This window comes from Hippopotamus amphibius, chromosome 5 (assembly GCF_030028045.1).
Source record: "Hippopotamus amphibius kiboko isolate mHipAmp2 chromosome 5, mHipAmp2.hap2, whole genome shotgun sequence".
Lineage (NCBI taxonomy): Eukaryota > Metazoa > Chordata > Mammalia > Artiodactyla > Hippopotamidae > Hippopotamus > Hippopotamus amphibius.
The window spans coordinates 77487950-77540279 of record NC_080190.1 but is presented as its reverse complement, the minus strand read 5'-3'; the positions used below and the strand labels follow the sequence as shown (position 1 = coordinate 77540279).

The following is a 52330-nucleotide window of genomic DNA, read 5'->3' as shown; positions in this document are numbered from 1 at the left end:
TGGTGGGGTAGTCTGACAGGAAATTTGTCTGGCTCTTATAAGCCCCTTTTGAAATGAGCTGTTAAGGGTTGGGAGGATATTCTGTGTTTCTGTGCTTGGTCAGGTTAGGGGACAGCCAAAGTTAAGGGGCTTGTGAGGGGGTGAGAAGCCTGATTAAAGTTTGGTCCAAGCTAAGTCAGCGTAGACCTAACCTACAAGAAATTGTAAACTGAGTCCATAAACCTGAAAAGGAAGGATACTCAACAATAGACAATAACTTAAAGCCACATTAACAAAGAATAGCAGTAAAGGTAACTACATAGGTAAATATAAAAACCAGTATTGTGTTTTTTGTTAGTTACTCCTCTTTTTGTTTCTCGTGTAGTTTAAAAGACAAGTGCACCAACAGTAATCATAAGGTCATGTTAATTCTAAGAATCACACAAATTACCAAAACTGACTCAAGAAGAAACAGAAATCTGAACAGATCCATAGCAATAGATTGAATTAGTAATGAAACCCCTACCCCCAACAAAGAAATGTCTAGAATCAGATGGCTTCATTGGTGAATATTACCAACTATTTAAAGAATTTCCCAAACTTCCATAAAATCGCAGAGGAGAGATCATTACTTAACTCATTCTATGATGCTAGCATAATCCTTGTTTAAAAAAAAGTGACATCACAAAGGAAAAGTACAGATGAAAATTCCTTATCACTATAGAGAAATCCTCAACAAAGTACTAGCAAAGTAATCCAACAGCATATTTAAAAAAAAGATTATATACCATGACCAAGTGGGATTTTTTAAAAACCTTTTTTATTTTTATTATTTATTTGTTTATTTTTGGCTGCATTGGGTCTTCCTTGCTGCACACAGGCTTTCTCTAGTTGTCACAAGCAGGGGTTACTCTTCATTGAGGTGCAGGCTTTTGAGTGCAGTGGCTTCTCTTGTTGTGGAACATGGGCTCTAGGCACTTGGGCTTCAGTAGTTGTGGCACACAGGCTCAATAGTTGTGGCTTGCGAGCTCTGGAGCACAGACTCAGTAGTTATGTTGCACGGGCTTAGTTGCTCTGAGGCATGTGTAATCTTCCCAGACCAGGGATTGAACCCGTGTCCCCTGCATTGGCAGGTAGATTCTTAACCACTATGCCACCAGGGAAGTCCCACCGAGTGGGATTTATTCCAGAAATGCAAGAGTGGTTTAACATACAAAAAGAGTTGCTATCACATAAAATTAGCTATTACATATACTTTGCAAGTTAGTTCATAATAAACAGTTGAAAGCAACTTAAAAATAAACTGTGGTAATGCATAACATTGAACAGTAGATGGTAATTAAAAATAATGATATATATATACTAACAAGTGAGAATGGTTTTACGGGCATGTTTTTAATAAAAATTAGTTCACAAGAATATGTAAAGCACAGTTCCAATATTTTTTACAATTATTATATGCAAATCCTATTCTTTAGAGGTCTCATTATTTAAGTCAATCCTTCAATACTACAATCTGCTGTTATAATTAATAATTCCTTATATTAAAATTTCCCAGCTCAAATTACTAATTACTAAGTACTGTGATTTGGCTCTGATCAATACAGAATTGGTACCAGGAGTGCTCTCAGGAGATATCCATGCAAAGATGGAATTTTAGGATTGGTTTGGCTGTGCCATTCGGTTTGAGTGCAGTGCTGCTCTCCTTGCCAGTGGTAAATGGGATGTTAGCAATCCATGACATGCAGAGACATCACAATTAATCAAATTATCATGTATGAAGCACTATCTGAAACATGTGCCTTGTGGGCCCAAGAGGCTACTGCACTTGACTATTACAGTGGTAATGATGACTATAAGGATTGTGGTGTGGGAGAAATTCTTGAGTGCCCTAACAAGATAAACTCAAAGGGCCAACATTGCCAGAACAGAGAATTACCTAATCACTCTGTCACACAGCAACCTTATCACTCTGTCACACAGTAACCATTGCAACATCTCTGAGCTTTCCCAAGCTGCATGCCTTGCTCCTTTCCCATCCCATATAAGGGAAGGTAGTCAGCCCGTTCATCTCCCACTCTGCACACTGGAAACATGAGACCCTACCCAATCAGCAAGTGACTCACAAGTCCCTTTTTTCCCTGGCTATAAAAACAGACAGGCAACCCATGCTCATGGTCAATTTTCCCTGGCTACCAGGAAGTAGGCCTGCTGTTCTTGCAGCAAGCCTTCTCTTTAATAAACCCTGTCTTCCTTACATTCTGCATTGTGCCTGGAAATTCTTTTCCAACCCGCACTCAGACCATGATATTGAGCACTTATAAAGAGAAAATGACAAACTCAGGTGTGTCATTTCTCAGCAAAAATCACAGTGTGACAACCAGACAACTTCCATGGCAGCCCTAAAAGAAGCTCTTATTCTTTGTTGCTGTTACATCCGACATTGCTGAAATTCAAACACAAAACTGAATTGTGTGGGACTTCTGGTTCTGACCAAGTTGGAGTAGTCCCATTCCTTACAGTTATTCTCTCTCACAATGAAAAATACCCTGGACCTAACACACCACGCAACCATAGGAAGACTCTGAAAGGTGGAAAGAAAGCAAACTGCCTATGGGCCTACCAAGGCATCTAGTACCACTAGAGCAATAGTGGTGATTTCTATTGTATTACCTCCCATACATCTCAGACAGGGTACTGCAGAAAACCACAAAAGACCAAAAACAAAACAAAACAAAATCCAAGCATTTTCTCTCTAGCCAAAGGACCAAGGAAAGAGTGGCCTAACAGAACCCACTCACCCACCCGCTGCTGTGTGGTAGCAGATGGTGGTGCTCTGTGTTCTCCACTAATCCCCCATTCCCTTCCTGGTGGAAGCAGGTAGTGTTTCAGATTCCCCTGCTGGGTGGTACTGACAGCAGGCAGTTGATCTTCAATCCCCACTCAACAAGAAGCAGAAGGTGCTCTGATTAACCTACCACAGAAGTGTCAACAGGGCTGAGCCAGGAGCTGATTTTTCATCTCTCGCCTAGTGAAAGCAAGTGGTATTTTGATCCCCCTGCCAGGGTAATGACAGAGGAGTTCAGAGGTGACCTAAGCCTCCACCCCTAACTGCCATCAATGAGACTGAACAAGGTAATGCAACTCAGCACTCCACCTTCCATCATTGGTGTTAGTGAGGCCCAGTGGGTAGCTTAACCTACTTAGCTAGCTGGCAGCAATAAGATTAAATAAGGCAATATAAGGGAGAGCTGGTCAGCAATTTGGTGCCTCCAACCACCTGATGTCAGGGGAGCCCAATGAACAGTTAAGCTTCTACCCCCACGGGCAGTAATGAGGCAGAGCAAGGTTAGGCAAGGGAGAGCTAGTGAACAATCCACTTCCACCCTCTTTAGTGTCAGGTGGCACGGTAGAAGCTGAGCCTCCACAACTTAGCATCAGAGAAGCAGAACTATGTGTGGAAGGCAGGTACTGAACTTCCTCACTCCCCTGGTATCCACAAGGCCCAGCAGGGAGCTGAGCTTACATACTCAACTGGAGACAATAAGATGGTGTGAGTCAGTGCCCCACTTTACAAGGAGGATGTCAATGAGAATGAGGCAGGGGCTGACCATGTACCCCACCCATCTACAATAAGGCAAAGTGAGTCAGCACTTGACTTTTTCCAGGGTAGTATCAGCAAAGCCCAGCAAGAAGCACAACATACACTCCCAACCCACCTTTCATGCTACAACTAAACAAGAGGACTACCTATTAAAAAAGGAAATTTAAATAGGTTCCAGAGTCCTGAAATATAATATCCAAATTTTCCAGGATATAATTACAAATCACTCATTGTACCAAAATCTAGGACAATAACAATTTAAATGAAAAAAAGGCAGACACCAACACTGAGGTGAATTAAATGTTGGAATTGTCTGATTGGGATTTTAAAGCAATGATCATCAAAACTACAAACATGCCTGAGATCCAATGAAAAAATAGAAAAATCTCAGCAAACAAATATAAGTTAGAAGAAAGGAAGAGAGAGAGAGGGGGGAAAATGGAAATAAGAGAACTGAAAAAACTCAATAACTAAAATTTTTAAATGGCTAGGTGGGATCAATAGTAGAGTGGAAATCAATGAATTTGAGAGCAGAGCAATAGAATTTACTCAATTCAAACAAAAGAGAGGAAATTGACTTTAAAAAAAAATGAACTGTCTCAGAGATCTGTGAGATAACAATAAAAGAGCTAATATCCCTGACGGAGAGGATAGAGAGGAATGGAAAAAGTATTGAAGAAAAAATGGCTGAAACTCCCACAAATTTGGCAAAAAAATATTTTTAAAACCATAAACATACAAGAAGCTGAGCAAATCCCAGATAAAATAAACCCAAAGAAATCTATACCAAGTTACATCATAATTAAACTTCTAAAAACTAAAGACAGAAAAAAATCTTGAAAGCTGACAGAGAGAAAATACACTAGGAAATTTACTGTCATTTGAATTGATATCCCCCTCGAATAATAGAGATGAAAGGAGAAACAGACAAATCCACAATTATAGTTCAAGACTTCAACTCTTAGAACTACTCTTAGAACTACTAAACAGTAAATCAGTAAGAATATAGAATAACTGAATGACACAATCAACTAACAGGACCTACATGACATATATAGAACACTCCACCCAAAATCAACAGAATGCATGTTTTTTTCAAGTACCAATGAAACATTCACTATGAGAGACCATACTGAGTCATAAAATAAGCCTCATCAAATTTAAAATAACTGGAATTACACAGTGTATCTTCTCTGGTCATAAAGTGATAAAACTTGAAATCAATAACAGAAAGACAATAGGAAAATCTCTGAATACTTGAAAATTTAACAACATATTAAATAATCAGTTGATAAAAGAGGTAGTCTCAAAGGAAATTTTAAAAATATATAGAACTGAATGAAAATTAAAATACAGCCTATTAAAATATGTGAGACAGTTAAAGCAGTGTTGAGAGAAATTTATAGCACTACATGCATACATTAGAAACAAGGCAAGATCTCAGATCTCTGTTTTTACTCCTAGAAATTTAAGAAAAAGAGCAAAATAGACCCAAAGCAAGCAGACGAAGGAAATGCTAAAGATAGAGCAGAAATCAATGAAATTGAAAACTGAAAAACAATAGAGAAAATCAATGAAAGAAAAAGTTGTTTCCTCAAAAAAAAAATCAATAGAATTGGTAAACCTCTAGCAAGACTGACAGAGACTGGGCTCCCTAGGTGGTGCAGTGGTTGAGAATCTGCCTGCAAATGCAGGGGACACAGGTTCGATCCCTGCTCCAGGAAGATCCCACATGCCGCTGAGCAACTAAGCCTGTGCGCCACAACTATTGAGCCTGTGCTTTAAAGCCCGTGAGCCACAACTGTTGAGCCCATGTGCTGCAACTACTGAAGCCCATGCACCTAGAGCCCGTGCTCTGCAACAAGAGAAGCCATGGCAATGAGGAGCCTGCACACCACAACAAAGAGTAGCCCCCACTCACCACAACTAAAAAGAAAGCCCGCACACAGCAAAAAAGACCCAACACAGCCAATAAAATAAATAAAAAAATAAATTTATTTAAAAAAAAAAGACTGACAGATAAAAATAGACACAAATAATCAATGTGAGTAAAGGATCAGTGAATATCACTATAGCTCACTTAGCCATTAAAATGATAATAAGGGAATATTGTGAACAACTGTATGTGCATCAATTCAACAACTTATAAAGGACAGATCAATTTCTCAAAAACTACAAAATTCCAAAACTCAACCAAGATGAAGTAGACATCTGAATAGTCCTACAATCATTAAAAGCAATTGAACTTGTACTTTAAAAATCTCCTTAAAAAAGAAAACTCTAGACTCAGATGATTTCACTGGAGAATTCTACCAAAAATTTAAAGAATAATTTGTCAATTATACACAATCCTGTCCAGAAAACAGAACACTTCCCACCTCATTTTATGAGATCTGTATCATACTGATATCAATATCGAAACAAGACAGTACAAAAATAGACTATAGACATATATTTCTCATGAACTTGGATGCAAACATCCTCAACAAAATACTAGCAATCTGAATTCAATGATGTATAAAAACAATTATACACCATAACCAAGTGGAGTTTATTCTATTGCAAGGCTGGTTCAAATAAAAAATCAATGTAATCCAGCATATCAACAGGCTAAAGAAGAAAAGTCATATGATCATATCTGTTGATTCAGAAAAAGCATTTGATCAAATCCAACACCTATTCACGATAAAAAAAAAAACTCTCAGAAAACTAGGAATAAAGGGGAACTTCATCATCTTGATTAAAATTATCTACAAAAATCCTACATTTAACATCACAGTTACTGTTGAAGGACTATGCTTTCCCCCTAAAATCAGGAACAAGGCAAGGATCTCATTCACCAAGCTTATTCAACATAATACTGGAAGTATCAATACTAGATGGTACAATAAGGCATACATACAGACACACAAGCAATAAAAGTCATACAGCTTGAGAAGAAAAAGAAATAAAATTATCCCTGTTTGCAAATGACATTGTATATTGTAGATTGTCTATGTAGAAAATCCCAAGGACCTAGAAAATATCTTTGAGAATTTATAAGCAAGGGTCTTATACATCTGTATTGGATAAAGGCAGCCTAGTCACCATCCTACCTGGTCCCTGGGGGGAAAGAGGTGGACACAGGTGGTAAGGAATGTAGGGCAGAGCTGTGGATTCATGTGAGGGGGCATAAAGAAAAAGCCTCTGAGCCCAGCACTCCCCAGATGCTGGAAGGCACACGGGGAGGAGATAAGCCCTGGGATACCCACCAAAGAGAAAAATTAAGCCTCCTCAAGTGCTTCAGCCATCTCCTCGACTTTGCATCCAACACCCTCCAACTCTCAATCCTCCTCCCCAAACCCCCAACCAAGAGGTAGCAAGATCTGGAAGCTGTTAAAACCTGTGACAAGTAGATGTCAAGCTCCTATCAAAACACCTGAGTTCAACCAACTCAGTTCAAGAAAAAATGTAAAAGTGACTTTGTGGGTGGGACCCTTTGGACTGATTCAATGTACACTGTTACTGTTGTTTCTGCATTTGAATTATAGTAGGATATCATAAGCGTAATTTGCTGTCTTATATGTACAAGACGGCATTATACCATGGGTGAAGAGCTGCAGATAGAGAAGTATGTTAGTGGGACCGACTCTCCTACCATTAGCCACCAGTGATTGGGTCATGATTTAGCATGAGTCCCCTCAGCTTACTGCATTCTTTGGAAATTGGAGACAGAATAAGTCTCTGAGACTGATGACTTTGCCTATTGAAGCCCCCGTAAAGGCACTGATATTCGTTATGGTTTTGGACTTGGGGTTTTGGCAGGGCTACTACAACTATTACCTTGTTATTGAGCTATTGTCGAATTGAATGCCTGATCCTTAGAGTCCTGGTGACCCTCCAGCCTCATATGTCTATTTTGGGGGTGAATAAGCTTGAAGTCCACGACTGATAAGGTGGGAAGGGACCAAAAAAACCCCTCACTTGGACTTCCCTAGTGGTCCAGTGCTTAAGACTCCGTGTTTTCAAGACCTCCTCACAAGGGGCACAGGTTCACTCTGGTTGAGGAACTAAGATCCCACATGCCGCGTGATGAGGCCAAACACCCTCACTTGTCAAATGGACATGTATATTGCCCACTCCTGGCAGATGCCTACTTCAACATTTGACCGCTTCTTGGGGCTATCTGGAACCTTACCACTGCTGACGTTTTTCAGGTTACTGATCAACCAACTCCAGTCACATGAATCCATTTCATGTATTTGGCTTTCTGGACTGTTTCCAGTTTGACAATCTGCACCTTTTTACGGCAAAAGGTACAGACTGGTAATCTGACTCTGTCTCCCTCATCTCTTATTGATTTATCTCTTATTGACTCAAGTATGGTAGGTTGGTCCTCTTGGCCACTTACTGGATAATGATCAAGGTGAAAGGAGTAGGGAATCCTAGCAGACTACACATATGTAGACCTATTTTGAAAATTCAGGATTCTGACCTGACTATTCTGGGCACAATGTCTTGTTATTTCTCCTGCTAGCAACCCCAGGCCAGCCTGGCTGGCACATCCTCTTAGTGACAGCCTGGTCAAAATGAAGCCTAGAGAATTTAAACTTAACTCTGTTAAGTTCTATGAAAATGCTTTTGTCCATCTTTCATCTAAACTTTCTGTATGAAAGGTCAAGATGCAAGTAGAGGATGATTAGGAAAAAAGTGTTTATAGCTACCAGAGTAACACACATAGATTTTGTGGCAGTGGAGGAAGAGTGAAATCTCAGGCACCTGGGGAGAGAATATCTTAAATCCTATGAGGTGCAGGATAGGGAGAGCCATTAATATCTTTCATTAATCTTTCAGAACTGAACTAAGAGCCTTCTTTCAGAAAAAAAAAGAGAGAGACAGAAAATGCCCTGGTGCAACTATCCCAAACTGTTTTTGTTTTTGTTTTGTTTTTGGCCGTGCCGCATGTAGGATCTTAGTCTGCTGACCAGGGATCCAACCCATGCCCTCCGCATTGGGAGCGCAGAGTCTTAACCACTGGACCACCAGGGAGGTCCCTACCCCAAGCCCTTGAAAGTACTTTATGTTTGAACTGAATGCCTGAGCTTGCCAGCCTCTGCCCCATAGCTCTGAGTACAAGTCAGCAGGTGATGGCCCCATCTGAAGCTTCATGTAAAACACTTGTTAATGCTTATGAATGTCATCCCTACCTCAATTCTCAGCGATTCCACTGAGTGGATGAATGCCACCCAGCTGGTGGTGTGAATAAACAAGACAGAGTGAACTGACTGCTCTCAGGTGATCCTTCTGAAAACAAGGACTGAACTCAATTACTGTGATCCTAAGGCCACATTGGAGGCACTGTCAATCAGTGCCTTCTGATTGATATATGTCCCACCTGGGGAGGTCCCAAGAATTGTAAACAAAGGTTGTTTCCAAGGCATCATGTAAGCCCTCTGGGTTTTACTTCCTCTGTGGAGACAAGCATTGGCTTGCCTCCCTCCCCATTACATAGTGACTTGTGCCTTAGAGGTAGTTATAAGATACCTTCAAGTATTTGAGAAAACACCTCCAGTAGATCATGTAGGTCTTGGATGACTGTGGAGAACCAAGCTACCTTTGGTTATTTGGGTGAGATTCTCAGAGGGTTAACTGACTCATTACCCTTGTGTACAATATGGGCAGTATTACCTGCAATGAGAATAATTCCGCTACAAAATATGAAATAATCAATGACACCACTTTGGACTTGGAAGGCATTCAGGTTAGCCTCATCACTGAACATGGTTATCATGAATGACAGAATTGTCCCAGACCTCCTTGCAGACCAAGTGGTGTCTGTGTGATTGCTAATACATCCTGCGTTAATGCCATGGGCCAAGTATAAAGTTCAATACAAATCTAGTTTAAAGGTAGATGCTGAGGGCTCATGAGATTTGTGAAGGTGGCTAGAATCATGACCTTTGGGAACATGGCTGAGGTCAGTACTACAGATTGTCCTCATCTTGCTGCTTGGAGTCCCACTGACAATCTTAATTATGTGTGCATGAGAAACACTGAACAGATTTGGTCCCAGCTAGTATTCGCCAGATTAATGAGTGAAATTCACATGGGAAAATTCACCAGGGTCCAAAACTGTGAAGAAACAGGGGTAGACTTTGGGGGAAGTAATTCTCCATGAATATCACATTTCTGCATGGTCTGGATCCTCTAAGTGAAGGTATTTGCAACCAATTTAAAATGTCTGTTTAAGGAGACATTTCAGGATTGTAAAGCCTAGTAACATCTCCCTCCCTGGAGACAATCCATGGTAATAAAGAAAAAGACTTTTCCTTCCCCTCCTACAGAAGATTTGCTTACCTTCCAGAGCAAACTTCCCCTGCACCCCTGAAAGACACCAGTAGTCCTACACAAAATCAATTTCTAATTCAGGATTTCTCCTTTGTAATGCACTCCATTGCATGTATAGGTACCAACTGGCCTTTACTGTGTTGCCCCATGGGAACTGGGGCTCAGGGAATCAGTGCTATGAAGCTACTCTGGCTCCCAGCAAAAGGAGGGAGTAATAAACTGTCTTTGACCTAGAGACCTTGCGTTTTCTGCGTGTGTGTGTGTGTGTGTGTGTGTGTGTGTGTGTGTGTGTATCTGCGATTTTACCCTTCTTGCAGCTAATAAATTAGCCTGTCACAGTTGTATATATGTGGCAGGCTAACTTGTTAGCTTGCATTTAAGATGAAAATCTCAGATCCTTCACAATTTGTGGATTAATAGTTAATGTCTACCAAAGCCACCTTTTATAAAAGGCACTCTTAATCAGTTGGACAAAATAGTATGCTCTGTGGATGTCTGCAAGCCTCTTTCCCCATCTAGCATGGTGATTGTGTCCTCAGTAAACCCATGGATAAAGTGGCTATGGTAGCAGGGAGAGATGCTATACATGGGCTCAACAACATGGACTTCCACTTACCAAGGCTGGCATGGCTAACACTACTGCTAAGTGCCTAATCAGTCACCAACAACAGACACCAACACTAAGTCCTGATATGGCACCATGATCTGGGAGGACCAGCAAGCCACCTTCTGGAAGGTTGATTATATTTGACCTCTTCCATCATGGAGGGGTCAGAGATTCATTCTCACTGGAATAGGTACATATTCTGGATATGGATTTGCCTTCCCTGCCTGTAATGCTTCTGTCAGCCTAGTATTCCCCACAGCATTGCATCTGGTCAAGAAACTAATTTCACAATAAAGACTCATGCCCATGGAATTAACTGGTCTTACAACATACTCTACTATCCAGAAGCAGCTGGCCTAACTTGAAAGGTGGAATGGCTTGCTTAAGACTCAATTATGTCGCCAATTGGAAGACAATATCCTGAGAGGATACTTTCTTCAGGAACCTATTGGGTTGGCCAAAAAGTGTCTTCTGTTTTTAAGTAAAAATAAAAGACACATTTTTCAATTTAGGCAAGAACTTTATTGAACAATGTATTCACTCTTTTGTTCCACTACCTTTGGCCATTTTTCAGGCCACTTCATGATTCCATCTTCCCAAAACTTTTTATCTTTTTGAGCAAAGAACTGTTTCAGGTATCTTTTACAGTCTTCCAGGGAATTTAAATTTTTTCCATTAAGAGAATTTTGTAAGGACCGAAATAAATGGAAATCCGAAGGTGCGATGTCTGGTGAATACGGCAGATGAATCAGAACTTCCCAGCCAAGTTGTAACAGTTTTTGTCTTGTCATCAAAGAAACATGCAGTCTTGCTTTATCCTGACGGAAGATTATGCGTTTTCTGTTGACTAATTTGGGATGCTTTTCGTTGAGTGGTGCTTTCAGTTGGTCTAATTGGGAGCAGTACTTGTTGGAATTAATCGTTTGGTTTTCTGGAAGGAGCTCATAATAGAGGACTCCCTTCCAATTCCACCATATACCCAACATCACCTTCTTTGGATGAAGACTGGCTGTTGGTGGCGGTTCATTTCACTTGCTCCGCAATCTCTTCCATTCCACATTGTTGTACAGTATCCACTTTTCATTGCCCGTCATGATTTGTTTTAAAAACAGAACGTTTTCGGACTTCTCTGGAAGCGCAGTGGTTAAGAATCCGCTTGACACTGCAGGGGAGAGGGGCTCGATCCCTGGTCCACGGAGAATCCAAAAGGCCTTGGATTAGCTAAGCCTGCGCGCCACAACTACTGAGCTCACATGCCCTAACTACTGAGCCTAGGGCCCATGTGCCACTACTGAGTCTGCGTGCTGCAACTACTGAAGCCCACGCACTTAGAGCCCATGCTCTGCACCAAGAGAAGCCACTGCAATGAGAAACCTGTGCACTGCAAAGAAGAGTAGCCCCTACTTGCCACAACTAGAGAAAGCCTGCAGCAACGAAGACCAAATGCAGCCAAACAAAAACAAACAAAAAAATGGAACTTTTTCATTATGTTTCAGTAGAGAATCGCAGGCGGAAATATGGTCAAGAACGTTTCTTTTGCTTAATTTAAGTGGAACCCAAACATCAAAGTGATTCACATAACCAAGCTGGTGTAAATGATTTTCAACGCTTGATTTGGATATTTTGAGTCTGTCGGCTATCTCCTGCATGGTATAACATTTATTGTTCTCAATGTCTTGATTTGCTCGCTATCAACTTCAACTGGTCTACCTGACCATGGAGCATTGTCCAGAGAGAAATCTCCAGCACAAAACTTCACAAACCACTTTGACACATTTGATCAGTCACAGCACCTTCTCCATATACTGCACAAATCTTTTATTGTGTTTTGGCTGTGTTTTTACCTTTCTTGAAATAATAGAGCATAATAGGCAGAAAATGTTGCTTTTTTTCTTCCATCTTCAATATTAAAATGGCTACACAAAAATTCACCAATTTTGATGTCTTTTTTTAAATGCATGCTGATATGACGGCTGTCACATACAATCTAACTGTTTCTAATGAAGTTAAAGACAACTAAGTGCTACTAGAGCCAAAAACCAAACAAACCTTTTGGCCAACCCAACAGTATATGATTTTAAGTAAACATAAGCCACTACCCCTTCCCCCCTGTTTGCTAGGCCCCCAGCACTCATGGAGCATCACTAGTACTGCCAAATCAATGAGAGAATTTTAAAAATACCCTCACACCCCCAATCCACAAGATTTTGGGGCCTCAGGGGTCTTAGAAACTCAGAGACTCCTCAAGCTTGAGGACACTCTACGCCTCAGGGCCCATACAAGTTTTCCCCCTTAAAGCAAATGTAGTAGAAGCAGTAGGGCCAAGGTGGTGCGATTCTTGATCCACATGCATATATTTACAAATACTCTCAACAACAGTGTTTTTAGTTATGTCTTGGCTCATGTTGAATACAGCTGTGATGGTCACACAATGTTATGAGCCTCTCTCTTAGGAGAGCAGATTACTATGGCCCTAAGCGTTCATCCTGGAGGTCACCAAATTGACTTGAGCACAAGACAGCAACCTGGGTTTCAAGAACAACCCAGGACATTATCCCTTCTAAAAAATTCCAAAATATATAAATAGAAAGTTATTCCATAACAATCCGTCCACACAGAAGAAATGATCATAAATCTTGGGGTAACTAAATTATAGTTCTAGTTGAAGAAAGGAAGCAGAGAATCAGCCTAATTTATCCAGATCTCTTGGGCTGCATCATGAGACTTGTTTATTTGGGCATGGGATAATGGAAAAGATATATTGTCTTCTGCCCTGAGTTCCTGGCAGAGGGTTCCTAGAACACTTGAAAATTCCTAAGAGATTAGAACACTGGAAGCATTTCTCTTCTAATATTTGGTCTTTGACCCTCATTCTTGACACAGTGCTTCTGAAACCCTGGGAATTTCTTAGTTGATATTTCCTTTTGTTCTCATGAGGCAGCTCTGGGTTGGCTCCTCGATGGGTCTAAAATCAGTAACCCAACCTTCCAAATTAAGACATTTAAAAGACAAGAGCAAAATAAACTTGAAGCAAGCAGAAATAATTGATAATAAAAGATTAGAGCACAAATTAATAAAACAGAATGGAAAAATAATAGAACAAATCAGTGAAACAAAAAGCCAGTTCTTTGAAAAGATCAACAAAACTGACAAACCTTTAGCTAGATAAATGGGGGATGGGGGAGGAGGGAGGGAAGGAGAGAGGGGAGACTCAAATTACTAGAATGAGAAATAAAAAAGAGGAATTTACTATCTACCTTACAGAAACAAATAAAAAAAGATTTTAAGAAATACTATGAACCTCTTTCTGCCATCTTTCCATGCTGCCATAATGGTGCACATGAATGTCCTGGCTGATGCTCTCAAGAGTATCAACAAGGCCAAAAAGAGAGGCAAATGCCAGGTTCTTATTAGGCCATGCTCCAAGTCGTCATCAGGTTTCTAACTATGATGATGAAGCATGGTTACATTGGCTAATTTGAAATCATTAATGATCACAGGGCTGGGAAAATTGTTGTGAACCTCACAGACAGGCTAAATAAGTGTGGAGTGATCAGCCCCAGGTTTGAGGTGCAACTCAAAGATCTAGAAAAATGGCAGAATAAGCTACTCCCGTCCCATCAGTTTGGTTTCATTGTACTGACAACCTCAGCTGGCATCATGGACCATGAAGAAGCAAAACAAAAGGAGGGGAAATCCTTGGATTCTTTTTCTAGAGATGAATACATACATGCAAATAAAATGTCTCGGAGGGGAAAAAGAAAGAAATACTATGAACAGTTGTATGCCAATAAATTAGATATATTAGTGTAAATAGAAAAATTCCTAGAAAAACACAAAGGATCCAAACTGACTGAAGAATAAGTGGATAACCTGAATAGACCTAGGACATGTAAAGAGATCAAGTCACTAATCAATAATTACCAGGAAGAAAAGCCCAGGTCCAGGTGGTTTCACTAGGAATTAATTCTATCAAACATTTATAGAAGAATCAATAACAATTCTTAACACACACTTCCAAAAAAAAAAAAATAGAAGATGCTACATTTCCCAACTTATTCTGTGAGGTCAGTATTATGCTGACAACAAAACCAAAGGCATGACAAAAAAATAAAAATAAAAACAAGAGACAAGTATCTTTTACAAATATAGGCACAATAATACCCAACAAAAGAATAGCAAACTAAATCTTACATAACATACAAAAAATTATACATCATGATGAAATTTTCTCCAGAAATGCAAGGTTGGTTTAACATTTAATAATCTATGTCATATATCATATCAATAATATAAAAACAAAAACCACATGATCATCTTAGCAGACACAGAAAAAGCACTTGACAAAATTCAACACTCTTTTATAATAAAAGCTCTCAACAAGCTAGGAATAAAAGGAAACTTCCTCAACCTGGTAAAGAGCATCTATGTAAATCTACACAGGTAATACCATACTTAATGATGATACACTGGATGCTTTCCCCCAAGGATCAATTATAATTTAAGGATGCCAATTATTTCCACTTTTATTCAACTATGTACTAGAGGTTCTAGTCACAGCAATTAGGCAAGAAAAATAAATAAAAAGCATACAGATTAGAAAGGAAGAAGTAGGAATTCCCTGGCAGTCCAGTGGTTCAGACTCAGTTCTCTCACTGCCAGGGCCCTGGGTTTGCCAAAAAAAAAAAAAACAAAAAGTAAATCTCTATTTGCAGATGACATTATCTTGTATATATAAAATCCTAAAGAATCCTTGAGTTCAACAAGGTGCCAGGATACTAGATCAATGTAAAAAAATCAATTGTATTTCCATACACTTATAACGAACAATCTAAAAACAAAATTAAAGAAACAATACTACTTACAATAGTACCAAAAGAACAGAACACTTAGGAGTAATTTTAACAAAAGAACTACAAGACTTGCAGCTAAAAACTACAAGACACTGATTAAAGAAAATAAAAATCTAATTAAATGAAAAAAACTATTCTATTTGATCTATTTTGTTTTATTATTTTATTTTATTTTATTTTATTTTATTTTATTTTATTTTATTTTATTTTATTTTATTTTTTGGCCACGCAGCATGCAGGATCTTAGTTTCCCTACCAGGGATCGAACCCATGCCCCCTGAAGTGGAAGCGGGGAGTCTTAACCACTGGATTGCCAAGGAAGTCCCTGCCAAACCCATAGTTTTAGATCACAGATCTTAGTAGTAAGATGGCAATACTCCCCAAATTAATCTACAGATTTGATGCAATTCCTATCATAATCCCAGCTGGCTTCTTCATAGAAATTCACAATTGATTCTAAAATTTATATAATTAACAAGGGACATAGAACAGCCAAAAAAATCTTGAAGAAGAAAACAAGCGGGAAGACTCACACGAATTTTAAAACACTGTAGAGAAACAGCATCAAGACAGGGAAGTATGTACATAAATATAGAAATACAGATCAACAGAGTAGAATTAAGAGTCCAGAAATAAATCCATACATTTATGGTCAACTGATTTTTGGCAAGTGTGTCAAGAATATTCAATAAGGAAAGAATGTTTTAAAAACTGGTGCTGGTACAACCAGATAGCCACTTACAAATGAATAAAGTTAAACCCTTATTTCATACTACAGGGAAAGATTAACTCAAAACAGATCAAAGACCTACATGTAAGAGCTAAAAGTATAAAATTCTTAGAAGAAAACACAGGGATGTATCTGCATGACCTCGGATTTGGCAATAAATTCTTAGATATGACACCAAAAGTACAAGCAACAAAGCAAACTATAAAGTGTACTTCGTTGAAATGCAAAACTTTTGTGCTTGAAAGGACAGTATCAAGAGAGTGAAAAGAACCCACAGAATTGGATTACATATTTGTAAATCATATATCTGATAAGAGACCTGCATCTAGACTACACAAAAAACTTTCACATATCAATACTAAAAGGAAAATAAAATAACCCAGTGTAAAAATGGGCAACTGATCTGAACAGAAATTTCTCCCAAGAAGATATATAAATGGCCTATAAACTTATGAAAAGATGTTTATCCTCATTATTCATCATGGAAATGCAAATCAAGACTACTGTGCAGTTGTAGTTCATACCTACTAGGATGACTAGAATAAAAAATCAGATAAAAGCAAGTCTGTATGGGAGTTTCCAGGTGGTCTAGTGGTTAGGATTTGGTGCTTTCACTGCCATGGCCTGGGTTCAATCCCTGGTGGGGGAACTGAGATCCCACAAGCCATGTGGCTCAGCCAAAAAAAAAAGTGTGTAAGGATGTGTAAAAATAGGAACCATCATAAACTTCTGGTGAGAATCAAAAATGGCCACAGTGGAAAAAAGCCTGGCAATTCCTCAAAATATTAAACATAGTTACTATGTGAATCAGCAATTTAATTTCTAGGTAAATACCCAAGAGTAACAAAAACATGTCCAAACAACTTATACATGAATGTTTAAAGCAAGGTTATTCACAACAGCTAAATGGTGGAAACAACTCAAATGTTTCTTTATCCCTGATGAAAGGATAAAGAAAATGTGGTACAAAACAAAAATATTCCATACAATGGAATAGTATTCAGTCATAAAAAAGAACCAAGTATTAATACATGCTAAAACACCGATGAACTTGGAAAAACATTATGCAAAGAGAAAGAAATCAGTCACAAGAGATTACAAATTGTTTGATTCCATTTATACAGAGACAACAATAGATTAGTAGTTGCATGGGATTGGGCGGATGAAGGTATAGGGGAATGATAGCTAAAGCGTATGGGGTTTCTTTTGAGTTGATGAAAGTGTTCTAAAATTGACTGGTGATGATCACTCTTATCTGTGAATACACTAAAAATGACTGAATTGTACGCTTTAAATGAGTAAGTTGTATGTTATGTGAATTATATCTCAACAAAACCGTTATTTAAAAAAAATAAGAATACATTAAGAGGATCCAAAGGCTAACCTATGATAGCTCTCAGTGCCCAAACATGGAACAATTTGAGCAACATAATAACATAATAGTATTGGATTAAATGAAAAGAGTAAGGGAAAAGGAGCTGACCTAAAAAAAGGGAGCAAAAACATGAATGAATCTGAAATGAATTTTGCTAAGCCAGACCCAGAAGATACATACAATTGATATTCTGAAAAGGGTAAAATTATAGAACAGAGAATAAATCAGAGGATGCCAACAGTTGGGTGTGAAAGGTGAGTTGAGTACCATGATTGGGAATAAAATAAATATTCATACTGATATAAATGATGTCATAAATAAATGCAGGAAATGAAAATTTTCCCTTACAGAAGATTCCCAACTAATGAATACAGAAGAAAGAGGTGAAACATAAAACTACCAATTGGAACACCACAGTAATAACTGTTGCAGTCAAGATGCACCAATGAAAGCTAAAATTAGTGGCCAAAACTCCAAGTAGGAACAGTATATTTGCATAGCCTCAAAGATTCTCGCCCCAAATTTACTACTAAATGTGGTGATTTTAAAATATGACCCTAAATTCGAGATGGAGCTTATTTCTGTTCCCGCTGAGTGCACTGGATTTAGTAATCAACCTCTAAGCGTAGACTGGAAAGGGAAACATCCTAAAGATATAGTGGAGAAACCTGTCAGACACCACCTTAACCAAGTAACCAAGGATAATGTAAGTTGTGTTGATATGTGTCCCTTCATATATAGGTAGGACACATCCTCTCTGTGGTATTCTCTCTAAAATTTATGACCTCAGTCCAATCAGGAGAAAACATCAGAGAAACTCAAATTCAGGGACATTCTTCAAAATATCTGACCACTACTCATCAAACATCTGAAGGTAATGAAAGACAAAAAAAGACCAAAAAACTATTACAGATTGGACGAGACTAAACAGACATGATGACTAAACGTCCTGTGGTATCCTGGATTAAATCCCAGATCAGTAAAAGGGCATTGATGGAAAAACTGATGAACTCTGAAAAAACTCCGCAGTTTCGTTGATAAAACTGTACCCGTGTCACTTTCTTAGTTTTGGTAAATGTATCACGGTTATGTAAAATGTTAAGAATTAGGGGAAGTTACTGTACCTCAATAAAAGCTCTTAAAAAAAAAAGAATTAGGGGAAGCTGAGTGAAGAGTATATGGGAACCATCTTTGCAACTCTTCTGTAAATCTGAAGTTATTAAAAAAAATTATACTTTTTTTTTTTTTTTTTTTTTGCTGCACTACGCGGCTGGCAGCTCGCAGGATCTTAGTTCCGCTACCAGGGATGGAACCACCGCCCACTGCAATGGAAGCGCGGAGTTCTAACCACTGGACCGCCAGTTCCGGAGAACTTTAAAAAAATTTTAAATGACATCAACCGAAAAAGAGTTAACTACTTATACTTTTATGAAAAGTTCATCATAAAATAATACGCCCATGTGACTATTGTGTGCTAAAAACGTCGTGAGGATTTCCACATAAGAATGTGTATGTGGTTCCAGGTAAAGCATGGTTCGTTCTGAAAGATGAGAAGGTGCTTTCTTCTTTAATTTCAGTGTCTGAACAGTTTCTTACATACGTACAATATTTATTGTTAATACTGAATGGCTAGGTTGCTTTTTTCCTACTTCCAGAGAATAAGTATGCTGCTTACATATTATTTTAGTTTACATAAATTTACTGTCTAAACTGCTAGAAGATAAATTTGTCGAAGCTAATATAATATCTGTCCAAGTTCATAAATGAACTTCATGTACCACTTTACTTCTCTTGGTTTGTGTCTAGTTGAAAACGCACACTGCTCTGACGTACATCTCTGGGACTTGGACAGAATCCAGGGTCCAGGTAGCAGGAGTGGGTTTATCAGATAATAATCTCTCAATTCAGTCAACGAGGCAGAAACTCTCCACCTGATTTCTTAAGTAGAGGGTGGGCACGCCGTACACTGGGAAAGGTAATCTTAGGAAACATACTGAACAATTTATGCGCCAGACGCCATCCTAAGTGCTTTTACAGCGTTAGCACCTTTAATCTTCATTAAAACCGTTATGTGTGTACTACCATTAGCTTACGTTTATACAATTTAGGAGTGAGGCATCGCTTCTAAAGGTAGAGCCACTTTTCCAAACCAAGCTGCCAGGAGCCAAGTTCCAGCTCGCCGCCACCGCGCCGCGCCGCTCCCTCCCTCTGCGCATGTGCATCCCCGCCTTCTCCACCCGGCTCGTCCTTCCCCTGCCTCCAGCCCCTCGTGGGAAACCGTCCCCGGCCTCCAAGTCCACGCGGCGAGGGAGCTGCGGGTGAGCCCCAGAGGGTAGGGGCGAGGGCCGAGGGGGCCCCGCGCGGCTCGGGGAGCCGGCGGTGCCGGGTGGTAGGTTGGAGCCCCGCGAACACCGGCGGGACCCCCAGGAATCTGCGGCGCCTGCAGAATTGAAGGGACTGCAGGCGGGGGGCGCCTCTGCCTGGAGAGGCCGGAGTCCCACGCGGGCACGCAGACTCTCGGGCTCGCTGGGTCCGCAGGTGTTCAGCCCCTGAGCTGTGCGGGCGGCGCCGTCGTGTGGCCGCGGGTGGGGAGTGCGCGTGCGTGACGTGTGCGCTAGGCCCTCGGAGAGGGAGCGGGGCGGTCGAGGGGAGAGCGCGTGCGTGACGTGTGCGCTGGGCCCACGCAGACGCGGGAGAGGGATGCGGGGATGAGCGAGTGCGCGTGCGCGTCATGTGTGTGCGCGCTTCACGTAGTGACGTGTGTGTGTGCGCGTTGCTCGCGCGTTGGGTTTACCGCGAGCGGGGAGGCTGTGGGAAAGAACGATTGCCCCACGAAGGGGCTCGGAAATAAAAGAATTTCCTGGACCACGTAGCCGCCGGGAGATTCGTTTTATCTGTAAAATGCGGATATCTAGAGTGCTGGCCGCATTGTTGTTTTGAGCGTCCACGTTTTGTTAGCTGCTGTTGTATTTATTTTTTATGTATGTAATACAGGCGGCTGGAGCTTGGACAAGTCTCCAGGGCCTCCATTCCTCAGTTAACTAGTTTGTGAAATGGGATTGGAGGGGGCTGGACCAGCTAGCCACCAAGGCCTTTTTCTGCCTCTAACATCACCCAGACCCGAAGTTATTATTTATTATGTATTCATTTGTTATTTGTTATGTATAATCATGACACGGTATCCTGAAGCCATCGAAGGGTGTGTGACGGTGGAAGGTCTGGGACAAATTTAAGAAGAGAGGTGAGCTGGAGCTGAGATGGGTGGGCACCGCAGGCTACGCAGGAAGCGTCACCTTTTTGGGAGACTGTAAAGGCATGGTCCGGGTTGAAAGGCTCACGAGCCATAGCTAGGGAAACTCTGTCATCAGTCCCTTACACCTCCTCCTCCCCTCATTCTCCATTCACTATTTCCTGAGGTGTGCTGCCCTCAGTGTCCCATTCTTGATGGCATCTCGAGAAATGCTGAGGTTCCTCCTCCCCTGGACAGATAGACTCACAGGATGGTAGTGCAGGCAGGTCCTTTTAAGGGTATCTGTTTCTTAGTTGAAAAAAGGGGGGAAAAAAAATTGAGCCGGAGAAGGTGAGTGGCTCAGGTCATGCAGTTTGTTACTGGCAGAACCAAGGCTTGAAAGTCAGGTCTGCAGATTCCTGTTTTTGTCACTGTTAGGTCAAAGTTAGTTTTTTAATTAAAATTGTAAGCAGGTCAGAACATTGTAAGCAGGTTAGAACAAACATTGTAAAAAAAAATGAATCTTGCCTTAAACAGTCCCATCCCTTTTTTCAGAGGTTTCTTGGATTATCTAACCTCATGGAATTAATGGTGTTAGCAGATAAATAGATAAACTGTATGGTTTGGGGTGTTTTTTTCCCCCTACAACATCGATTTTGACAAATCCATGGTGTTCTCTCCTTTAGATTACTGTTCTATGTTAAACTCATCTTCTCATGTTTTTAATTTTTCTGTGTCACAGAACCTAAATTGGTAATAAATCAATAAGAAACAAATGTTTATATTCACTCAGTGAAAAGTATCATGTCTAAGCTCAACATAAATCGGAGCCACACATGGACAAGTAAGTATCTTGTGTGTGGAGCTATGTAGGCAGGTGAATCCAGGAGCTACAAGGCAGGCCAAGTTCTTACTTCCTTCTTCCTTCTCCCTCAGCTCTCCCTCCTCCACTGAGAGTGAAAAATGAACAAATCCCAGGTGAGTTTTTTTGTTTATTCCCACATTATCTTAAAACGGGTTTTCTAAAGTTTCTAAGGGTTTATAAAACCTTGTGTCAGCTCATTTGTATTTCTAGTTTAAATAGCAGATAGTCCTGCAGATAGCTTTTGTTTCTGCATTTCCATTTCAATTTCAACCTAATACATGTAGTCTTGCTCCATCAGCACCACTCACCTGAATCAGTTTTGGAAAAGGCCACCAAATTGTAGTCAAATCCAGTTTTTGTCTCTTGTCTTAGTCTTACTTGACCCTTTTGCAGCATTTGGTACTATTTTCCATAGTCTCTTTGTTTTGAAAGTCTGCTCTGTTGTCTGTGACACTCGTAGCTCTCCTTTTCCTAACTTCTACCCCTCATGAAGCTGTCTTTGCCTTTATGCCCCAACATTGCTTATCCCTGGGTTTATTGCTTCCATTGCTCATCTATCGCTTGCCAGCCTCCCTTCTCAGTATACCTATTTTTCCTGACTGGTTTTTTCTTTTTTCTTTTTTAATAAAATATTTTAAAATTGTTAGTGTATTAATATGGTTAAAAAAAAAGTGTCACAAAAAAAGTTAGTAAAAATTCACACGCCATCCTTTCTGTACCTGATTCCTCTTCCAGATAGGGTGACATTTATTTCTCATCTAAACTGTGACACTTTCACTAAAAGTGAAAGAGCTTTTATTAACAATTATACTGGGACAGCTGGCATATATTGGGACAGAACCAGGCGAACTACAGTGTATTGTCACCCTACTGTAGGTATACATTATTTATAGTTTTTGTTTGTCCTCCCAGTGTTTCTTTATTCATTTGAAAGAAAATATGTGCCCCTGGGCTTTATTTAAAAGGCAATCTATTATTCTTAGGGTTTCTTAAATTTAGATGCACCTGTACCTCCCTGGCAACGTGTTAAAATGCAGATTTTGATTTAGTAGATCTGGGTGGGGGCCCTGGAGTCTGCATTTCTAATCAGCTCCCAGATGGAGTTGACTGCTGCTCAGGGAACCACACTGAGTAGTGAGTATATACACTATTTCCCATTCTTTTTTTATGCTTTTTTGCTTTTTTCACTTCTTTTCTCAGCCTGTCCCAGGGATCTTTCTGTAACAGAACATGGATTGCTTCTTTCTTTATTATAATCACATGGTAACTCAATTGTGACTGTTCCATAGTTTACTAAACTAGTTATTAACTATTTTCAACCTTTTGCTACTACAAACCATGTTTTAATGAATAGCCTTGTGCATGGAGGTTTATTCTTTCAGATAAATTCCCAGAAGTGAGGTTGTCAGGTTATAGTGTCGAATTCAATTGATGAACTTGATCTGTTTGGTAGGATTATAGATAGTATCATTTAGTATTTCCATTGGCACTGCATGAGAGTGCTTTTTCTCCACAGCTTCTCCCATAGAAATATGTGGTTCACTTTTTGATTTTGACAACTGATAAGTAAAAATTAGTATTTTATGTAGTTTACATCTGTAATTATTTTAATTCTGAGTGAGGTTGAAGATTTTTTCATGTATCTAAAAGGTGTCTTGTTTTTATGTTTCTGTGAACTACATTTCTGTTTGTATCTTTTGCCCATTTTGCTCTTAGGTTTCTGGCTTTTTTTTTTACTTCTTCAGTGTCTGGTTAGCTCTTTGTATATTAGGGATACTAATGCTTGTCTTTTATATGAGGTATAAAATATTATTTTCTGGTATATCATTTGTCTTTTGATAATTGTTCATGGTTTTTTTTTTCCCCATGCAGGTGTTCTGCTTCAGGATACCACATTTCACTTAGTCATATTGTTTCCTTTAGGCTCCCCTTGGCTGTGACTAGTTTCTAAGACTTTCCTTGTTTTTGATGACCTTGTCAGTTTTGAGGAGTACAAGATAGGTGTTTTGTAGAATGTCGCTCACTTGGGAATTGTCTGCTACTTTTCTCATGATTATATTGGGGTAATTGTTTTCTTGGAGAAAGACCACAGAGGTAAAGTGTCATTTGGTAACATCAGGGGTAAATGCTCTCCACATGACTTTTCACTTTTCAACAAATGATGTATCACTGTTGATCACCTTGCTGAGATTGTGTGGTCAACTTTTTCCACTGTAAAGTTATTCTTTTTTCCTCTGTTTTCATACTGTACTCTTTGGAAGAAAGTGAAGGGTTATGCTACTCCTCCTTTGCGGTGGAGTATCCACATAAATTATTAGGAATTCTACACAGGAGATTTGTGTATTTATTAACTCAATTTTTAATATCAATATGAACTCATGGCTAGTTATTTTTTCCTTTGTTTATAGTCCAGTAGTACCTTTTTCATTTTGTTGCTCAAATTGTTCCAGCTTGGTTATTAAATAGAGTACTTTCAACTGGTTCCTATGTCCTTCTAACGTACTCCATTGTGTTTTTGTTTGAGTACTTCTACACTTTCTGCTGCTAGAAGATATTCCAGGCTCATCTTATATATCCTGCCCTAGAATTAGCCATTTTTTTCCTGAAGAGCTCTGGTTCCTTTTATTGGAATATGATATTAGAAACCAAGATTGAGGGGCTGGGTGTGCCTATTGCCACTGGTTTGTAATTCCTTATAGACCCTCTCAACTGACTGAATAAGAAAATACTAACTCACATATGTACAGATATCTGTAAATATTTCAGCATTGTAACCATCTGCATTTGTATTGAGCGCAGTATTAGTTCGCAGTGATGTCTCCTGCTGTAATAATTATCACATGGAACATTCTACCCTTCTCCCCTTGCTTGTGTGTAATTCCTGCTCTAGCAATCTGGCTACCACCATCCACATGTCCTTTACTTAATTGTTCAATCCTAGATACATGTATAAGTGATTGCAGAGTCGTTAACCCACAGACTTGGGTTCCTTCCAGTTTTTGGTCATTATGAGTTAAGCTGTTAGAAACATAGGTAGGTTTCTACATAGAGACACATCTTTAAACAGTTAGGGTGTGAAACTGCTTGATCATATGTTAAGACTGTTTAGCTTTGTAAGAAACTGCCAAACTATTTTACAAAAGTGCTGTATCATGTTACATTCCTACCAACTGTGAATCAGAATTCCTCTTGTTCTGCATCTGGACCCAAAATTGATGTTGTCATTGTTTTGGATCTAACTGTTCTAATAACTGTGTCTTGGCATCTCATTTTTGTTTTAATTTACATTTCCCTAATAACAGATGATATTGAGCATTTGTTCATAAGTTAATTTGCTATCCATGTGTCTTTGCTTGGCATGTTTGTTCAGATCTTTTGTCCATTTTTCAATTAGGTCATTTGTTTTCATACTATTGAGTTTTCAGAATTCTTTTATATATTTTGAATGCAACTTCTCTGTTAGATGTGTATGTTGTAAATATTTTCTCCCAGTCTGTGATTTGTCCTTTCATTTTCTTAGAAAGGCTTTTGCAGGGCAAAATATTTTATTTTTAATGAAACTCAACCCATGTATTTTTTTAATGGAATGCACTTTTTCTGTTGTATTTAAAAACTCATCACCAAATCAAGATCACATAGATTTCCTATGTTCTATATTGTCTTCTAGAAATTTAACAGTTTTGCATTTTATATCTAGGTCTGTGATTCATTTTTAGTTAATATTTGTATAAGGTGTAAGGTCTGTGTCTAGGTTCTTTTTTTGGCATAGATGTACAGTTGTTGAAGCATATTTGTTGAAAGACTATCTTTTCTCCATTTAAATGCCACTGTGCCTTTGTCAAAAATCAGTTGACTAAATAAAACAAATTAGTGAATATGACAAAAAAGAAACAGACTCACAGATACAGAAAACAAACTAGTGGTTACCAGTGGAGAGAGGGAAGGCGGTAGGGGCAGGGAATTAAGAGGTATAAACTACTATATATAAAGTAAATAGGCTACAAAGATATACTGTATAACTCAGGAAATACAGCCAATATTATATAATAACTAAATGAAATATAGTCTTTACAAATTGTGAATCACTACATTGTATACTTAAAATTTATATAGTATTATACATCAGCTATGCCTCAATTACAAAAAATAAAATCAGTTGACTGTATTTTGGTGGATCTGTTCTTGGACCCTCTATTCTGTTCCACTGATCTATGTGTCTCTTCATCAATAACACTCTATCTTGGTTACTTGTAGCTTTATATGTCTTGAAATCAGGTAATGTAAATCCTATTTTTCCTTCTTCCATATTACATTGGCTATTCTGGGTCCTTTATCTTTTTATATAAACTTTAGAATCATTTTGGCAATGTCTACAAAATACCTGGGATTTTTATTTGAATTGCATTGAATTTATTTATTAAGTTGAAAGGAATTGACATCTTAACATACTGAGTCTTCTGATTGATGAATATAGAATAGCTTTACATTTATTTAGATCTTTGATTTCTTATATCAGTTTTTGTTTTTCTGCATATCCCTGTAATATATTGTGTTAGATTTATATATGAATACCATTTTTTTGGTGGTGGTGGTGTTGTAAATGGTATTTTTCTCATTCAAAAAATTGAAATTCCAATTGCTTATTCTAATATGGGAAAACAGTTGACTTTTTTATGTTGACCTCATATCCTATGATGGTGCTATATTTGCTTATTACCTCTAGGATTTTTTTTTCTTTTTCTTTTTGTAGATTCTTTGGGATTTTCTACATAGCCAATCATGTTGACTTCAAATAAAGACAGTTTTATTTTTTCTTTCTAATTATATACCTTTTATTTCAGTTTTTTTTGTTTGTTTTTGTATTTTTTTTTTGTTCATTTTGTCTTGTTTTAGGTCTTTCTGCATTAGCTAGGACTTCAGTAGGAGTATTGAGACAGGACATCCTTGCCCTGTTCCTGCACTTAGGGGAAAAGTGTCCAACTTCTTAACATTAAATATAATGTTAGCTTCTTCATCAAGTTGGGAAAATTCCCCTCTAGTCCTAGTTTGCTAAGAGTTTTTATCATGAATGACTTGGATTTTGTCAGATGCTTTTTCTTCATTAATTGATATGATCATGTAATTTTTCTTCTTTGGCTTATTGATGTACTGGATTATATTGATTGATTTTTTTTTAATGTTGACCCAGCCTTCCGTACCTGCAATAAATTCCACTTGGTTGTGGTTTATATTTCTTTTTATACATTGCCAGATTTGATTTGCCAATATTTGAGAATTTTTGCATCTGTGTTATTGAGACATATTGGTCTTTATTTTTCTCATGTCTTTTTAAAAAAAATATTTTATTTATTTATTTTTCTTTTGGCTCTGCTGGGTCTTAGTTGCGGCATTCGGGATCCTTAGCTGCGGCATGTGGACTTTTAGTTGAGGCATGCATGTGGGATCCAGCTCCCTCACCAGGGATCAAACCCAGGCCCCCTGCACTGGAAGCAGGGAGTCCCACCCACTGGACCACCAGGGAAGTCTCTCTCATAATGCCTTTATCTAGTTTTGGTATTAGGGTGATGTTGGCCTCATATAATGAGTTTGGAATTGTTATTTACTGGAGGAGATTATGGACAATTGTTATTATTTTATCCTTAAATGTTTAGTAGAGCTCACCAGTGATACCATCTGGGTTTGGTGCTTTCTATTTTGGAAGTGTTTTAGTTATTGATTCAATTTTTTTTTTTAACAGAACTGAGTCTAGGTTATCTATATCTCCTTGTGTGAATTTGGTAGCTATGTCTTTTAAGGAGTTTGTCAATTTCATTTATGTTACCAATTTTTCAGGAAAAGAATTGTTTGTAGTATTATTTTTTTAATGTCATTACAGTTAGTAGTGTCAACCTATCATTTCTGAGAGTTGCAACTTCTTTTTTTCTTGGTTAGATTGGAGGTTTATTAATTTTATTGATCTTTTCAAAGAAGCAACTTTCAGTTTCATTGACTTTCAGTTTTTTTTTTTACAATTTCAATTTAACTGATTTATTCTGATTTTTATTTTTTCCTTTATTTTGTTTGTTTTAGGCTTAATTTGCCTTTTTTCTCTAGTTTACTAAGATGGAAGCTTAGATTATTGATTTTAAATCTTTTCTAATATATACATTTGATGCTATAAATTTCCCTCTGCACTGCTTTCATGGCATCCCACAAATTTTGATACATGGTATTTTCATATTTATTCCATTTCATTTAAAATATTTTAAAATTTCTTTTGAGACTTCTTCTTTGACCTATAGGTTATTTTTAAGTATATTGTTTAATTTTCAAGTATTTAGGGGATTTTTCAGCTCTCTCTTGTTTATTGATTTCTCTTTAATTCCATTGTGGTCTGAGAACATATTTTGTTTGATAGCTATTGTTTTAAATTTGTTAAGGTGTGTTTCGTGGCCTTGACTATGGCCTGTTCAGATGAATGTTCCATATGATCTGGAATACAATGATAGAATGTGTTTTATTTTTTTGGATGGAATATTCTACAAATGACAGATCACATTGATTGATAGTGCTGTTCAGGTCATCTATATACTTACTGATTTTCTGCCTGCTTGATCTCTCAAGACAGAGGTGTGTTGAAGTCTCCAACTGTGGTTATATTGATAGATTTGTCTGTTTTTTCTTTCAGTTCTATCAGTTTTTAGTGTATGTATTTTGATACTCTTTTGTTAGATGCATATGTTTCAGACTGTGTCTTCTTTCTCTAATATGATTTGAACCTATCTAATGAGTTCTTACTTTCAGATATTGTAATTTTCAACTTTGGAATGCCCATTTTATGCATGTATGTATGTACGTGTGTGTTTCTATACACATGTATCAGAGGTTCCCAAGACCATCACCAGTTTCAGTGATTTGCTAGGATGACTCAGCATGTAGTTGTACTTAGGGCTATGACTTATTAAAGTGAAGGGATACAAAGCACAATCAGCAAAAGAAAAAGGCACATGGGGCATAGTTCAGAGGACACCAAGTGCAGGCTTCTAAGAGTTTTCTCCCAGGACACACTTAAGCCCTCTAGCAATGAGATGTGACAACAGATGTGAAATGTCTGCCAGAGAAGCTCAATAGACACTCAGTGTTCAGCATATTTATCAGGAGCTACTCACATAGGTAACTTATGCTTAGCATATAACAAAATTCCAGACTCCAGAGGAATGTATGTGTGCAGCATAAACCATATTGTTTGCACAAACAGTTTAGGCTCAGTGCACCATTCTTATCAAGGACTGGTGAGAACCCTCCTGAAATCCAAGTTCCCAAATGCCAGACAACAGACACCCTGGTAGCAGATCTTTCAGAAGACAGCAGTTTCAGGCCTGCTCTATTAAGTCTTTCTCCACAACACACATACCATATATCTGTTGAACTTCTCCCATCCTTTCATTTATTTTGTTCATATTAATATTTTCCTCTATTTTACTGAACATATTAATCATAATTCATTTTGAAGTTCTCATTTTTTCCAATATCTGAGTCTCCTATGGGTACACTTTTATTGTCTTTTATTTCCTTGGTCTTTGTCTCTTCTTATAACATGAAATTTTTTATTGCATGCTGAACATTGTATTTAACAACACAAATATTGGTAGAGGCTCCATAAAATGATCTCTTTTAGCAGAGAGGATTCATCCTTTTCTCTGTTGGGCAGGTAGAATGCAGGACTGGTCACTTTTTAAAAAAAATTTATTTGGTTATTTTTTATTTATTGGCTGCGTTGAGTCTTTGCTGCTGTGCGCAGGCTTTCTGTAGTTGTAGACAGCGGGGGCTACTCTTCATTGTGGTGTGCAGGTTTCTCATTGTGGTGGCTTCTCTTGTTATGGAGCATGGGCTCCAGGTGTATGGGCTTCAGTAGTTGCAGCACATGGGCTCAGTAGTTGTGGCTCTCAGGCTCTAGAGTGTAGGCTCAGTAGTTGTGGCACACAGGCTTAGTTGCTCAACAGCACGTGGGATCTTTCCAGCCCAGGGCTCAAAACTGTGTTCCCTGTATTGGCAGGTGGATTCCCAACCACTGTGCCACCAGGGACACCTCCAGGACTGGTCACTTTAATCAGTCATGGGTTGAGCTTGGTTTGGGCCTGTACCATATTAATTAATTAATCTTTTCAGCTGCATCGGGTCTTAGTTGCAGCACATGGGACCTTTGTTGAGGCATGTGGGATCTTTTCATTGTGGTGCATGGGCTTCTCTCTAGTTGTGGCATGTGGGTTTTTTTTCTCTAGTTGTGGAGTGCAGGCTCCAGTGCACTTGGGCTCTGTAGTTTGCATATGTGGGCTCTCTAGTTGAGGCATGCAAGCTCAGTGGTGGCACATGGGCTTGGTTGCCCCGTGGCATGTGGGGTCCTCCCTGACCAGGAATTGAACCCAGGTCCCCTGCATTGGAAGGTGGATTCTTTACCACAGGACCACCAGGAAAATCCTGTACCATTTTAACTCCTGTACCATAAAATGAATCCCTCTATTCATTTTAACGACTGAAAGTTTTACTTCCTTACTGAAAGTTGACTTTATAATATAAAAGATAATATGGAAGAACTAACTTTTTCTTGGTAACCCCAGTCTACTTTGTGCATAATGCTAGCTCCTACAATGTCTAATTTAATAAATGTTAATGTGTATGTCTCCTTATCAGCAATAATATTTGTAGCAACTAGGACAGTTCCACCCCCTTAGTGGAAACTCAATTTGTACAAGATATTACTTTTATCCTACATAGTATAGCATAAAAGAAGGCAGTCCTACATATCAACCTTAATAAACTCTTAAGAGATTAGTTCTTTTAAATATTTACCACTCATAAAGCTCTGACAATTTCATATAGAAAAGGAATATACTGTTACAGGAACAAGTGTCATTCAAAGATGTGTGTGTGGACTTCACCCAGGAAGAGTGGTACCTGCTGGATTCTGCTCAGAAGATACTATACAGAGACGTGATCCTAGAAAATTACAGCCACCTTGTCTCAGTAGGTAAGAATTTTTTGCATATGATTACCAGTAGCATGCATTTCTTAGTTGGTGAAACATAAGAACTCCCTGTGGAATTTTCTGATGGAGATTCAAGGCCCTAAGATGACTGATCCCTTTTGGCCACTATAAAGAATGCTGTGTTCTTACTCCTTCAGGGATTGGCTCATTTAGGCACCTCCTTTAGATAGCTCCTGAAGCTATACCTTTCCTCCCCATCATTTTTTCAGAGTCCCTGAAGCCAGGCTGTTCAGCCATAGTCCTGTGTTATTTTCTCTGCAGGGAATTGCATTACTAAGCCAGAAGTGATCTTCAAGATCGAGCAAGGAGAAGAGCCTTGGATATTAGAGGAAAGATTCCCAAAACAGTGCCACTCAGGTGAGTTAGTGAGTTCACAGGAAGATGGAAACCAGAGGAAATGAGATCTTAGAGCACTGGTTTTTGGTTTATCAACTTTGAACTATTTTTCATACAAAATTTTTTTTAGCCCCAGGCCTTTGGAAGTGATTCAGGACAGTTGGCCAACATCCCTTTATTACCTTAATCACATTCTTCCATATGTCACTTTCACTCATAAATGCTTCCCTTTGTTCTTTGACATTTTAGAGTGATTTACCTATCTCCATAATCCAAACTCAATCGGCTTCATCTGGGAGATAATTTTTCTTGGTTAGTTTATCTTTTAAAATTGTTCACCTTCCTTCTGTTGTCTTTGCACATCTTTTGTTAGATGGTATGTATTTGTGCAGTACTTCCAAGTAGTCCTTTAACAAATGTATGCTGAGCACCCAGTATGACCCAATTATGTTTATAGGTAATTGAAAAAAATGTCCGTATTATCACAGAGTGTCTATTGCAGTGAGGGACAAAAAAGCATACGTGTGTGTGTAGGTGTAGATGTAAGTGTGTGTGTCTAAAGATATATGTGCTTGTACACGCACACACATGGTGTTGGGTGGTGGTAACTACTGTGAAGAGTTAAAGCCATGGGAAGGGGGTTGGAGAGTGATGGCATATGCTATTTGGTACAGAAGTCAAGAGAAAACCTTTTTGCTGAGGTCCACAATAGACATGAGTTTCTAATACATTAAAGTGTGAGCTCTGTGGATTCTGAGTTTCCAGGCAGAGGGAACATCAGGTGCTGAACTTCTCAGACAGGTGTGCTCTTAGAGTGTTTGAGGAATGGCAAGGATGCCAGTGTGGCTGGAGGTGAGTGGGCATGGGCGAGATTGGTAGGAGATGGTATCCTAAGTAGCATGGACCATGGTAGACATGTTAATTTCATTTTGAGTAATGTGGGAAATCCTCAGGCTTTTTTGAGTAAATGTAAATCAGATTAAGCTATCACATTGGGTTTACAGTTTAAGAGGATCTCTCTGACTTCTTTGTAGTGAATATGTGGTGGGTAGTTGGTGCTTAGGCATGAGCAAGGGAGGAATACCAATTAGGACACTATTATGTACTCCGGAGGAGAGAGGTCAGTGGATAAGTCTATGCTGGAACTGCTGAGAAATGGTGGATTTGTACATATATCTTGGAGATGAGGCCAAGAGGACTTGTTATTGGGTTGGATATAGAGTGTGAGAGAGAGGAGCATGATTCCAATGATTTTTCTCAAGCACCTTATAACTTAGGGTATCATCTACTGAGATAGAGAAAATTTGGAGGAGAGATTTTAGGGGAATTACTACAAATTTTACATTTGGACACAAGAAGCTTAAGATAACTGTTAGAATCTGGGATTGAAAAGGAGATTTCATTCATTTCATATTCTCTCTCTCTCTCTCTATATATATATATATATAGTACACAGTTGAGGCCAGAACCAGAAGTATCCATTTGAAAGGCATCAGCTTTAGGTGGTGTTAAAGGCTGGGGCTAGACAAAGTCTTTTAGATTAGAGATTGGCAAAATTTTTTTGTAAAAGACCAGACAGTAAATATTAGGCTTTGTGGGCCACACATGGTCTCAGTTGCTGCTACTCTTCTTCTGCCTTCTCTTCTTACCTCTTTCTCTTCTCTCTCTTTCTCTTCTTTCTTCCTCCTCACTCCTCTCTGCTGCCTCTTTTATTGTTTTCCCTCTAAAAACATAAAAAAAATCCTTAGTTCGAGGACCACTGCCTTGCAGTCATAGTTTGCTGACTCCTCTTCTAGAGAGTGGTTGTTTGTAAATGAGAGAGGTAGTCCTGGAAGGGCACCGCTTTTACCAGGTGTGTAAATCCAATAAATCTCATCATTAGAGAAAATTGAGAGGAACAGTGTGAGTCACATGAAAATTAGAGAGCCTGATTTCCCAGGGGTTTAAGGAACATTCAACCATCCATTACTACCTTAAATGCAACCATGGGATCAGGGTACTGAACCTGTTATTTCCTATTACTAGTTTTTTCAAATACTCCTGATATTGTTTTCCTTTCCATCTTCTTCATCTCTTCATTTTCTCACTTTTCACTGATGTCGCTCAAAACCGTTAACTGTTTGTGTTCTGTCATTCCTGACTTGATCTAATTCCTAATTGATTTTTATTTTTTTACATAAAGCATCCAATTTATCTTTCACTAGCCTAACAAAGTTGCTCCTTATTAATAAATGAGATTAAAGTCTCCTTTCATTGATTATCACAGTGTGGTCCTGTTCTGTATATCTCAGTGTCTGTCTTTCTGCTCTTCAGAGTTTATACTAAATCTCATACTATCTTATGTCTTAAATTTCACTTACAGTTAGTTTATCTTTTTTCTATAACTTTTACTTTAGTTTATTTTGCCTTTTCAGAAACTTAATTAAAACTGTAAATGTAAAGTGTTTAAACATTGCATGGTATATAGTAATGGCATGTTGTTATTCACTTATTTTAAGTTAGAGATCAATTTTTTGCTGTAACTTAAATAGCCCATATTTTGTAACCCTAACCCATTAGTATCTGTATCTCAAGAACTCAGACCTGATCTTATGACTGCTGCTTAGGGTTTCTATCATTGTTGAGATTTTGTTTTCCCAAAAAGAAGGCCCTTTCATACTTTTCCTGATTCTGATATTTTAGTAATTACTTTGTTGAGCCAAGTTTAGATGAGATCACTCTTTTTCATCCATTTGGGAAGCATTCTATAGTACTCTTCCTAAATGCACATTCCCTTATTTTTTCCTCATGTGCAGGTTGGAAATAATTCATATGCACATTACTTTTTAAGAATCATTAATATACTGTCTCCTCAATTAAGTCAGAGGAAACAGGATTTTGGTAACACCTGCCAAGAGTTATACTGTGGTCATGACAAAGCGTTTAGCATTTAGCACTGAATTTGTTTTATTTTACAGTGAATGAAACAGACAGTAACTTCTTCTAAGGCAGCAAGTGGAGGCTAAAAATAGGGATGTTGTAGAGTTTGTTGGCTTTTGTTCTTTTATTATTTTTGTGGATTTTTAAAAAAATTTCATTTATTTATTGGCTGCAGTGGGTCTTCATTGCTGCATATGGGCTTTCTCTAGTTGCGGGGAGTGGGGGCTACTCTTCATTGTGGTGTGCCAGCTCCTCATTGCGGTGGCTTCTCTCGTTGCAGAACACGGGCTGTAGGCATGTGGGCTTCAGTAGTTAAAGCACCCGGGCTCAATAGTTGTGGCTCACGGGCTCTAGAGCGCAGGCTCAATAGTTGTGGTACATGGGCTTAGTTGCTACGTGGCACGTGGGATCTTCCCAGAGCAGGGCTCGAACCCACGTCACCTGCATTGGTAGGTGGATTCTTAACCACTGCGCCACCTAGGAAGTCCCTATTTTTGTGGTTTCTTGTTTTAAATTAAAGTAAGTAGCATTCCCTGAAGGATGTCCAGGTCCCAAGGAGAGCCAAGGCTGGAATGTAGCTAATTGAAGTGAAAGGTGTGTTGTGGGGAATGAGCAGTTTACGAGTGCTCCAGCTAGAGGTGCACAGATATTTTTTTAATGGGTTTGTGGAATTGTCATTTGAACTCCTAATATGAATCCAGTTTTTGTTTTGATTTGTGTTTGCCAGGATAATAACTATTATCAATTAGTCCTTAGAGCAGTGGGCTCAGGACTGTTTCAGGGTTTTTTTTTAAATGTGTAATTAACATTGTTGCGTTAGGTAACAACAGTAAAGTATAGCCAAGAATTTTTATGATAAAGTTTGTTAAAGGTCTCGGAACCATATAGAAAAATGTGGTAATTATAGGTCTCACCTGTAAGTAAAAGCCACAGTTGAGGGTAGATATGAAAGCAGAAAACCTCGATGTAAAAGATAAAGCTAGATAGAAAAGCAGACTTAAAGATCAGTATTGCTTCAGAAACAAAATTGTTTTGAGGAAAAGTAGACCCAGCAGATTGAAGTAAAGAAACATATGACTTGATGGTTGGGATAACTTCATTAAAAACTATGAGAAAACAAAATGAACCTGGTCATTTTGCAGAGATGGTCTGCCCCTCCTCTATTTTGTATTTCCTGTTGGGCATTTGTGTTGTTGTGAATCAGCTAGATACAGAGTTAGAGTCTGTGTTCAAGCATTGTCCCTTAAAACATGAGGAAATAGGTGCTTTTCGAAATTTATTTTGATGTTGATATAGCAAATGGGAAAAAGAGGAATGGCAACATGTGTATTAGGATCCTACCACAGTAATCAAGCTGTGGGACGATAAGGACAAGAAATCATGATCTGCCTCTGTCAAACTGAGTTCTTCCTCGAATATGTGTCTGTCTGTTTGCCTTTAAAAAACAAAACAAAACCCTCCCTTATTGAACTCATCCAGTTGTCAGAGTTTCCTGCTCGCTAAATGAACAACTGTCAGAAGATCTCCATCCCTTGCTCACCGTGTCTTGAATTCATTTCACCTTCTCAAGCCTGCTTCTCTTATAGCATTTAATAAAATAATAATTCCTTGTGAATTAAAGGAAAAACTATATCCTTGGCTATCGGACTATTCTGAACCTAAGGAAGCTGGTTCGAACTTTAGTCTGGTGTTGATGTGTAGAGTAGAAGCAAATACTCTGGTAGGAATCCCACCTGGTAGTCAGTGACTGGGGAGATTAAGACTAGACTCTGTTATGTCTCCACCAAACATAGTTCATCTTCTGAGAGCCCTTGTCTACTAATCTTTAGTGTCACTTTATTCAATATTCAACATCTCTGTTGGGCTTACTCCATTCTCTGAGTTTCCTGATTTCTGAGTCAGCCACTCTCTGGTTCCCTGTGCTTTGAATTTATTTCACCTTTTTCTGTCCAGTTTTAAAGGTTATATTAATAAAGTATTAAATGTCATTGCCAGTTTCCTTTTCCTATTTCCACTGCAGCATGTATTTATTTTCCACTCAAACCAGAAGGGTAAAGGAAATGTATACCTGGATTTAGTTCATACCAGAAAACGGAGCCTAAAACAAAAGAATTGACTGTGTAATAGGGCATTAGTGTAAAAGTCCAATTCCATTAGAAATGTACTAGGATTCATAAGATGTGGTTATTTTTCTCATTTCTAGAAGACTGGAAAGTTGATGACCTGATAGAGAGCAGCCAGGAAAATCAAGATGAACATTTTTGGCAGCTTGCTTTCACCACCAACAAAATATTAAGTACAGACAGTGGTGATAGAGTAAGGAAAACTTTAAATCTAGGTACAGACTGTGTTCCTTCAAGAAATTTTCTATATAAGATATGTGACTCATGTGAAATGAGTTTGAAAAATATTTCAGGCTTAATTATTCATAGAAAGAACTATTCTGGAAAGAAGCCTGATGAGTTTAATGTGTATGAGAAATTGCTTCTTGATATTAGGCATGAGAAAACTCCTACTGGAGGGAAATCTTATAAATATAATCAAAAAAAGAATGTCCTCAATTGTAGCCAGGATCTCACTCAGCCAATTTTTGACCAGCCTTTTGAGTATAATGAAAATGGACAAGGCTGCCATGGGGAGGCAGCCTTTTTCACAAACAAGAAGGCTCAGATAGGAGAGACACACTGTAAATATAATGAGTGTGGAAGACCCTTCATCCAAAGTTTAAAGCTTAATTTATCTCAGAGAACTCATTTGGAAATGGAGCCATATGAATGCAGTATTTGTGGGAAGTCCTTCTATATGGATTTAAGATTGGGACATCAGAGACCTCTTACGGGGGACAATCCTTATGAATATAATGAATATGGGCAGATTTTCTGTGACAATTCAACTTTCATTATCCATCAGGGAAGTTACACAAGAAAGATTTCCCATGAATATAAAGTAAGTCACAAAACGTGGGAAAAGTCAACCCTCTTTAAACATCAGATCGTACACACGGGGGAAAAACATTATCAGCACAATGAAAATGGAAATACTTTCAACAAGAAGTCACATCTCACCCAACTTCGAAGAGCTCACTCAGGAGAAAAAACCTTTGAATGTGGTGAATGTGGGAAAACATTCTGGGAGAAGTCAAACCTCACTCAACATCAGAGAACACACACAGGAGAGAAGCCCTATGAATGTACTGAATGTGGGAAATCCTTTTGTCAGAAACCACATCTTACCAACCATCAGCGAACACATACAGGAGAAAAACCCTATGAATGTAAGCAATGTGGAAAAACGTTCTGTGTGAAGTCAAACCTCACTGAACATCAGAGAACACACACAGGGGAGAAACCCTATGAATGTAATGCATGTGGAAAATCCTTCTGCCACAGGTCAGCCCTAACTGTACATCAGAGAACACACACAGGAGAGAAACCCTTTATATGCAATGAATGTGGGAAATCCTTCTGTGTGAAATCAAACCTCATTGTACATCAAAGAACTCACACAGGAGAGAAACCTTATAAATGTAATGAGTGTGGGAAAACCTTCTGTGAGAAATCAGCTCTCACTAAACATCAGAGGACTCACACAGGGGAGAAACCCTATGAGTGTAACGGATGTGGGAAAACCTTTAGTCAGAGGTCAGTACTCACTAAACATCAGAGAATTCACACAAGGGTGAAAGCTCTTTCAGCATCCTGAATGTTCTGAAGCCTTCATCCACTCTTTCAAATTCATTATACAGGTTTTTAAAATGAGATTAATGAAACTCAAAGAATGCCACAAATTATTAGAAAGTGAGGTTTGTTGTACTTCAGATAATTAGTACTAGAATAAAAGCTTAAAATGTTTTGACTATGTGAAAGCTTTCAAGAAAAATTGAAACTTTTCATCAGAAAATCTGTATTGAGGGGAAACTCATTTAAGTAATATGGTAAAAACCTTTATCTAGAATTTATGTTGTGTAATGCCATATTCTGGATGTGATGCCAAAATTTTATTGTAAATACAGTTCATGATACTCAGTGTATCGCAGTGAAATCTGATGTTTAAAAAAGTTAAATGACAGTAGCATTAAACATTTCTATGAAGAGTCCTTGATGTTTGCAGGCCTTATGTTAGTATGCTAATATCATAGAAATTGGAGGTATTCTTGATTTGCATATCAGAGCTTGTGAAGAGAAACTCTGAACCCTTAGTTAAGTAACTATTATGGTCTATATTAATATTTCCCACATTAGATACCATCAGTGTGGTATCTAGTTTTATAGGTTGACATAATTATGTACATATGTATATGTAAGTATATTTATACACACATACCAACACACAGTGGTGTACTGCAGTAAGCTTATACTGGCTTGCAAGTACTGCTAATTGTTAAATTTTCAGGAATTTTGTGAGCCAGTTGTTAAACACAGTCATTATTTTAAAATCAAACTGTATAAACTTACAGTTAAATCATATTAAAAAAACAAAGGTAATACGTACTCAACACTCATCACTTCCTAATTATTTTACAGTATTTTGCCATTATCTTTGTTCTTTAGGTTGTTTGTATTGTTGAATCTGCGTGGTAAATACTGTATAATGACGTGCTACTGCACATCTCTTCCCAGCTCTACATTCAGTGCCATCATGTTGGTATCTTGGCTTTAGTGGGAGTTATTTACACCATGATAATTGGCAAACTCTACAAACGCGATTTGTTTTCTCAGAGAATCTGTTGTCATATATTTACAGTAGCACATCACTGTGTATATGTGAAAACACATTTGGAAATTCTAATGTATAAGCCACATACCCCTTCTTCCCTTTCCTGACATAAATAAATGGCTGTGGCCATTATTGCTGAATGGCTTCTTCAGTAAAGAAGCCACAATATGTTTTTGTGAGGTTTTTAACTACCTCTGCATCAGTCCTATTCTAAATACTACCAGCATCTCTCTGTACTGTGGCCAGTATATGCTGTTTTACAACCATATTGCTTACCTTTCTTCAGAATTGGCTGGCATATGTGAATGAGTATGGCCATTATTACTGAGCTTCCACTTCCATAAAAAAGCCAGACAATATTTTTCTGAAGTCATTCAGCTGCCTTGGGTCAGTCAATAATGTAAATGCTGTTAATAACAATAATATTTACATAAATTTTGCAAAGGTTAACATCAGTTATGAACAGTAATGCTCACTGCATTCTACAAATAAAAAGTAGTGGTGTATAATGAAATGCCTCTGTTGTACTCTTGGTGCTTCATTGCTGTATCTATGTAGGCATGATGTGTGTAACCCGAATTGTATGTAACCCAGGAACTATGTATTTGTATTTAATTTAATAGACTGTAATATACTGTCTCTCTCTCCTTTGTCCTACTGTTTCCTTTGCTTCCTTGGAACACATTGATAAGCAGTTCCAAGAGACACTGCCCACCCAACAGCCAATCCCTGCTTACTTGCTGGGCTCTGTTTTGTCTCTTTGTCCATCCTTTTGCCAGATGATTTAGGGGTAAATCCACATTAGTCTAAGTTAATCATGAAGATTCTAGTCTAATGATTTTGTTGGGATGGACACGTGAGCAGTGAGATATTCGGAAAATATTCTACAGTGCTTTGGGGAAAGATCTCAGTGATAAAATATTGTCATGACATGGGAAGAGATGATCTCTCTTCTGCTGGACTTTTTCATGTCTGTATGTTATACTAGATTATAGTTGTGGACCTGAAGGACAATAGCATGAGGATAACAGTACACAAGATGGGAAAAGCCTGGCTCAGAGGTGACGTCACTGAGCTGCACAGCTCTTTCTGGACCTGCTCTCTACTAGGAGTTTATATTACTGTGGTAATAGTGGCTTCTTACTTATTCTTAGGGATATCTGTTATTTAGAGCTGAAGGCATTCCCCCGATACAGATGAATTCTTTTCTAAGTGTTAATGTTCTATACAGCAATTTCATGGAAGAATTACTTCTTTTGACAAGTTAATATAGGGATGGATGTTTATATCAGCCGCAGTTCTGGTGAAAAACAGAATTCTGTTCCAACTAAGAAGACTCTAATAGCAGACTTATTACAGTGGTTTGGGCCAGAAACAAGGGATATCAAAGTGCCTAGAGACTAGCGTCACTAGGAAGCCATTACCATTCTAAGTCCTTAAGGGGCAAAGGATGGAAGCAAGTCTTACCAGAGCCCAATAAGAGCTGCTCTCATGGAGGAGGCACCTCCTCATAGGAGATATTGTCACTTACCAAAATTATGGCACCAAATTCCTGGAACCCAGTCAGATGCCACCTGCAGGTGAGCTCAAGTGTGCACAGATAATGTAGAGAGGAAGGTCTGGGTGGAGCTATTGCAGAATAAGCAGCACAGTGTTTTTTATTCCTGTAAATTCCTATGTAAAAGCTCAGTATTAGAAATAAAGTTATTCTACTAGTTGAAAGTTAAGTGTTTCTGCTTCATTTTGCTTTTATGTTGTCATAAGTAAATTCCTTTTGAAACTGAGCACTGTGGCAGGTATGTCTCTCCTTTGACATATGTGAAGCAGACATTTAAATTGATTATTCATATAATCCTACATGGTGTTTCTTGTCATATGTGGTGTAAGGTTAGCAGCTCTCTATTCTTCCAAATAAATAGCCAGTCCTCTGTGCACTGTTTGAGTCATTCACCCTTTTTCTTGTTGGCTTGATATGACCAGTTGGGGTAACTGGTTACCTCTCCAGATATCATAATAAGAGTAGGTGTTTACCACACATATTATAATGAGTACATTTTTGTCTGGATTTTTAATTGAAATATATTTTGACAGTATTTCTTTTTTTTTTTTGACAGTATTTCTGATTGGCAAAATTAAATGCCCATAAAATAAGACTCCAGTATATTATAAATTCTCTATAGGTAGATATATATGGATTAAAATACTGGCAAAAGACCCAGATACATGCTGAACTAAAAGCCAGTAGTTATTTCAGGGAGGTATTTGTTGGGTGTAGAGATTGAAGAACAATCATCTGTTATACTCCAAAGAGTATTTATGCCCTCTTCTCCCAATATGGGCCCTCGTATAATCAGCACAGTTCTAGGAAAGCTTAAGAAATTCCACTGCCCCCATGGGCACCAGTCACGACTGCCATGCTTCTCCAAGTTCCTGTTCTATTTTAAGGAATGTGATCAGAGACTGACAAGAGCAGAGCGTGTCTTCACTTGGGGCTTCAAGGAATTCTGAACCCCCTACCTTATTCTCCAAGGACTTGGGCTTCTTTTGGGGGGTTAGACAACGGAGAATTTTTGACCTGTGTGTTATTGGGAGTAATTTCAGGGTAAGATCTACTCTTTTACATAGGGATAACTACTGCTATTTTGTAGATGAGGATACTGAGCCAGAGAAGATCAACCATCCCATATTATGGACTCCAGACATGCTCAAGGTGGGGCATACAAGATATTAAGAATCACTTCTCTACCTCCCCAAGTATCTGAGGCAAACTTGCTCTCAAATAGTGGTGTCAGAGTAGGCATCAGTTCCTCAAGATTATGTAGTGGCTATTGCAACTTTTCTACATTCTTCTAGTAATGTAACCTATTCTTGTGAGCACAGAGTCGGCATTTACCTCAGATGATACCATCTCTTCCTGGCCCACATTTGTATTCATTCAGGAATGGTCCTTTGTTAAAAAAATAGGCCAATGAGAACTCATCCTAGAATATTTTTATTGAGGTGTCATCATGACCAGATAGTTTGTGTCCTTGTTGCTGCCAGCAGCCATATTAAGAAAATATATCTGCAAGGGAGAAGATGGTGATAAATTTTATAAAAATAAAATGGGAACAGTTGTCAGAAAGATGATTTGATTTTACATACTGTGGAGAGGGAAAGACCTTACTGGGGAGGCCAAAGTGGAGGGAAGGAGCCATCTGGATATCTGGAGGAAGTTGTGTGTATGTGAGTGTGTAATATATATGTTGGGTTGGCCAAAAAGTTCTTTTGGGTTTTTCTGTAACATCTTATGGAAAAAACCCAAATGAACTTTTTGGCTAACCCAATACATGTATAACCTGGTGCTGTTTTGGAATTGGGCCCATTTTCTGTCTTGAACTTGGCCTCCCCTTGCCTATGACCTATCACTTCATATCGAACCTATACTTGGCAGGGAAAGGTGGAGCCATAGCCCCTGGGAAGGTTTAACTCATGGGTATCCTAGGTGTTCTCAGCCACTACCCCTGTTTATTGCCCCCAACTGGAGACTGCAGCTGTAGCTGCCCTGAACCCACCCCTTTATCTGTGCTTCTCTGGGGAAGGCTTATCCTGTTGAATCCCCATATTTTCACTCAATCTTCTGCCGCCCCCACAGCACTTATTTAAATAGGCCCATTTCTGTTCACTTCTTTGCAACACTACCGTTATCATATACTGAATTCTTATCATAATCTTAGGATTTCACATGTTTTTCCCCTGACTCAAAACTAAAATATTTAGATTATTATAGCCATTAAAGACACAACACATAAGCATTAGTCTGCATTTTCACAAAATGTTTGGCTTTTCCCATTATTCCACATAAAATTTACAATTGTTCTAGCAATGGAACAAAAAAATGTGGAAATACATAATTTTGTGGAGATTTTATCTGGAATGTGTGCCATAATATACTTCATCTTTTTATTTAGGAAAATGATTTGTACCACTTATTATGCAAATCTTTTAAATTATTGTTCAGTAAAGTTCAATAGTTTCCTTCATATAGACTCGGCGTATTTCTTATTTATGTCTAGATATTTTTTTCTTTGAACTTGTAAACCTCTTGACTATATTATCATCATAGACATTAAGGGGGACACTTTATATTATTAAAAATATTATTAAAATATATTTACCAATGAAGGTTTTCACTATATATTCAGTGAAAAGACAGTCAGACAGCATTATGCCCTTTGGATTTTTTTTCTTTTCTGGATTTTTTCCATTTTTGTTTAATAATTGTGTAATTTTTCCAATTTAGCATTTTGCAACCCAGGAGAAACCCTGTTGATCATGGATATGACACTTTTTAATTGTTGGCCTCTGTTTTCAGCTTTATTTAAATGTTTTACCTGTATTCATAAATGAAGTTGATATATTTGTGACGTGTATTTGTGGTAGTTTTATGTCACTCAGGGTGTGATTATAGCTCATTTCTAAACCATGTCCTTGGGATTGTAAAAGACCAACGCCTCCAGAAGAAGAGATTATTTTGGGGTGCACTAAAGGAGGCACCATAGAGGCTAATGTGTGCTGAATCCAGAAGAGTGACGAATTGGGCCTCTGATGATGCTGGAAAAGGAAGGTGTAGCCCTTTGCTCTGCACATGTGCAGTTCACTGTCTCCAGCCTCCTAAGGCACCAGCCTTTGTCTTTGGAGACCTGGTTCAGGACAGAGAACTGGAAAGGAAGTTTGTGCACTTTGGGGTTCTGTGGAATTTGGCAGAGAGAAAAGGAGTTGAGATTTGGGTAGGATCCAAAATTTCTCCAACTGCCTCTCAGTTGGGTCTATTAATATGTTTTAATTCATGTCCATAATATTTTTGTACCTGCCTTGGACTTACCTTCAGATAAAGGCCTTTGAGGATAGGGTCTGTGCTCCAGACCCTCAGGGTCTGTGTTTCACAGTGAAGCGGGGTGGGAGGCAGAGGAGAGAGGATGAGGACTGGAACTAAGCAGGGGATCTGCTCTGGTTGCATTTGTTACTTTCTTTGAGGAATGCTCCCTATGTCCATGGCCAGATGTATGCAGTAAAATGCATACCTCTTGATTCCAGAAACTCTTTCTGTAGCTGTATATGCCAGGGCATGAGGTCTATGAATGTGATTGAGGAGGGTTGTTAAAGGTTGTCTAGTAAGAGCTGGGGCTGGTGTTAGTGGTCTGTAGTAAAGCACACACTGCTCAAGAGCATGGACTTTGGAGTTATGTCTGCATACACATCCAGATTCTACTGTTTAATACATTTGTGAGTCTAGATAGGCAGTTTAACCACTGAAAACCTTAGTTTATCCCACTCTAAAATGTGAATGACAGCAGTACCTACTTTATGGAGTTGTAGGACTTAAGCAAGTAAATTCTAAATGTATTCATTCAATCAACAGATATGTCAGTTTTACAGCTGATTAGAAATTATTTGAAAATCAAACAAAAAAACTCTATGGAGAGTTATGTCACCAAGATGGTGAAGTAGGAGACCCCAGCCTCCCCCAACAAAGGTCAACAATTAGACAGTTATCCAGGAACAAAAACAGCTCTGGGAGAGCTCAGGAGTCCACTTAACAAACTTCAGCAACAGAGTGGAACAAAAAACCTGAGAAGAACTACTCAAAAAGGGAAGGAAAAACTGCTTCATTTGGCCTACACTGTCCCACCCCCCGGCCTGTGCTGCTCAGTGCCAGAGGGAGCAACCCAGCTAGAAAGAGCTCTCACTGGAAAAGGAGGAGCAGGTGAGCAACCAGCCTCCCCAGCCTTTCGGGGCATCACATGAAGGACCCACTTTGGTTTCACTCTACCCAGAGACCGGCACAGCTGAGATGTGTAGAGGTAGCTGGGAATAAGGAAGAAAAGGAGGGGCTACCAGTATTAGTCACACAGTGGTAGCAACCACGATTCCCAGTGACCTGTTCTGCAGAGGAACCCAGTAGCGTCCCACTGAAGAAACCAAGAGCCAGCACAGCCATGGACTCCCTGCAGATTTCACCAGTTTTTGCCTACCAGGATTTGCATTTACAGACACCAGCTGCCTGAGTCCCTCTCTACTCCCTTCCGCGCCCCTCCCCCCCACCCCACCAGAGCCTGGGATCCACAGAGGCAGCTAGTCAAGGCCTCTGCAGCTGCAAGAGTGCAAGACAGGAGCCTAGACCCCACAGCTGTCCCCTACCACCATGTGCACATGGTTAATTCCTCCAGCTGTGCATTTGCATGCTGCCAGCCTGACTCCTGTTACCAGCTATTGCCATGTGCACACCTATTGTGCTGTCCTGCAGTCACAGAAGTGCATGTTGTTAGCCAGCGTCCCCATAAATGCTTGTGAGCCTGGATTCAGCCATATCTCAGGTCACTGGCCTGCACCAGTGGGCTCACCGGCAGCGAACCCCACTGCCAGCTGTGCACCTGCACTTCCCTGGCCTGAACTTTGTCACTAACATCCACTGCTGTGTGCCTGTGGCAATACCTTAGCCACAGGAGTGCACGGCAACAGGGTCCCCATGAACTGCTTCTGGGCCCAGATTTGGCCCCGTCTCCTGTTACTGGTGTGCACCACTGGGCTCACCTGCAGCTACCCTGGCAGCTGTGCCCCTGCATATTCTTGGCCTGACTCCCTTCACTGGCCTCACTGCCAAGCAAGTGCCTGTGGAGACACCCTGCAGCCACAAGAGTGCACACCAACAGCGAGGGTCCCCACAGCAGCCAGTGTGCCCACAGTTGCCCCAGGCCCTTTTGCTGGCCCTGGTCCTCACCACTGTGTCTGCAACCAACCCCTGCCACTTCACAAGCAACTGCGACTGGTCCCTGGTGGTGAGTGTATGCACACCACTGGCTCTGGCCACCACTGCTGCCTACCCTGATCCTTAGCTGCTGGACCTGGTGGTGCTGCTGAGAACCCTATCAGTCATTACAGCCACTGGGGACCCCCCACAGCATTCACCAAGGGCCACATAGTTGCCAATGCCCTGACCCCCGTGGCCTGAGCCAATGAGATGTCACATCTCCCCTCCACCAAGCCAGAGCTGCCACACACTCCAGTACGTGGCACCCTGCACCACTAGACCTGCATCACAGAACATTCTGGCATGGCCCCACTCACAGGTGACAGTCTTTCCTTACTAAAGTCAGTCCATAACATCTGGAAGAGGTGACTGCTTGTTCATATGCACAAAAACCTATGCAAGGGTACAGCGATCATGAAAAATTAGGGAAATGTGACAATACCAAAGGAACACAGTAAACTTACAGTAACTGATCCCAAAGAAATAACAGATTCATGAATTGCCTGACAGTTCAAAATAATTCTTCTAAATATGCTCAGAGAGCTACAAGAGAACATAGATTAAGAATTTAATAAAATCAGGAAAATAGTACAGAAACAAAATGAGAAGTTCAATGAAGAGAAAACATAAAAACACAAACAAAAGTTTAGCTTAACAACACAATAACTGAAGAATTGAATCACTTCACCAGCAGACTGGACTATAAAGAAGAAAGAATGAGTGAGCTCAAAAAAAATGATCACTTGTCATTTATCCAGTCAGAGGAGAAAAGAAAAAGAATGAAAAGGAATGAAGAAAGACTAATGGGACACCACTAAGTGAAGCAATGCATACATCATTGGAGACTCAGGAGGAGACGGAGAAAGGGACAGAAAGCTTATTTAAAGAAATAATAGCTGGAAACTTCCCAAACCAAGATAGATTTAGACAGCCAGGTACATGAAGCTAATAGGTCACCCCATAATTTCAATCTAAAATAATCTTTTCCAGGACGCATTATAATAAAGCTGTCAAAAATCAAAGAGAGAATTTACAAAGCAGCAAGAGAAAAAGTTTTCTCTCATACAAGGAAGCCCTCATAAAGCTATCAGTGGATCTTTCAAACAGAAACCTTGCAGGCCAGGAGTGAGTAGGATGATACACTTAAGTGATGAAAGAAAAAAAATTGCAAATCAAGAACACTTCACCCAAGAATAAACAAACAAAAAACAAAACAAAAATAAATAAATAAATAAATAAATAAATAAATAAATAAAAAAGAATACTTCACCCAGTAAAGTTGCTTTTCGGATGTGAAGGCATGATACTCTCCCAAACAAAACCTGAGGGAATTCATCTCCATTAGGTTTGCCTTACAAGAAATGCTGAAAGGAGTTATTCAAGCAGAAACAAAATGGGTGCTAATTAAGAACATGAAAAATATATAACACACTGGTAAATATAAGTATTTTAAGTCAGACTTAGAATACTCTAGCACTATAATATGGTGGTGTGTTAATCACTTTAATATAAAGCTTAAAGGACAAAAACATTAAAAATAGCTATAGCTATAATATTAACTGGATATACAATATAAAATATGTAAATTGACATCAACAACTTAAAATGGGAGGGATAACAAATATAGCTTTTGTATGTGATGGAAGTTAAGTTTTTCTGAGCTTAAAATAAACTGTTATCTTGGAATTCCCTGGTGTCCAGTGGTTAGGACTCCAAGCTTCCACTGCAGGGGGCCTGGGATCAATCCCTGGTCGGAGAGCTAGGATCTCACAAACCACACAGCATGGCCAAAACAAAACAAAGCAAAATAAAACAGAAAACTGTTATGTCAATAATATATTTCAAGTAAGCCTCATGGTAAACACAAAACAATAACCTATAGTAGATACACTCACGATAAAGAGAAGGGAATCAAAGTATACTTTATGCAAAAGAATGAAACTGGACCCCCTATCTTACATCACTCACAAAAATTAAAATAAAGTCTTAAACCTGAAACTGTAAAACTCCCAGATGAATGCATAGAGAAAGTGCTCCTTGGCACTGGTAATGATTTTTTTGGATATGACATCTGAAGCACAAGCAACAAAGGCAAAAATCAACAAGTAGGACTGCATCAAGCTAAAAAGCTTCTGCACGACAAAAGAAAGGAAACGGCAAATTATGGAATGGGGGGAAATATTTGCAAATCATATATATGGTAAGGGGTTGATATCCAAAATATATTAGGAACTCATACAACACAATGGCAAAAAAACCCCCAAAGAATTCAATTTAAAAATGTGCAGAAGAACTGGATAAACATTTCTCCCAAAAAAGACATACGAATGGCCAAACACTTGAAAAGGTGCTCAACATCGCTAATCATCAGGGAAGATCAAATCAAAACCACAATAGCATATCACCTCATACTTGTTAGAATTGCTCTTATCAAAAATACAGTTAACAAATGCTGGTGAAGATGTAAAGAAAAGGGTACTCTGGGGCACTGCTGGTGGGAATGTAAATTTGGCAAAGCTACTAAGGAAAACAGTATAGCGATTCCTCAAAAAGTTAAAAACAGAACTATCATATGATCCAGCAATCCCAGTCAGTATATATCCAGAGGAAACAAAATCGCTATCTCAAAAAGATACCTACACTCCCATATTCACTGCAGCATTATTTACAATAGCCAAAATATAAAAACAACCTAGGTGTCCACTGACAGATGAATAAAGGGAAAATACAGAAATAATATATATATATTATACATATATACAATGAAGTAATATTTAGCCATTAAAAAGAAGAAAACCCTGCCATTTCAGACAACGTTGATAGACCTTGAGGGCATTAGGCTAAGTGAAATAAGTCAGACAGTAAAGGACAAATACCATATGTTCTCACCTATATGTGGAATCTAAAAACTCATAGGAACAGAGTGTAGAAATGGTGGTTGCCAGGGGCTGAAAGGTGGAGGAAATGGGGAGATTTTGGTGAAAGGGTACAAACTCATTGATAAGATGAATAAATTCCATGGAACTAAGGTAGAGCATGGGGACTATATAGTCAAAAATATTGTATTGTATACTTAAAAGTTGCTATGAGAGGGACTTCCTAGGTGGTGCAGTGGTTAAGAATCCGCCTGCCAATGCAGGGGACACGGGTTCGATCATTGCTCCAGGAAGATCCCACATGCTGTGGAGCAACTAAGGCCATGCACCACAACTATTGACCCTGCACTCTAGAGCTCATGAGCCATAACTGTTGATCCCGTGCACCACAACTACTGAAGGCCACGCACCTAGAGCCCATTCTGCGCAACAAGAGAAGCCACCGCAATGAGGAGCCTGTGCACCACCACGAAGAGTAGTCCCCACTCCCTGAAACTAGAGAAAGCCCATGTGCAGCAATGAAGATCCAATGCAGCCAATAAATAAATTAATTAATTAAAAAAAAAGTTGCTATGAGAGCACAGCTTCATTGTTCTCACCATACCAACGAAATGGTGATTAATGTGAAGTGAAGAATGTGTTAAGTAACCTTATTGTAGCAAACATTTTGCAGTATACAAGTATATCAAATTATCACATTGTACACCTTAATCTTACACAATGTTATATGTCAATTATGTCTCAATAAAGCTGAAAAACCTGTGACTTCTTGTAGAGCTTATTTTCTAGTGGGGACAAGAAACAGACAGTTACTTATGACTCCCAGAATGGCAGCAAATGGCACTCTGCAGACCCACTCCCACGTGAAGCAAACAAAACTGATGAAAATTATTTTTTTTAAGTCTCTGGAAATCATCCTAAGGGCATATGGCAGAAGAGAAACATTCAAGAAAATCTACTAAAACGCATTAAGAGCAGCAAGAGTTTGTCGTATTTGAACCTCAACTAGCTCCCCTGCCCCCCAGCTCAGTGTGACATAACTCCAGGCACATGCAGCCAAAAACACAGCTCTCTCACCTCCCAGCTCCCAGTCACATGCTATGGCATCTAGCTGGGAAGGACACGCCTCCAGTATCTCTTGTATTTTTCCAGCTACCTCTTTTAGAAGCTGCATTGTAGGCAAGTGCAGCTGAAAAGAAGTCAAGAGCTCCTATTCCCCGAGACCCCACTCCTGTTTCCCGTGTAGCATGCTGAGAATACTGAGGCCCCAGTCACCCTCATTTTGACTAAACAGGGTAGAAGTTCCAAGCAAGAAAGGAAAATGAGAAGACCAGAGGCTATTATGCCCATACAGCACTATGCTCCTAAAATATGGGTGTCACTCAGAAGGATGCCACTGTCTCCACTCCCACAACTGGGGTATAGCTCAGAGATTTTTGCCAAGGGGGAAAGGCAGGTCATAGAATCAAGAGGTCTAAAGCTCTTTCCAAGGAACTGACTTTATTTTAGAGTGTATGGGGGCTTCCCTGGTGGCGCAGTGGTTAAGAATCTGCCTGCCAACACAAGGGACACAGGTTTGATCCCTGGGTTAGGAAGATCCCACATGCCGCGGAACAACTAAGCCCAAGCGCCACAACTGAGCCTGCACTCTAGAGCCCATGAGCCACAACTACTGAGCCCACGTGCCACAACTACTGAAGCCCACGCACCTAGGGCCCGTGCTCTGCAACGAGAAGCCACCACAATGAGAAAACCAAGCACCACAAGGAAGAGTAGTCCCCGCTCACCACAACTAGAGAAAGCCCGCTCACAGCAACAAAGACCCAACGCAGCCAAAAATAAATAATAAAATAAATCTTTAAAAAAAAAGAAAGAGTGTATGGGACATTTAAGCCTTAGGGCACTCAAAAACAGTGAAAGTTTTGGTGGAAAGCAGTTAAAAGGAGACTGGTAGCTTCATGAGAGATCCAGGCTAAACCATACAACAGGTGGTTTACTAGAGAGAAGCAAGGAAAGGACCTACCTGAGGTCAAAACGAGCCTCAAATACTGACCTCAAAAACTTCACAGAAAGGCGTGGGTAATAAATGGCAGTTAATTTAAATCAATTTTAGTTATTAGCATGGTAGTGGCCACCCATTCCCCACTTCCTAGCCCTGTGACTGTCAGCTATTCACATGTTCCTGGAGCACCTTGCATGCAGCCTGAAGGAGCCAGAGGGGACATTAAGGACCCTATCCTCTAAATATCAGGGATTTGTGCTCTGTTTGCTCACTGCTGCTTCTGATTGTGGAGATGCAGACACAGAGGCAGGCCACTGTTGCAACCTCAATACCTTGGTTGTAAGCCCCTCCCCCTCTGAATGAAGTGATTTCTTAGGGATTTAAAGGGCTGGCACTCTTTTCTCCCTCCTTCATTTTTCTCTTTTTCACCCTTTGGGAGTCAGACATTTAAAGACTAGGATATTCAAAAGCAATCACAAATACAGGAAAATTTAGAAAGTACCACACATGCCCAAGGAGAGATACAGGCTCAGAAAAGATTTGAGAAGACCTTAAGTTTTTACCTCAGACTGATCCGAGCCCAGAGACATCCAATAACAATTAAACAAATAACACAGTTAAAAGCCAGGAGAAAATCTGGTCTTCAGAGACATGACACTGTAAGATTCAAACATCCGGGTTTCAAGAAAAAAACAAAAAATGAGAAACAAAAAACGAGGCATACAAAGAAACAGGAAAATATGGCTCATTCAGAGGAAAAAAGAATTCAAAGAAAATGTCTCTGAGAAACACCAGATGGTGGACTTAGTAAATAGAGACTTTAAAACTGTCTGAAACGTATCGAAGAGGTAAAAGATGACATGGACAAAGTCAAGAAAACAATGTATAGACAAAATGAAATACCAGTAAAGAGATAAAAAAGCAAAAAGGAGATAAACTCTGGTGCTGAAAAGTACAATAACTGAAATGAAAAATTTATTAGAAAAATTCAAAAACAGGTTTGACCAAGCAGAAGAAAAAATAGTGACTGAAGATAGGTAAATTGAAATTATTCAATCTGGGAACAAAAATAAAAAATATTGAAGAAAAGTGAACAGACCACAAGGTACCTCTGATGGATCATCAAGCAGTGATGATCATATGCACCATGGGAGTTTCAGAAGGAGAAGAAAAATGTATAGAGAAATTATTTGAAGAAATAGTCAAAATTTGATGACAAAGATGAAGGTAAACATCCAAAAAGCTCAAGAATCTCTAAGAAGGATAAACTCAGAGACCCACACTGAGGCGCTGATTTTGGATACAGGCAGCAGTAAGTGACAGCTTACAGCAAGCAGCAGCGACAAATAGCTGCAAGCAAGATATCAGTTCCTAGACTGGGAGTCCTAACCACTGTACCACAGGGGCCAGCAGCTAGGGCCTGGGTCCCTAGTTCTTGCCTGCTTTGTCAAGAATGAATTCAGGTGAGGAGGCAGTAGGTAAAGAGAAAAGTAAAAAGTTTACTGGAGAAGCAAAGTACATGTGGAAAGACACAGGAGTGAACTCAGGAAGAGAGAGTCCCCAGAGTCATGACTTTGGGGAGTTTAAATCCTTTATAAGGGGGCAGTCTTCTGGGTCTTTGTCTTCTTCTTGGCCAATTGTATTGTTTTGACCCCATGGCTAATTTGTCTCTGGACCCTCCCCTGGGTGCACACACACCCTTCAGTCAAGATGGACCCCATCACAAAGGCCTCTGGGAGGGAGATAGCAAGACATTATGGTCTGGCATCCCCTGCCTTTTTGACCCCGTGAAAGCTTCTGAGCATGTGTAGTGTCTCCCTTGTCCCAAGGATGGGGAGTGTATGACCTCTTGATCTTTTAACAGGGTTTAGCCCTTCTCTGTCCCTGCCATAAAAGTGTCCAAATGTCTGCTTATCTACCCTATTCCTGTTGCTGTTTCTTATATTGAGGTACAGATCTCGAAATATAGACAGGAATCCAGTCATAAATATATAGTCCGGAGCCCAGTTGCCTCTTGCCTCAGAAAATGTAAACAGGGAGCTGGTAGTGAAAGTCCAGCCTGGAGCTCATCTTCTTCTCACCACAGGAGGTGGAACA

At 39.2% G+C, this 52330-nt stretch overlaps 1 protein-coding gene and 1 pseudogene across 1 annotated transcript; both read left to right on the top strand.

Annotated features, from left to right (window-relative positions):
* Window positions 1-13845: 13845 nt before the first annotated feature.
* Window positions 13846-14233, top strand: LOC130853945 (40S ribosomal protein S15a-like; annotated as a pseudogene).
* Window positions 14234-19716: 5483 nt separating this feature from the next.
* On the top strand, window positions 19717-42823 carry ZNF248 (zinc finger protein 248). Its single transcript, XM_057735078.1, has 6 exons — window positions 19717-19793; window positions 21447-21548; window positions 21641-21682; window positions 30450-30576; window positions 30856-30951; window positions 36053-42823. The coding sequence occupies exons 3-6, from the start codon at window positions 21668-21670 to the stop codon at window positions 37549-37551; spliced, it is 1737 nt and encodes a 578-aa protein (XP_057591061.1). The 5' UTR covers window positions 19717-19793; window positions 21447-21548; window positions 21641-21667; the 3' UTR covers window positions 37552-42823.
* The last annotated feature ends 9507 nt before the right edge of the window (window positions 42824-52330 follow it).

Bases quoted from the DNA above. Each gene is read 5' to 3' on its own strand.
- ZNF248 (XM_057735078.1), top strand. The intron at 30,577-30,855 runs GTAAGAATTTTT...TTTTCTCTGCAG, and splicing joins CAGCCACCTTGTCTCAGTAG to GGAATTGCATTACTAAGCCA. The intron at 30,952-36,052 runs GTGAGTTAGTGA...TCTCATTTCTAG, and splicing joins CCCAAAACAGTGCCACTCAG to AAGACTGGAAAGTTGATGAC.